This window comes from Delphinapterus leucas, chromosome X, assembly GCF_059928025.1.
Source record: "Delphinapterus leucas isolate spDelLeu-1000000601 "Yukka" chromosome X, BTC_Dleu_Yukka2, whole genome shotgun sequence".
Classification (NCBI taxonomy): domain Eukaryota; kingdom Metazoa; phylum Chordata; class Mammalia; order Artiodactyla; family Monodontidae; genus Delphinapterus; species Delphinapterus leucas.
Genome location: NC_143150.1, coordinates 35,361,021 through 35,433,109, shown reverse-complemented (window position 1 = coordinate 35,433,109; position 72,089 = coordinate 35,361,021). Strand labels below are relative to the sequence as shown.

At 41.7% G+C, this 72,089-nt stretch overlaps 1 protein-coding gene across 1 annotated transcript; it reads right to left on the bottom strand.

The window, feature by feature from the left end:
• Positions 1–16,641: 16,641 nt before the first annotated feature.
• LHFPL1 (LHFPL tetraspan subfamily member 1) lies at positions 16,642–62,452 on the bottom strand. Its single transcript, XM_022556749.2, has 3 exons — positions 61,846–62,452; positions 50,634–50,732; positions 16,642–17,836 (listed from the first exon to the last, which is right to left on the bottom strand). The coding sequence occupies exons 1-3, from the start codon at positions 62,294–62,296 to the stop codon at positions 17,655–17,657; spliced, it is 732 nt and encodes a 243-aa protein (XP_022412457.1). The 5' UTR covers positions 62,297–62,452; the 3' UTR covers positions 16,642–17,654.
• Between the last annotated feature and the right edge of the window lie 9,637 nt (positions 62,453–72,089).

Genomic DNA, 72,089 nt, shown 5'->3' with positions numbered 1-72,089 from the left:
AAAAATCTAGAGGTTCCTTAAAAAAAACTAAAAATTGAGTTATCATAAGATTCAGCAATCTCACTCCTGAGCATATATCCAGAAAAGATGAAAAATCTAATTTGGTAAGATACACACACCCCAATTCTCATAGCAGCACTATTTACAATAGCCAAGACATGGAAACAACCCCAGTGCCCATACACAATGGAATATTACTCAGCCATAAAAATAATGAAATATTGCCATTTTCAGCAACATGGATGAATCTAGAGATGATCATACTCAGTGAAGTAAGTCAGACAGAAAAAGACAAATATTATATGATATCAGTTACGTGTGGAATATAAAAAATAATACAAATGAATCTACATACAAAGCAGAAACAGACTCTGGACATAGAAGGGTAAAGGAACCAGGGGGAAGGGATAAATTAGGGATATGAGAGTAACAGATACAAACTACTACACATAAAATAAATAAGCATCAAGGAATTACTGTACAGCACAGCAAATTATACCCAATATCTTGTAATAACCTATAATGGAAAATAATCTGAAATATACATATATATATGTATATATGTATTTGTGTATTATGAATGGAATCATTTTGCTGTATACCTGAAACTAACACAATATTGTAAATCAACTATACCTCAATTAAAAAAAAGAAAGGCTACCAGTCTACTTTGAGCTTATTAATCAAGAGAGCAAGAGAGACTGTTAGATCAGGCTATATAGAAAGACACGGGGGCCAGATCTTGACCAGACTCTGTTGGAGGCCTTGAAAAAGTATTTTTGTTTACTTCTTATATTCATGGGAAGTCATTAGTTTTTAAGTGCCAGAGTGATATGATGTAATTCTTAGTATGTAAGATCATTTTGACTATTGTGTGGAAAATGAATTATATGAAGGAAAAAGTGGAGGCAGGGTGACCAATTAGTAGTTGCTTGCAGTTTTTCAGGTGAGAGTTGACGACAGCTTTGATTGGGGTGATAATCATGGAGGTGGTGAGAAATGGACAGATCCAACATGTATCTTGATGGTGGAATTTACAAGATTTGCTGACAGAATGGAAGCTGAAGAAAAGAGAGCAAATCAAGAGTGACTCTCAGGTCTTGATCTGAACAACTGGAGGAATTGTGACACCATTTATCAAGATGGGGTATGCTGTGGGAGGAACAGATTTGGGGGAAAAATATCAAGAGTTCTGTTTTGGTCGTGTTCTACTTGAGGGTCCCATAAGACCTAAGTGGAGACATTGAATTGGCAATCAGGTAAATGAATCTGGAGTCCCAGGGAGACATCAGGGCTGGATATGTACATTTAGGAGTCAGAATATAGATGGTAAATAAAACCATGGAGCTGGATGAGATCATTTAGGGAAAGAGTCTGTTAATTTTGTCTTTTGCCTGCTCCAGCCCCACACTGGAATGTAAGCTCCATGAGGGCAGGTATTTCTATTTACTGGCAATTCTTTAGTGCCTATATTTGTTCACTTATTAAAAGTTCATTGAATGTGTAGAATGAATGATTTTAAGTTTCTCATTAAATACCTCTCAATAGATGGCACTTGGGCCCACCCTAGCCTCCTATCATTTGTTTCTTATTTTTTTTAACTATATAAATTTCAGGTAACAACACTATAATTTGACATCTGTATACACTAATCTGTTTTGAGTTTGTTTTTTTTAATTTATTTGTTTTGTTTTGTTTTAGATTCCACATATGTGTGAAATCATACAGTATTTGTGTTTCTTCATTTGACTTATTTCACTTAGCATAATACCTTCAAGGTCCATCCATGTTGTCAGAAATGGCAGGAATTGATTCTTTTTTATGACTGAGTAGTACTTCACTGTGTATTTATACTGCATCTTCTTTATCCATTCATCCACTGATGGACACTTAGATTGTTTCCATATCTTGGCTATTGTGAATAATGCTGCAGTGAACATAGGGGTACATATCTTTTCGAATTAGTGTTTTTGTGTTCTTTGGGTAAATACTCAGAAGTAGAATAGCTGGGTCGTGTGACAGTTCTAGTCTTACTTTTTTGAGGAATCTCCATACTGTTTTCCATAGTGGCTGCAGCAATTTACATTCCCACAAAAAGTGCACAGGGTTCCTTTTTCTCCACATCATTTGTTATTTCTTGTCTTTTTGATGATAGCCATTCTGACAGGGGTGAGGTGATATCTCTTTGTGGTTTTGATTTGCATTTCCCTGATAATTAACAATGTTGAGCATCTTTTCATGTACCTGTTGGCCATCTGCATGTCTTCTTTGGGAAAATGTCTATTCAGGTCCTCTGCCCATTTTTTAATCAGGTAGTTTGATTTCTTTGTTGTTGAGTTGTAGGAGTTCTTTATATATTTTGGATATTAACTCCTTATCAAATATATGATTTGCAAATATCTTCTCCCATTCAGTATGTTTCTTTATTCTTTCTTGTTTCTCTCATAAGGAGTCATATTCAGTCATGGTAATAACAGCCATCACATCTCTAAGTTTCAGGGAAAGTTATTGTCTGGTCACATCTGCCTCTCGTGATGTGTTCTTCTCTGTGTTTCCTTTGCCTAGGCCTTGTGACATTTTTACTTGCCACCACTCCCAATTCTTTGCCCTATTACCCAAATGTAGAGGGAACTTGAAAATTGAACTCCTCACGGGGCTATCTGAATCGAGGTCAGGTTGAGAATTGGCAAAGTCTGCCTGGAGAGGCAAAATAGGATAAATGCACTAATGCTTGATTTTATCACACTCCTCTAGGCAAATCCAGCTCACTGCTTGTGCATAGACTGGGCTGCTTAAATTTATTATCTAGAACTTGTAACTCCAGTAAACATCCCCAGGATCCTTGTAATGCAATTGCACTGTATAATTTTCTTCAGATACTTTAAAAACAAATCCTCATTTCATGTCCAATCTGAGTGCCACCAAGCATGATGCGACATTAAGAATGCTTCAAAGCAGACTTATGTTGGTTCAAGACAGTACTCAGTGACAGTGCTGTTAGAAGCTGCCTTCCCTGGGCTATTTCTCTTTATAAGAAACTCACTGAACAACCTAAAACAGTCAGATGGCTGGTTTTACTGTGGACTAAGAAAGTTATTTGCTTTAAAAATGGATAGCAGTTTAAGAGGCCATACAGCCTGCAGTGGAGTGCAAATAGTCATTTTCTAGATTGGTTGGTCCGACCCAACTCAACAGGGACTAAGTCACATTAAATAGAAAAAGGAAGAGAGACATGCCTCTGACCTGGGTTAATGCAATAACTTCTTATATGGACTTGTGGACTCTCATCTCTTCCATGTGTGTGTTCTCTAGGTCACTGTCAGATAAATTTCTTACTGGGCTATTCACATGAGTAAAAACCTCTAGTGGCTTCCCCACAGCCTACCAGCTCCTGAATTCCTCTGACAGCTTTTCAAGACCAGCGTCATCTGACTCCACCTTGCTGCCTAGTAAAATCCTATCCCTCTCAACACCACCATCTCTCTCTCTCTCTCACTCACACTCACACACACACACACACACACACACACACACACACACACACACACCTCTTCTGTTTACATAGTCAGGCTGCTCCACTACCAGTCCCTTTCCTCCATCCTGGTGCCAATGCTATGCTCATTCCCACTTCTGTGACTTTGCTTACCCTGTAGCCTCAATCTGGAGCACTTTCTCCTCTTTGTGTCAACTGAAATCTCTTGCATTTCTTTTAAGACCTACGTTAAAGCCAACCTTTTCTGCGGAATCCAGCCCATTTTCCTGCCTCATGGTTCCCTGGTTCTCTCATATATCTTTCATGTATACATTTTATTGCCCATCTTAAACTCTGATCTACCCATAATAAAGCTTTCTACTCCTTTTAAATCTTCCAGAATGCATATGAGACTGGGCAAGCCACAGATACTTAATGAATCCTCACTGCCAGAATCTTAGCATTCTTGACTCTTTCCCATAGGAAATAGTGAAGGGAAGACAGAGGCATAGCTCTGCCCCCCTCCCCCAGCACCAGTATAATTAGCATGGTTCTCCTTTTATCCATTCTGTATATTGAGTTTCAGAGTAAGATTATATTTGAAAAAAAAGGGTTCTGTCAATTTTTTAAGTATGAAAACCACCAATATAGACCATTCGTTGAATGTGTCGAATGAATGCAAATGTGGTCAGCACTGTGCTAAGCATTCCTATGCGCAGTTAGGAAAGGGTTGGAGTTATTAATGAATTCTACACACCAAGGATTTGGAAATGTAGAGGCAATGGGGAAGGACTTTCTGGGAACCAGAGTAACTCATTACCTAGTGTTTGATGTACTGACAAGGTGCAGGTGTTGGCTGTCCATCCCTGTTCTCTCAGAGGGAGGAGCATAAAGAGTAGGGCATCCCTTCCCTAGTGCATTTTACCAGCCCCTCTCCCATTGCCCAGTCTCTTGCCAGTTTTGCCACATCAGAATGATGGGGGCCTTACTTTCTTGCATCTCGGAATCAAGCCAGACATATTGTGGTGCCGAGTTGGTTGTTTTATGTTTTAAGCACCAGGCTCCCCTGTGGGCACTGGCATTTTTGCGTCTGCTCACATAGCAGGCTGCCTCTTGACCCTCCAGGTCTACTGGGAGACTGAGTTGGCATCAGCAAACCGCTTTACCCATAATTCATTTCTGTAATACTGCACGCCAGGCACCTGAAGCAAAGTGTCCTGCTGCCACCACCACCAGGCAAAACTGAATCATGTGCAGACACCAACGCCCCAGGCTGCTGGCTAAGAATAAGATAAGCTCAAAATAACCTTCACTATCCCCAGCGGACCTTGTTGCCTGCCAGCCTCCTCTTTATCACTGCCTACGATTGGCTGAAGAGTCAGGTAGACAACTAGTTCCTGAGCCCTGAAATAACATTGACAACAGAGATAAATCTCCTGCCTGGGTTAGAGGCTCATCAAAGCTGAAGGAAAAGATGTTCAATCATTCTGGCACTTTCTCAGCTGCACTCAGGATTTCTAGTATGGGCTTCAGATTTTGGACCTCCCCAGTTCAGATGGGTGGTGTGTGGACGTGACTAGTGGAGGTTCGAACAGGGTGGGAGAGGTAATAGGCTTAGTGGCAGGGGAGAACCAGGAGGTCTGTGCCCATGAGCTCAGAGCTGCATTCTTGTACCCAGGTCCCTGGTCTCTGTGAATAGACCTATATTCAGGCTGTCTGAATGACAACTACAGCTAAGACATGCCTGGTTAGTGGGAAGCAAAGGTTGCTAAGGATGGGGGCACCTCTCTGCCCATGAGAAGTCACACTACTCTATACCACCCCCTTCAGATCTGGGGGTACCTTTTCTAAGAGTGAACATAAAGCAGGGGGTGAAGGCTTTGGTGTTTCCTAATCTGAGTCCCACATATTGAACAATCTGACAGCTGAGAGCTCCCAGGGCCTTGACTCACCACTCTCATGGTTCCCCTCAACTTTCACCTCAGAAGAGGTATTTCCCTCTCTCGTAGCAGCTAATGGTGGTACCATAGGATGGATTAAGTACTTGACTCTACCCAGCTAAAAGGAAGCTGTTACTGGTTCTTCTAGGATTAGAAGACTTATCAATAACAAGAAGTAGGGATGTATGGGTAGGGATGTATGGGTAAGACAGCAGACCTTACTGACCTTAAAGGACCTGTGTTATCAAAACCAGGGATTCTCAATAGGAACAGGGAGCAAAGCAGTAGAGCATGAATATTATGAAAAATATGCCAAGGTTATTATGATCCTCACCTTTAACTTTATATCCATGCGTTAGCAAGTTACTCTTATTAATTTCCTAATTCACTAAAGAGACAAAAATGGCCCAGATAAGTAACATGACCTACAAAAGGTCACCTGGCTAAGAGCTGTGCCAGAACCTGCCTGTATTCTCAAGTTCTTACGTACCTATCACTGTTGACCCACTTAAACCTTTGACCATGAGAATAAGTGACTTAGAGCAACCATCATCCAGCACTGAGAACCAGGGCTTGCAAGCAATCTTCCTTGACATGAGTATTAATCAGCTCAGGCTACCATAACAAAATACCACAGACTGGGTGGCTTAAACAATAGAAATTTATTTTCTCACAGTTATGGAGGTTAGAAGTCCAAGATTAAGGTGTCAGCAGGATTGATTTCTCCTGAGGCCCCTTTCCTTAGCTTGCAGATGACCACCTTCTTGCTCTGCTTACGTGGTCTATTCTTTTATGCACGTGCCTCCTGGTGTCTCTTCCTTTTTTTTGTAAGGACACTAGTCCTATTGGATTAGGGCCCTACCCCATGATCTCATTTATCCTTAATTACATCTCTAAAGGCCCTATCTCCAGATAGAGTCACATTGGGAGTTAGGGCTTAAACATATGAATTTGGGGGGGACACAAGGTCAGTCCAAAACAACATGAAAACTCTGTGACAACTGGGTACAAAGAATATTTATCCCCACTCACCCTGCATCTATGCAACTGCATTTCAATCTTCCTTCCTAACCCCATGCCACAAAGAAACTTCCTCCACACCTCTATAACCATCACTGCTGCTTCCACAAGTCACATTCCTTCCACTCTTCTCCAGCCCCAAAACACACTGCCCCCAGTTCTTCTGTCTGGTCCTGGAGCTATGTCTTCTGCATGTATTTTTCATATATGGGTTCTGTGCTCCCCAGAAACCCTATTAGCTCCTTAAGGGCATAGCCCAAATGTCCTGTTTCTTTTGGAGCCCAGGTAGCAAATATCTGGGCACACAGAGGGCACATGTACTAAAACCACGTTATGCCCTGTTTAATGACATTACATGAAATGACAGTAAATGTCACAGCACTCCAGAAATGTTGACTGAGTGACTGCCGAGAGACAGGAACAGGGTCACCTCATCCTCCTTTCTGCTCCCTTTTTTAGTCTTTTCCAAACACCATGGAAAAGGTCTTGCTCTCTGCTTCTGTTAGACAGTTCTATTTTCTGCCCTTACACTCTAGGCAGTGAGAAACTCAAATAAGAATAAAGGGCATTTATCTCACTCTGAGAGGCTGAGGTTTTTTTTTTTTTTTGCTGCTGCTGCAGCTCCGGGGCTCTTACCCTCCCAAACCAAACAGCTAAATAACAAAAAATGAAATTAGGAATAGGGGGCAGGGGAAGGGAAGGAAGGAAGGAGGAAGGAAGGGAAGGAAGGAGTAAGAAAGGGAAGGAATGGAGGTAGAAGGGAAAGCCAAGCCAACATTACAGCGCCATGCTGCCCTGCCTGCTGAGAACAGGAAGGGAGCTACATTTTACAAAGCACCTGTAAATAGAGCCTTTGTCTGGACGAAGATCCTAATGAGACCTGAAAGAGGAGTGAGCCCTTTTCCATTCTCATGATCATGTTAAAAGTGTAACTTCATCTTCTGACTTCTCATCAACCCAAGAATGAGGGCAGCAAGTGCCTAGTGGTTTATTTTTATCTCTGATATCACAGCCCAGATCCCAGAGGGAGCCCAGCCTGGCTTATTTAAGACCACACAATGTTGCTATTAAACTCGTGTGTGCCTGAGCGACCCTTCCTATCTGCTGTAAGGGAAGAGAGAACCAAAGCTGAACCTTGGTTGTCTGGCCCTTGTCTTCCAGCCGGTAGTTTAATAGTAGCACTGAACCAGAGAAGAGGCTCAGTGACACTCCAAGTCTGGTGAGCACATTGAGCAATTTGCACCTGGCCCAGTGAGCTGATCTGTCACCAGTTAACAGGTCTGGAGTACTTACTGGACACGAGACTTTGCATTAGGGACAGTGGGCCTTTTCCACAGAGATGACATGATCTATGCCTTCAGGAGCTCCATGATCCTGGGACAAAATTAATTCATTAATATATTAGTTTTTATTGCTGCCTAACAAATTACCATTACTATGTGGCTTAAAATAATACCCATTTATTCGTTCACAATTCTGCAGGTCAGAAGTGCAGCATGGTGTGACGGGAACCTCTGCTCAGGGTCTTACACGCTGTCAGCTGAGCTGCATTCTCATCTGGAAGCCCCGGGCTCTCTTCCAGAGTTGAGTTCCTTGCAGTTGCAGGACTGAAGTCCCTGTCTCTGTCCTGACTGTCAGCCAGGGGGCCACTCTCTGCTCCCAGAGGCCCCTTCCATATTCAAACTGGCAACAGCATTTCACATCCTTCTCATGCTTCGAATATCTCTAACTTCCCCTTCTGCCTTTCCTTTCTGCCACCAGCTGAAAAAAGTTTTCTGCTTTTATGGGCTCATGTGAGTAGGTGAGGCTCACTGGGCTAATTGCCCTAACTGAAGGTCAGCTGTGCCATATAATAATATAATCACAGGAGTGATATCTCATTATACTAGAAGCTCAAACTGGATGTATTTTTAGAATTCTTCCTACCACAAGTAATAAAAGGACACTTGTATATGTGTGTGCACCCACATACACTCTTTTCCCTTCCCTCTTCACCATTCACAGTTTTGCAGACCTGTGAGTCCATAAATCAATACATTTCCAGGATCTAGCAATAGTCAGAATTTTCCCCAACCTCTCCTTTCTTTTTGGTATGATGTTGGAAATAGATCCTACTGTTCCCGTCACTTCAGATACTAGTGCAGTCCTTGACTTTAGACCACAAAAGGGTGAATTTACAGTTATGGTAGAGCAGCACTGCCTTGAGAGCAAATTCTCCCTCATGGTTGGTCAGAAGAATGGAAACTGTTTTGTTGTTGGTTTTACAGAAGTGCTCAATGGTGTGTAGCAGTGGGTGGTGACCATTTACATTTCACAAGTTCCCTGAAACCCCAAATCTCTTTGAGCTGCTGATTTAGAAAGTACTTCCATTTATCTAAATGCTCATGATTTTTCTATTATTTAGAAATAAAATAGGTTTCTGGCTATTGTCACATTTGATAGTCTAAAATACAAATTCAAAGAGAAAACTGTGCACAAGTGAAGACGTGAAAGCAGGATATGTTAAAGTTATGGTGCAGCTGGGAATCAGGTTGAACAGAGGGCTACTGCCCATGCATTGCTGTGATTTCCAGAAGAAAAGGGACGTGCATTATTCTTCAGAACCTAACCCAACAGAAATATGATTATGTTTGAATCGTAGTATGCCAGCCCTGCAAATGATAATAGTCCTTGAAACTTAAGGTGTGAGAAGATTCTAGCCTAAAAGCAACCAGGGAAAGATCAATTACTGAGGATGGCCCTCATATATACCTTCAACCTATATCTGAGTTATACTTATGCATATATACCATGGATATTTACATGGATTCTTTTGAGCTTCCCAACTACCCTGTAAAAGGAATGGCTATGCAAAAAAAAGGGGAAAAAAACCTCTTTCTAAATGTGCTAATTGAAAACAACCTTAGTCTGGCAAGAGTTTAGAGTTAGGAAAGACAATTTTGTTGTTAATGAGTTAATGTTCTACACTACTGCTGACTCAGACCTAAAAGTATGGTGTGGAGATGTGCTCGTCCTGGCTGAGAGAGCAAAACTGTGAAAGAGCTTAGAGATCTGTGGGGAAGTATACTGTCAGAGAAAGGAAAGCTTGCATAACAATGAGATAGGTCCTTTTTCCTAGGTTGTATTCCAAAGAGTTTAGAGTTTGGTTCAGAATCCTAGAATGCTACTGAGTCAGAATTTTGTATAAATAATGAGAGCGTGTCTGACCTAGAAAAGAGAGATGAAGTGTATAAAGTTCAGCCAAAAATAGCTTTGCATTTGGGCGCAGGGAGCAAGGAAGCTGAGACAGAAATGTGGCATTAGACTGGGGGAAATAGAGACTTTACTCTTAAATGGTGCACACAAAAACTCACATGTTCCAGGACCCAGGGCAAAAGCAGTAATTGGATAGGAACCTGGGTCAGACCTACCTGCTGGTCTTGGAGGGTCTCCCAGAGAGGTAGAAGGCAACTGCAGCTCACCCTGGGAACGTAGACACTGACGGCAAACATTTTCGGGAGCTCCTTCTACCACGGGGATACTGGTGCTCCTCCCTCTAGCTTATTAGCCCCAGGACCAAGCCCTACCCTGGCCCAACAGCCTGCAGGCACCAGTTCTGTGATGCCTCAGGCCAACTAACTAGCTGGGCAGGGACACATCCCCAACCAGCAGCAGACAAGCTACCCAGACCTCCTGAGCCCACAGCTGCCAGCTCTGGACATGGCCCTGCCCACCAGAGGGCCCAGGACCCAGCTCCACCCACCAGGCCAGAATCCCCTGGGCCCCGGCCCCGCCCTCCAGGAAGCTTGTTCTAGCCTCTGGACCAGCCTCACCCACTAGGGGGCAGACACCAAATGCAAGAAAACCACAGTCCTACAGCCTGTTGACCCATCCTGCTTATCAGTAAGCCAGACCCTGCCCTTAGACCAGCTGGGCCCGGATACCTTTCATTTTGGCCAACTAGCAGGCCAATACAAGCTTCGGGACACTCCAGACCCCATGCCCAACTGTGTCAAGAAGTTCCCCCTCCCCACCACCAGTGATCTGACACCTACTCTGGTTACCCCAGGCCCTGCAACCAGACTTTAGGACCCAATTCTGCCTGCCAGTAGTCCAGCACTAACCCCAGGACCTGGCTTCACCCACCAGCGGGTGGGCAACAGCCCCAGAGTCTTCTGAACACTGACTCTGCCCGCTAGTAAGCCAGCACTAGCCTAGAGTTATTACTTTGGGAGTCATCAATATTTAAGTCAGCGGTTCTCAATCACAGCTGCACATCAAAATCACATAGTGACCTATAAAATTTATATATGTCCAGGCCTTACCCTAAACCAATTAAATTAGAACCTCTGAAAGTGGGCCTAGGCATTAGCAGTTTTAACTCTCCAGCTAATTCCAATTTGCAATCACCATTCAGAACCACTGGCATAGATCAGTGCTTCTCAAACTTTAATGAATATGAATCACCTGGGGACTTTGCTAAAAGGCAGATTATAATTCAGTACGCCTGGGGTAGGGCCCAATATTCTAAATCTCTATTGCACTCCCATGTTTTCGGACTATAGCTCACACTGTGAGTAGCAAGGGTATAGATAATATTTAAAGCCATGAAATTGCATGAACTCATCAAGGGAGTGGGTATAGACAGAGAAAATGCAAGAACAGTTATTGTTTTTCTTTGTCAACAGTTGGGACCAGGCAGATTATTAAATTTAACAAGGATTAATTAAGATTTTGTCAGACAGGGCTTCCCTGGTGGCGTAGTGGTTGAGAGTCCACCTGCCAGTGCAGGGGACGTGGGTTCGTGCCCCGGTTCAGGAAGATCCCACATGCCGCGGAGCAGCTGTGCCCGTGAGCCATGGTCGCTGTGCCTGCGCGTCCGGAGGCTGTGCTCCACAAAGGGAGAGGCCACAAAAGTGAGAGGCCCACGTACCACAAAAAAAAAAAAAAAAGGTTTTGTCAGACAAATATATTACAGGGTGAGCAGGGGGCAAAAGAGTGGTACATTTATTCAAGAGGTGATTACATTGATGAACTATGGACTTTGGACTGAGTAAGTAGGATGGGATCAAAGAGTTGATAGAGTGGGGATATTAAAAAACATGAGCTGAAAGAATAAGAAGTGTGGTCAGGAATGGGAGGCTGGAAATCTGGATTTTGGTGATGGTGCACTTATTGCCAATGTCAAAAGTGGGAGAAGCAGAGCTTGAATGGAAGAAAAATATCATCGGAGGTAAGGAAGTCAAAGAACTGAGAGTCCAAGAAGTTGGCAGAGTGGTTCATGTGGATGTTAAAGTTTCCAAAAGGATGACAGAAATAGGAATGAAAAAAAAAAAAGAAAATGAGCCAGGTGCTGAAGTCTTCAGTGAATGAGAGATGACAAGGGGATCAGCAGATGTCAACAATGAAGATGGGATACTATGGTCTAGCAGCCCCCAGAGTCTGACTCAGTTGGACTGGGGTGGGACATAAGCATCAAACTTTAAAAAAAAATCTTCTCGGAGCAATCTAATGTGAACCAGGATTCAAAATTACTGTGTTAGAATAATCAGTGCGAAATGAAAGGTATTGGGCCACTGGATGGTACATGCCTTCTATAGATCCTGGGGTGTGCAAAGGTCAACAGCAGATAGGAGATGCTGTCTTAGAAAGTTTTGTAAACTCAGAGAAGTAACTTGCCCAAGAACACATAGCTTGGAAATGTCTGGGCTGGGATTCAAACTTTGATCTGTCTGACTCCAAAACCAAGCCTGAACTGTTTTCACTTTACCATGTTGTCTGGGGCGGGGAAGGGGGGGCAGTATTTTAACTCGATATACGAAGAGATATCTCAGAAAAAAGTTGCCAAGTTTCCCCAAATGGGATTCTAATAGGCCACAGTGGAGGGAGGCAATGTGTCTCTGGAATGATTACCATGTTTACCTCTTCATCTACCCCTCTTTATTCCCCTTGATCTTTCTACCAGCTTTGTTTCCTTTCTGTAGTTGCCACCACCTCTTCAGGAAGTAGAGGCACTATATGAAAAGGAGCCAACATCATGGGCTGCCCTCATGGATGCCAGGTGGCCTTGATGCCCTCCTCTCCCAAGTACTGTTCTCTGGAGCCTCCTTTCTGGAGAGGGAGGAAGAACCAGGATACAGTGCTGCAGTCAAAACCAAGCATTTTGTCTCCCCCTACTTCTGCCTCCTGACATATCAGCAGCCCTGTGTAATGAAAATCTAAATCATTTGTGTGCACACATAGCAACTGTTTATTTGCTGTTAGCTTTGAAGACTCAGTGGGGGTTCGATGCCTTTAGAGAAGACATCAGCACTGGGAGAGTCTAATCTCACAAGTAGACGAAATGAAAATTGAAGCTGAAAATACATCTCTCTATATCTGAAAGAGAGGCCAGTAATAAATATCCTTCAACTGCAGCCCCCCTCCAGATCAGAAAATGCTTTTAAACCAGGGACACAGAGCGGAGATGACTCCTTGTAAGGGTGCTGCCTTCTGTCTGCTAAGAAAGCTTTACTAGGTCTGGTTAGAGATTGATGGTGAGTTCTAGAAATAGCAGAACTTTCCCCTCAAGCCACAAAGTGTGTTGCTTGCCATCTTTTACAAAATGCATTCAGTATTAGTTTTCTTGAAACTTCCATTTTTTTTCTCACCGACAGACTGCCTTGGGACTAAATACAATCCTGAAGCTTCTCCACATTAGTATTTCTACCAAGAGTGAATGCCAGATTGAAGACAGTGTCCTTAGCACATTATGAAGGGGCCAGACCTCCCTCTTAGTCCAACTTGTTGGACAATTTATAAAGCCCCTGCTTGCCAGCAGCTTCTTCATCCCCTCATCCTCCTAGGGTTTCCCCTCATCCAACCTAAACCGCATATTACCACCGACTCTTGCAGAAGCTCAGAGGCCAGAGCCTGTCCATGTTGGTTCAGGGCACACGTCCTTGCAAGGCGGGAACCCACTGCCTGGAAGTCATCAGCATGTGAAAATCAATGGCGGCAGCTACTGCTCTGGGAACAGGGATAATGAGAGGTGACATTAGGGAGAAGGCATCACTCAAGACAGACCTGGATGACTTGACACTTGCAGTATACCAAGGGCCACCCAAGGTGGAGAAATTGTAACCCTACAGACAGAGAAACATGCCAAATGGGTGAGTGCTGTCCGTCTGACATTCTTTCCTGAAGGAATATCCTGCTAAATAGACTCTTAAGAAATAATCAGTTGGCTTTGAGCTAGCCTGGGTGAATAGCCTCCCACCTCTCACCCTTCTACACACAAGATCTAAGTGGTTCCAAGAGTCAGAAAGGACCCATGGTTAAGCACCCGATCTGTGTGCACAGGCGGGGAGCAGGCCAGCCAGCCTGGCATGGGACAGACCACCGTCTCTGAGATCCTCACTTTGCTCCTTCAGTCCTCCCCCGACCCATGGGCTCTCCTTCCTCTCTGCTTAACAGCAGCCAGAGGAGGCAGGCTTAGCTTCCAAGAGTCTGCTCTAGGCCACAGGGGAAAAAAAATTGGCTAGTCAGACATCTATGCAAAAACAATGCTTGGCAGGAAAGAAACCAGACACAGGCAGGGAGGAATTTAAATTCAAATTGAACAAGGGGCTGGATCCCTCTTTGAATATAAGCCCCTGCAGGCCTGGTTTCTTCACAGGAAAAAAAAATCCCTTTTAAATCCTCTCCCCTTTCCCTGGAAGAGGAGAGGAAACATGCCAACTAATACCTTATACAAGGTGACAGTCATTTAAAATGGTTCTTTTGAATTAACCCCTTCCTGCTCAGTCTCCTCTCTAGGGTATAACTACTTTACAGTGTGTTCAGGTATCTGGGCCATGGAGGGCAGCAAAGCATTGACTTCCCGGGAAGCAATGTGTAAGGGAATGGTAGCAACGGGAGCTGAGAAAACTCACTGAGCTGTTATTTTCCATTTGCCGCTCACACCCGCAAGGTCCATTCTCTGCCCTTCTACTCCATGCTCTGTGACAAAGGAGGCTGACCTCAATGGACTGTAGCAACAGCCTTTTTTGCCAGCTGGCATCTGGCTGGGTCTGGCTAATGGTGAGCATTGGGAGGAGATCAGAGAGCGGGAAGAGAGGGAGATAAAGATTTTGTGCTCCTGTCTGCCTCCTAGCTGTGTTACATTTGGGCAGAGTTCACACTGTGCTACCTAAAGACACAGCTCCTATCAGGCAGCCCTTCTTGCATGGCTACAGTTCTTGTTGGGTTCCAATAACACAGTTACTTCCCCTTGTCCCTTCAGTCTTTGGGGTGATAACAGCTCCCCGCCATGCATCGCCTCTGTATGCCTCACCATCACTGTAGATTCCCTGAATTTTACCCACACCACCATAAATAGCCCCTTCATTAAGCCCAGCTAAGAAAACTCCTTGAGTATACCATCTCTTTCCTGCCAATACCCTGACTTAAACGCTTATATCACTTTCACAAATCCTATCCTGCAGAATTCCAGAAGGTTCCCTACCCTGAGAAGAAAGATCACCTGATCCGATTGCCTTTTCGAAAGAGACTGATCTGCATTTCCTCAAACACCTGACATATTCTCCATACATTGAGCTCTCCTAAATTAAGGTTGCATTATTGTGCCTACACAATAAAAATGAAGTTTGAGCCAGTTCCGTTTTTGTTTTACCTGTTCTTAGTCATCTGTCTTGGGGAGAGGGGATGCTGCAAACCTAATTACATTGCTTTCCTCCCAGTGAGATATGTTCAACTTGCTTTACCTTAAACACTTAATCCAGTTCCTTACTATCTGTTATTCCTACAGTATTCCCCATCTCGGTGATAGCCCACATCTCAGAGCGATCATGCCAAAATTTCCACTTGTCCTCACCTACCATATCCATTAGACATCAAGTGCCATGGGATCTACTTCCTAGATATCTTTTTGAAATTTTAATATGCTCTATTTAACCCAATATACCTAAAATATTATCATTTCAACATTTACTCAGTATAAATTAATAAGATATTTTAATTCTGGTATGTAACAAAATATTCTGAATATCTTCTTTCAAATTCATCCATTTGCTCCAGCTCCACAGTCACTCTTAATTCAGGACTTGATTTTCTTATACCTAGATTATTGAAATATCTATAGTCTCTCCCTATTTTCTTCCATTCTCCTCACATTAGTCAAACTGATTTTTGAAAAACACAAATATGTTCACAGCACTTCCCTTTCAATGGCCCTCCTTTAGGATAAAATCCAAACTCCTTACCCTAGTGTAGAAGATCCCATTGGTATTTCCCTTTTCAGCTTCAGCTTCTGCCTCCTCCCTTTTCACACCTCTGTTCATCATTCTTGTGATGGGGTCATGTTTTCTCATGTCTCCATGCCCTGCTTTCCACGTTCCCTTGTATGGTACACACTTAGCCTTTGCTGACTAACTCCCCCTATTCATCTCTCAGACTCATCTTAGGCATCATCTTTTCTAGAAATCTTTCCCATGAACCCCTTCACCCCAAGTTGGTTTAATAGCCCCTCTATGTGATCCTTTAGCCCCCAGCCCTTCACTTGGTAGCATGTAACACACTGTTTGGCAATTATTTATCTACATGTCTGTCAATACCCTGTCACTTTTAGGGTGAGAAACTGTATCTTCTTTTCCCCCAGTACTTAGCACAGAATGTGGCATACAGTAGGATATTCAAAAAGTGTGTCCTGAATGAGTGATTAAATGAATGAATGAGCTCATGAATGGAGTGTATGCTTGAATTCACTTACCTGCATAAGGCCGATATATGGACCCTGACCCTTCTTGGGATGGCATATAACTAATGAGAACATTTTTTGCCATTTCTCTCCTTCCAGGTAGGGCTGTACCGGGCTGTACCGAAACCACTCTGGAGTGATTAAGAATAGAAAGAGATGAGCTGGCCTTTTGTGTCACAGGCCTTCCCTAGTCCCTAAAGCTATAGTTATGGAGCAATAGAGCTAGCCTGAATTAATTAGGGAGGAGTGGGGGAGACAAATTCTGTCCCTGAGAGACACCAAGTTCTTCTACACCATCCATCAGCCTTGAGCACAGATGGGATGGAGGCCAAGCCTAAAAATACATCAGCCTTAGGTGACATCAGGACTCTGTTCTTTTATGTCTAATTCACCCCAGATGGAAGGGAAAGCACTTGATGAATAGTCTTTGAAACAAGTGGAGAAATGTGTATCATGCTAGGAATGACTATAGGGGCAAAAGGCCACTGTGGATTTCCTTGTCAATAAAAATGAACTCTAATAGGAATTTCAGTAAGGAACCAGCAGAAACATCCTTGTCATCATCATTCTGAATTTGTGTTTATTGAGCACACAACAAATGCTAGTCTCTGCTCAGAACATTTGATGAACACCATTTCTGTATCTATAAGGGACCAGGGAATACTTGCCAGTATTTTGATGCCAGTCACCCAGCCAGAACACAAAATGAACTTTTATGAATATTCTAAAGCATTATGAGGAAGGGGTCTTAGACTATATGCAAGCATCCTTGATTAGTGTTTTCCCCATTGGGAGTCACCCTCCCCATAAGCTTGCTCACAACCGGCAAGGAAGAAAAACAGGAAAAAAGAGGACGAGTCAAGGTATAGTCCTGAGAAAGTCACAAAAATTGGGGCAGTGGCACTCCATAGATGTTTAGAGATGGCAATAAGTATCAGGGGATGACCAAAGGAATGGAGTGGTAGGAACCATCCCTGTCCATCTCATGGCCCCTTCATGCACAAGTGTTTTTACCCAAACTTTAAGCTTTGGGGTAAGTGATAGGAGCTGTAGAGCTCTGAAGAGCTGCTTGACTGTGCAGTTACCTTTCAACTGAGGATCTTTCTTATCATTTTGTATGAAGGAGCACTTTGGGAGTTGGGGGCTAGTGGGCACTCACCAGCTAGGTAAACATTAGAGAGAATTATTGTTCTTTTTTTTTGGCCACACCGTAGGATCTTAGTTCCCCGACCAGGCATCGAACCTGCACCCCCTGCATTGGAAGCACGAAGTCTTAACCACTGGACCGCCAGGGAAGTCTGAGAATTATTGTTCTTGATGAATTTTGTAAATAGCCACTGACCCACTGGTTTAAGGGAAACCGAAAATGAATGACTGAGGAGTTAAAAAGCATGCAAACACTGGGTTACACTACTGGCAAGTGGGTAGGAACTGGCCTAGTCTTAGTACCTCTTTTCAAGGCTCCCTTCCCTCCTCTTTCCCACCCTCTCCAATCTTCTGCTAAAGCTCAAGGTTTGAGGCAGTGGTCAAGCTCCATGGCATAAGAATTGGTGTTCCTCATGATGCTCTCCACCAACATGACAGGCTTGGGGTGTCTTCCAGCAAAGCAAGAGAGCCAGGTGCAGATCAACATGGCTGCAGCTGCGCCACCTCCAGCACAGTAGTATGCCCAGCCAAGCCGACAGGTACCTGTGGAAACAGGGACAGAGACATGAGGGTTAGAGTGTCTTCTCATACATTCTCTTTGAGACGTTAGGGTTAAAGTGAGAGTAGGAAACAGTGAATGCGAGTGGGCTTACTCTTTCCTCCCTTGCTGATGGCTGGTATTAGCTTTAGCAAGAGGTTATAAAATTTTATTCTGTTACAGTAGGCACCTGGGTGTAATGTTGGTGGTGGCAGTGGTGGTAATGCTAATGACAGTGATGACAAGAACAACTTGATCAAGTGTCAAGAACTATGCTAAGCTCTTTAGACATATATTTCATTGATCATTATAGTAACTATATGAGTTAGCTACTCTTATTATCCCTGTTTTATACAAGATGAGGCAACCAAGGCACAGGTTAAGTTAATTGTGAAAAATCACACAGAAAGTGGTAGGGTCGGGATATAAACCCTGGCTCATCTTGACTCTGAAGCTCCACAGTTTTAACCACACTGATATATTACAGTTCATGGACTGTTTTCAAAGAACTATATCCTGTATCATCAGGAAATTTGCAGGCAAAATCAAATCCCTTGCTCCGTACCACGTGTCTCTATCCTAACCTAATTTTTCAACATCCAGGGAGGAAATATGCATGGGAATCAAGGCCAAGCTTCTACGGGGTAGTTTCAGTTTGAAGGATAATGGGAAAGGTCACCTGCTCAAAAATATCCACCCCGCAACTTATCATTCATTCTACCAGAGGTAGATTCTTTCCTTTGAAGTGTTTGAGTTTTTTCAGAGATCCGTCAGAAAAGGTCAATGCCCAAAGAAAGAAAGCTATTATATTACAAGGGATCAGAGTAATAAATAACTGCTAAAATCAAGTGCTTAAGCAAATAGGACTCCAGAAATTGGAGTAGATGTCCAGTGATACAAAATTGCAAAGGAATTCTGAGAAAAAAAGGTGGGCAGTGACTTTCACCTACCTCACAGTCTTGCAGAAAGTGAGTCCTGACTATAGTCAGTCAGGTGGGGATGTCAAGACTGATCTTCATGACAATTTACTTTTTTTAATTGAAGTATAGTTGATTTCCAAGATTATATTAGTTTCAGGTGTACAGCATAGTGACTCAGTATTTTTACAGATTATACTCCATTAAAAGATATTATAAGATAATGGCTATAATCCCCTGTGCTATAGAATATATCCTGTTGCTTCTCTATTTTATACACAGTAGTGTGTATCTCTTAATCGCATACCCCTGTCTTGTCTCTCCCCCCTTTCCTCTCCCCACTGGTAACGAAGTTGGTATTCCATATCTGTGAGACTGTTTCTGTTTTGCATGTACGTTCATTTGTATTATTATTTTAGATTCCACATATAAGTGATACCATACAGTATTTGTCTTTCTCTGTCTGACAAACCACTAAGCGTAATATTCTCTAGGTCCATCCATGTATCTTCAAATGGCAGAATTTCATTCTTTTTTATGATGGAGTATAAATAGTGCTGCTATGAACATTGGGGTGCACGTATCTTTTTGAACTAGTGTTTTTGTTTTTTCCTGATATATACCCAGGAGTGGAATTGCTGGGTCATATAGTAGTTTTTTGAGGACTCTCCAAACTGTTTTCCATAGTGTCTACAGCAATTTATATTCCCACCAACAGAGCACAAGTGTTCCTTTTTCTCTATATCCTCACTAACATTTGTTATTTGTAGACTTTTTGATGATAGCCATTCTGACAGGTGTGAGGTGATGTCTCATTGTTTGTTTGACTTGAATTTCTCTGATATTTAGCAATATTGAGCATATTTTCATGTGCCTGTTGGCCATCTGTATGTCTTCTTTGGGAGAATGTCTATTCAGATCTTCTGTACAATTTTGACTGGGTTGTTCCTTTTTATGATATTAAGTTATGTGAGCTATTTGTATATTTTGGATATTAACCACTTGCAGGCCATATCATTTGCAAATATTTTCCTCCATTTCATAGGTTGTCTTTTTATTTTGTTGATAGTTTCCTTTGCTGGGCAAAAGCTTTTAAATTTAATTAGGTCCCATTTGCTTAGTTTTGCTTTTATTTCTTTTACCTTGGGAGACAGATACAAAAAAGACATTGCTACAATTTATGTCAAAGAGTGTTTTACCTATGTTCTCTCCTAGGAATTTTATGGTTTCAGGTCTTACATTTAGATCTTTATCCCATTTTGAGTTTATTTTTGTATATGGTATGAGGAAATCTTACTGTTTTACATGTAGCAGTCCAGTTTTCCCAGCACCAGTTTTTTTTTTAACAGTTTACATCTCTTTATTCTCAAAACAAGATCACAAGACATTTGTTATAAGTTACTGGGTAGATTAGTTTTTTTTTTTTAACATCTTTATTGGAGTATAATTGCTTTACAATGGTGTGTTAGTTTCTGCTTTATAACAAAGTGACTCAGTTATACATGTACATATATCCCCATATCTCTTCCCTCTTTCATCTCCCTCCCTCCTACCCTCCCTATCCCACCCCTCCAGGCGGTCACAAAGCACCAAGCTGATCTCCCTGTGCTATGTGGCTGCTTCCCACTAGCTATCTATTTTACATTTGGTAGTGTATGTATGTCCATGCCACTCTCTCACTTTGTCCCAGCTTACCCTTTCCCCTCCCTGTATCCTCAACTCCATTCTCTAGTAGGTCTGTGGCTTTATTCCCGTATTGCCCCTAGGTTCTTCATGACCTTTTTTTTTTCTTAGATTCCATATATATGTGTTAGCATACGGTATTTGTTTTTCTCTTTCTGACTTACTTCACTCTGTATGACAGACTCTAGGTCCATCCACCTCACTACAAATGACTCAATTTCATTTCTTTTTATGGCTGAGTAATATTACCTTGTATATATGTGCCACATCTTCTTTATCCACTCATCTGTTGATGGACACTTAGGTTGCTTCCATGTCCTGGCTATTGTAAATAGAGGCCAGCACCACTTATTAAAGAGACTGTTGTATATTCTTGCCTCCTTTGTCATAAATTAATTGACCATAAGTGTGTGGGTTTATTTCTGGGCACTCTATTCTCTTCCATTAATCTATGTGTCTGTTTTTGTGCCAGTACCATGCTGTTTTGATTATTGTAGCTTTATAGTATAGCCTGAAATCTGGGAGGGTTATACCTCCAGGTTTGTTCTTTTTTCTGAAGATTGCTTTGGCAATTTGGAGTCTTTTGAAGTTCCATATGAACTTTAGGTTTATGTGTTCTAGCTCGGTGAAAAATATCATGGGTATTTTAATAGGGATTGCATCAAATCTGTAGATTTCTTTCTTTCTGTGGTATGGCCATTTTAGCAATATTAATTCTTCTAATTCAAGAGCATGAAATAGGTTTCCATTTCTTTGTTTCATCTTCTATTTCCTTCATCAATGCTTTATAGCTTTCAGAGTACAGGTCTTTAACCTCTTTGGTTAAGTCTATTCCTAAGTATTTTATTCTTTTTGATGCAATTTTAAAACTGATTATTTTTTACTTTCTTTTTCTGATAGTTCTTTAACAATGTATAGAAAAGCAACAGATTTCTGTATATTAATCTCATATCCTGCAACTTTATAGAATTCACTTATTAGTTCTAATTGTTTTCTGGTGGAGACTTTAGGGTTATCTCTACGTGGTATCATGTCATCTGTAAGTAGTGACAGTTTTACTTCTTCGTTCCAATTTGGATGCTTTTAATTTCTTTTTCTTGTCTGATTGCTGTGGCTAGGACTTCCAATACTATGTTAAATAGAAGTGACAAGAGTGGGCATCCTTGGCTTGTTCCTGAATTTAAAGGAAAGGATTTCAGCTTTTCACTGTTGAGTATGATGTTAGTTGTGTGTTTGCTGTACATGATCTTTATTATACTGAGATACATTCACTCTATACCCACTTTGATGAGAATTTTTATCATGAATGGATATTGAATTTTGTCAAACGTTTTTTCTGCATCTTTTGAGGTGATCATGTGATATTTATCCTTTCTTTTATTAATTCATGTATCACATTGAATGATTTGTGAATATTGTAACGTTCTTGCATCCCTGGAATAAATCCCACTTGATCACAGTGTATGATACTTTTTATATGTTGTTGAATTTGGTTTGCTGATATTTTGTTGAGGATTTTTGCATCTATGTTCATAAAGATATTGGCCTATAATTTTCTTTTTTTTTTTTAGTATCTTTGTTTGCTTTTGGTATCAGGGTAATGGTGGCTTCAAAGAACGAATCGATCAGGGAGTGTTCCCTCCTCTTCAATTTTATGAATAGTTTGAGAAGGATAGGTATCATTTTTCTTTATATGTTTGATACAATAGAATTCCTATGTGAAGCCATCAAGTCCTGGACTTCTGTTTGCAGGGAGTTTTTAAATTACAAATTCAATTTGACTACTAGTGATCAGTCTGTTCAAATTATCTGTTTTTTCTTGATGCAATCTTGGCAGGTTGTATGTTTCTAGAAATTTTCTTTCTTCTAGGCTGTCTAATTTGTTGGCATATAACTATTCATAATATTCTCATTATTTTTTGTATCTCTGTGGTATCAGTTGTTATTTCTCCTCTTTCATTTTTTATTTTGTTTACCTGGGCCTTCTCTCTTTTATTCTTGGTGAACAAATTTTATCAGTTTTGTTTATCTTTTCAAAAAATAGATCCGGGTTTCATTGATCTTTTCTATTTTTTAATCTTTATTTAATTATTTCCTCTCTGAATCTTTATTATTTCCTTCCTCTGCTGACTTTGGGCTTTTTTTGTTTGTTTGTTCTTTTTCTAATTCCTTTAGGTGGTAGGTTAGGTTGTTTAATTGAGATTTCTCTTTTTTCTTGAGGAAGGCCTTTGTTGCTATAAACTTCCCTCTTAGAACTGCTTTTGCTGCATCTCATAGATTTTGGAGTGTTGTGTTTCCACTTTCATTTGTCTCAAGGTATTTTCTGATTTACTCTTTGATTTCTTCATTGACCCCCTTTTTTTTTTTTTTTTTTTTTTTTTTTGCTGAGCTGTGTGGCATGCGGGATCTTAGTTCCCTGACCACGAATCGAACCTGTGCCCGCTCCAATGGGAGTTCAGAGTCTTAACCACTGGACCACCAGGGAAGTCCCAACCCATTGTTTTTTAGTAGCATGTTGCTTCATCTCCATGTGTTTGGGCTGGAGATGGAGGGGCTAGGGCTGGAGCCAGTGTGAGGTGGGACTTCCCCTCTGCTCAGTGGCTGTCACCACCCTATCAAGGGTGGGATCTGATCCCATGTTGCTGGAGCAGAAGCCCTGAAGTTTGAGCCCAAGCTGGCTCTGTTGCCTTTATGTGTGTCTTTCCCCCTCTCCCCAAACTAGGATCCTTGCCCCAGAGATGGGGAGTGCTGAAGCAAAAGGGCCCTGTGCAGGCTCTCTGCTCAAGTCAGCCACAGACAGAGATCCGAGCTGTCTCCGATGTGCTGCCTGTACAGGCACCTGCAATTGTTTCCTCTCTCTCCTCAGACACAGCCTCAGGTGCAAGTCCCCTTTGTCTCTCATAGCTGCCACCCATACCTTGTTGTGGAGCCACACCACAAGACAGGCAGGGCCCATGTGAACTGTCAGTGTATACCTGGGGGTGAGCTATAGTGGAATGGCCACCATCAGAGGTCTAGGCTGCTTCTGATGCACTGCTTGAGTAAGCGCCAATGGTAGCCACTGCTGTTCCAGCCACTGCTGTTCCACCCAGGTTCTGCCCTGAGACCTGATCACCTCTGTATCCCATGGTCAATTCTTCTCCTCGGTTGTGGCTGCCCCAGATCCAGTGCTGCACTATGATGTGGAGTGGGTGGGGCTGGAGTGTTTGCTTAGCTTGGGCTGGGAAGCAGTGGGGCAGTTGTGGGAAACTCGGCAGCCACCAGAGCAGACCTCTCTCTGCCCTGCTTAGGGGGCAAGCAAGCATGCATACACAAGCACATGCTCCTCAAGAACAGAGTCCAGGCTTCCCACTAGCCCTCCTGCTAGTACCTTTGGTTTTCCAACCAGCCAAGGTGGCTTGTCTCCTATGCATAAGACCCCGGGACTGGGGCACACAATCTGTGTCTCTCATGGTCAATCCTCAAGTTGGGTCTCCATCTTTGCATTCTCCCTTTTCCTCTGAGTCCCTTCCCAGGGACATAGGTCCTGACCCGATCACTTTTCTTCCCTTCCTACCCAATTACATGTGTATCTTTTGTACAGACTTGGTTGTGCAGGAGTCCTTCTGCCAGTTTCCAGATGATTTTCAGTGAGAATTTTTCCCCATATGGATGCATTTTTGATGTTTGTATGGGGGGAGGTGAGCCTCATGTCCTCTCACTCCACCATCTTGATTGATCTCCCCTCATGACAATTTATTTTTCAATAACCAATTATTTCTCTTCACATGGTTCCCAGGGAACCTAATTTTCCCTCTTTTAATTGTCTGGTTGCCATGTTATATAAAGAGTCTAAGATGCCCCCAAGTCAGGCTGCTTTGCTTTTTCATTAGGGCCAGGCTAATTTATCCCAAATTTCCTACCTCAGAAATAATCTTTCTACCACCAAGTCATCACTCATGCTGTCTCTCCTGACATAAACATCTTCTTTCCTCTTATTCACCAATTCATATCTTCCTCAGAATACTCTTCAGAACTCAGCCCCTCCAGGAAGTCTTCCCTGACTAACCCCAGTGGGCTCGAGTCACCTCAACCAAGTAGCCCTCCAGGAATTCATCTATATACCCCTTATGTAGGTGTACTTGTTAGGCAAAATGTTGGAAGGAAGATTTTTATATCATGCATTTTTCACCTACTCTTTACCCCCTTCCAGATTGTTGGCTCAACAGAGTGAATGTATTTGTTTCTTTCTTGATAACGCTCCCATGCTCTGTCAACATTGGGTGCTCAGTATGATTTAGCCTAACAATACCTCAAAGATAGAACCTAGGGGTAAAACAGGAATAAAGACACAGACCTACTAGAGAATGGACTTGAGGATATGGGGAGGAGGAAGGGTAAGCTGTGACAAAGCGCGAGAGAGGCACGGACATATATACACTACCAAATGTAAGGTAGATAGCTAGTGGGAAGCAGCCGCATAGCACAGGGAGATCAGCTTGGTGCTTTGTGACCGCCTGGAGGGGTGGGATAGGGAGGGTGGGAGGGAGGGAGACGCAAGCGGGAAGAGATATGGGAACATATGTATATATATAACTGATTCATTTTGTTGTGAAGCAGAAACTAACACACCATTGTAAAGCAATTATACTCCAATAAAGATGTTTAAAAAAAAAAAGATGGATACACTTGCATTTTTAACCCTTAACACCCAAACTTATGACTTAAATTTTGAATTAAAATTATAAAATCAGCTATTCTATTTGTTTCTGGAATGTGCTATAAGGCCTATGCACGTTCTGTTCCCTTTGCCTAAAATGCTTAGTGCATGTACACATGTACACATATACTTCCCACCACTCTCTTTGCCTAGTGAATGTTCAACCATTCTTCAGAGCCCAACTCAATCATTAATTCCTTAGTGAAGCCTTGCTTGACATCCTTAAGTCAAATTCCATCAAAAGCCCTCATTAGTACAGTGTACCTTTCCTTCTGTACCTGAATGAATTAATGAATTCCTTATACTCTCCCATGGCAAGTGTCAAATCTTAGTTCTTCAGAGGAGATGGTACTTTACCAATAGACTTAGGCAGTCATATGATTTCCTGAAGTCCCATAGCCCCACCCAAACTCATGGTGAGAGCAACAACAGTAGCTATTGAAACAATGCAATCTTCAGAGAGAGGGGGTAAATCCGAAAGAGAAGCCTTCTTAAAGAAAGGAATCCAACTATCTACAAAGTAACCTCAACGTGAATAATAATAGTGGAACTCTGGGAAGAGTGAACTGAAAAATAAGATGTTGAAGCAAGCAGCCAATAGATCTGGATCCCCCCCTCCAACCTTGTCATACCTCCTTTTAGACACTGACTCACTCACTCAGTAAAAGTAGGAGGTTTTATATAATGCTTTGTGTATCACAGAGTGAAAATCCTAGAGATGGGCAAACTTTCAACTTTTACCATCCTTGGAAGGAAGGCTACAGGCTGTATTGCACCCACTTCACAGACAAGAATGTGAGGCTCAATCAAAAGCCCTAGGAGCCCTCTCAGAAGCAGAGGTTAGAGGCAGGGATCCAGACCAAGTATTTTTACTTTCAATCTGGTTCTCTGCCCTCTACTGTTTTCCTCATACTCCCAAAAGCCATTTTCCTCTTATAGGACACTTAACCTGTAAGCTCTAAAGAGGGAGCTCCTAAATCAATTTGCAATAGGCTCACCTGAGCTTCTCTCCTAGCCTCCTCCAACAAAATTCTCCTGTGCTCACATAGCAGAGTAGACAGGTGCTAGCTCTTGGGGTGGGCCCACTGTTGGGAAGCTTCCTCCTCTCTGGCGTGCTCCCAGTCTAGTCTAGAGAGGCATCAGAAGTCTCATTCTGTTTCTTCAGTTGCCTGTCAGTTCATCCCCCCACTGGAGTAGCAGGACTTTTTCTATTAGGTACATGCACCCTGGGACCAGGGAAAGACTTGTTTCTGTAAATGAAAGGAATAAATGCATAGCATGCCATTACTCCAAAGCCCTAAGCAGGAAGAAAGCTGACACAGTGGGAAGCTCAAGAGTGAAGAGCTAGCTAGAAAGGCCTTAATAAACCTTTTTGAAGTCAAGTCAGAACCAGGTATCACTGGGCTAGGAACCAACACCAAAGTGCCCCCTTTGCCACCCCAAGTGCAGAGTTTCCTCTCACAGAGATGCCTATTAGGCCACTAAACAGCATCTAAGGCCAAGGCTGCTGCCACACAGGAAACCAAAGAGAAACAGAGGAAATATATCTTCTATCCAGCCCTCTTCCTACAACCCTACCTGTTATCTGCTTGAGGGAACAGAGATGTTACATGACTAGCATTGCAAAAGGGAAAAAAAAAGCAAACCTTTTAAGGACTACATTTCCAAGTTGAGAGCTGCTGTCATTACTCACCTACTCCACAGAAAGCTTGGACACTGGTCTGATGGCTTACAGAGGAACTCGTGTTTTCTATGGAAGGATGCAAATGTAGGGAGTAGTGGCAATGAACTACCACACTTTACCTCCAATCACCTTTTAGTGAAGTCCCATGGACCATCACCAATCCCTAAATTCTATTCCTTGAAGTATAGTTGATCCTTCTATTCATCTGACAAATATTTATCAAGTACCTACTATGTGCCATACATTTTGAATACACCATCTCATTTGATTCTCACAACAGCCATAATTATTTCCATTCAGAGCTGAGGAAACCGAATCTCAGAAAGGTAAATTACTTTACCATCTTACGAATGTCAGAGTTGAGATTTGAATGCCAAGACTAAGTCCATGGTCATCCGTTTCAACCATGCCAGGAGAGTGGAGTCAAGGATACAAATTACTATGGTCCAAGTTTTATGAGACAGTATGATACCTTCAACTAATCACTCCACCTTTCTTGGTCTCAATTTCCTTTTCTTAAAGTGAAGGGAATTTTACTGGAGAGATTTCTAAAAGCAACTTTTAATTCAAATTTTCCATTCTACTATGAATGTGATAAATGCTTTAAGAGACATCTGAGTAAAATAGTCCAGTAACATCCAGGGAAAGAATTATTTGTAGCTGAGAGGATTCAGGCTCAGATAGGACTTTATAGAGGAGATAGCATTTCAACCAGACTTTAATAGTGGGACGTGGGCATTCTGTGCAGGGGGAGAGGTTGGTGTGAGCAAAGTTATATAAGCGAGAAAGCAGATCACATGTTTCAGAAAAGAAGCTGTAGATGGCAAATAATAAGTTGAATCTAGACCAGGAAGGACCATGAAATCTGTCATCTTTCCCACAAGGAGTGGAGAACAATGGAAAGTTTCTGATCAGAGAATGATATGATACAGCAAGGTTTCTCAACCTTGGCACTATTGACATTTTAGGCCAAAAAATTCTTTGTTGTAATGGGGGGAGGAGTGTTGTTTTGTGCATTGTAACACCCTGACCTCCACCTACTAGATGTCTGCAAATTACCCCTCCACCACTGAACTGTGGAAACCAAAACTATTGACAGACATTGCCAAACAGATGTCCCTGGGGGTGGAGGTGCGGGGTCAGGGTAGGGGGTGGATTGCTTTCCATTAAGAACCACTGAGTTGGACGTACAGTTTGGGAAGATTAACCTAAAAGCCCTGTGTAAAAGGGATTGGAGGTAGTTTTATGCTACAGGCGGGGACCCGTTAACCAGAGGCCAGGGATGCTGTTGACACATCCAACAATACACAAAGCAGCCTCCCACAACAAAAAATGATCTGGCCAAAAATGTTAATATTTTCAAGGTTTATCAACCATCATTTAGGCAAACACCACATGTTTATACTTTGAATTACCTCCAAAACGAATCTTAGTGACTGAAAGATTACCAGAGCAGAATGGATCCTTCTCCCTTAAGAACAGCTGTGCATGTTTCCTTACTGACCTGGGAAGCTGGGTGAAAGTGGGGCCTGGTCAGCCTTGAGCATTCTAGTGTGCTAGCCCAGGGAGGCTGGAGAAGGTCAAGGAGAGAGATCTCACAAGGTATTGAGAAGGACCTACAAATTCCCTGGGAGTCAAGAGATATATGACATTTCTTTCTTTGAAGAAATCTCTTAACCCTACTGGATCTCAGCTCTCTTGCCCTTAAAATGAGAGAAAATAATTAAGTACCTGTGTAAAGATAGAGCAATAGGACCAGATGAGGTTTTGAGATCCTCTTCAGAAATAGCCAGGCTCACTGCTGCCTTGCCTTTTAGATAGAATGCACTGAATGCAATTCCATGCTAGAATTGTTCAAGGACCTGTGTCCCCAGAAAATACTTCAGTGAGGTGACATCACACCTGGGGATTGTGTCTACATACATGCATAGGTATCTGTGAAGAGAAAGACTGGGTGGTAGGATAGGGGGAGAGAAAAGGTCCTAACTGCAGATTAGCTTTACGCAAAGCTTTTGGATAAGCCCTGAGATAAGCCTGTTCCTTTTTGTGCTCTTCTGTATCATTTCTAACACCCTATCTGTGAGTCATTCTATTCCAGTGTTGAATTTGCTGTGACAAGATCCCTCATAAAAGTTATTAAATCATCACTCAGCAGTGGGCCTGACATTTAAATCAAGACACGTTGCTTTTATTCCAAGTTGCAAATCAAATTGGCTTGGAGTTTGACTCTATTTCCTTTGATTTAGCATTAAGTTATCTTATTATATCTCTGCTGTTTAGAGAACAAATTATCACTGTCTGCTACTTAAACTGACCCTCCCCCTAGAGCCCCAGTCCTATGCTCTTCAGGGACTTGGTGTCTGGCCAGCTGTCAATGGTTCATTAGTGGGAAGGGTTAGCCACAAGCCAATGCTTTTTGTGGGGTCCAACATTGGTGTGGGTGTCAGAGTTGGGAATTAGAGTAAGAATGAGTCTGACAGAGAATATTTCTCTGCAGGAGGCATGGTCATAGTTCTAGCTCAGAAGCCATAAATGCCAGAGAAGTAATCCAAAGAAAAGAGTCCTCCTTGGAGGAAGAGGGGAAAGGCATAAAAAGAGAGTGCGCCCATTTTGGAAGACAGTTTGACTGTTTCTTACGACACTAAACATATTCATACCATATGACCCAGCAATCACGCTACTTGGTATTTACCCAAATGAGTTGAAAACTTATGCCCACACAAAAACCTGCACACAGATGTTTATAGCAACTTTATCCATCATTGCCAAAACTTGGAAGCAACCAAGATGTCCTTCATTAGGTAAATGGATACATAAACAGTGGTACATCCAGACAATGGAATATTATTCAGTGCTGAAATGAGCTCTCAAGCCATGAAAAGACATGGGGGAACCTTAGATGCATGTTACTAAGTGAAAGAAGCCATTCCCAAAAGACTACATACTGTACAACTCCAACTATATGACATTCTGGAAAAGGAAAAACTATGGAGAGAGTGAAAGGATCAGTGGTTGGAGGTATGTAGGGAGGAATGAATAGGCAGAGCACAGAGGACTGTTAGAACAGTGAAAATACTCTGTATGATAAATACTGTAATGATGGATGCATGTCATTATACATTTGCCCAAACGTATAGAATGTACAACACCAAGAATGAGCCACGCACATATGGACACCTTATCTTTGATAAAGGTGGCAGGAATGTACAGTGGAGAAAGGACAGCCTCTTCAATAAATGGTGCTGGGAAAACTGGACAGGTACATGTAAAAGTATGAGATTAGATCACTCCCTAACACCATACACAAAAATAAGCTCAAAATGGATTAAAGACCTAAATGTAAGGCCAGAAACTATCAAACTCTTAGAGGAAAACATAGGCAGAACACTCTATGACATACATCACAGCAAGATCCTTTCTGACCCACCTCCTAGAGAAATGGAAATAAAAACAAAAATAAACCAATGGGACCTAATGAAACTTCAAAGCTTTTGCACAGCAAAGGAAACCATAAACAAGACCAAAAGACAACCCTCAGAATGGGAGAAAATATTTGCAAATGAAGCCACTGACAAAGGATTAATCTCCAAAATTTACAAGCAGCTCATGCAGCTCAATAACAAAAAAACAAACAACCCAATCCAAAAATGGGCAGAAGACCTAAACAGACATTTCTCCAAAGAAGATATACAGAATGCCAACAAACACATGAAAGAATGCTCAACATCATTAATCATTAGAGAAATGCAAATCAAAACTACAATGAGATATCATCTCACACCAGTCAGAATGGCCATCATCAAAAAATCTAGAAACAATAGATGCTGGAGAGGGTGTGGAGAAAAGGGAACACTCTTGCACTGCTGGTGGGAATGTGAATTGGTTCAGCCACTATGGAGAACAGTATGGAGGTTCCTTAAAAAACTACAAATAGAATTACCATATGACCCAGCAATCCCACTACTGGGCATATACCCTGAGAAAACCAAAATTCAAAAAGAGTCATGTACCAAAATGTTCATTGCAGCTCTATTTACAATAGCCCGGAGATGGAAACAACCTAAGCGCCCATCATCGGATGAATGGATAAAGAAGATGTGGCACATATATACAATGGAATATTACTCAGCCTTAAAAAGAAATGAAATTGAGCTATTTGTAATGAGATGGATAGACCTAGAGTCTGTCATACAGAGTGAAGTAAGTCAGAAAGAGAAAGACAAATACCGTATGCTAACACATATATATGGAATTTAAGGGAAAAAAATGTCATGAAGAACCTAGGGGTAAGACAGGAATAAAGACGCAGACCTACTGGAGAACGGACTTGAGGATATGGGGAGGGGGAAGGGTGAGCTGTGACAGGGCGAGAGAGGGTCATGGACATATACACACTAACAAACATAGTAAGGTAGATAGCTAGGGGGAAGCAGCCGCAAGGCACAGGGATATTAGCTCGGTGCTTTGTGACAGCCTGGAGGGGTGGGATAGGGAGAGTGGGAGGGAGGGAGACGCAAGAGGGAAGACATATGGGAACATATGTATATGTATAACTGATTCACTTTGTTATAAAGCAGAAACTAACACACCATTGTAAAGCAATTATACCCCAATAAAGATGTTTAAAAAAAAAAAAAGAATGAGCCATAATGTAAACTATTGACTTTGAATGATTATGATGTGTCAGTGTAGCTTCATCAGTTGTACCCTTCTGGTGGCGGATGTCAATAATGTGAGAGATTGTGCATATGTGGGAGCAGGGGGCATATGGGAAATCTCTGTACTTTCCCCTCAATTTTGCTGTGAACCTTAAACAGTTTTATTAAAGTCTTAATTAAAAACAAGAGTGAGGTAAGTCTGTCTTTGGGGTTTCTCAAGTCTTACATTTTAGAGAATCATCTGATGGAATTCTAGGCTCCTGAAAGGTTGGAGGAGGAGACAGCGAAGCAGGGATATAGAAAGAATAATAACAACCACTAACACCTTGAAAACTGACTATGGCTAGATGAAATGTAATGGAATTTTCAGATACATGAAGTTTTGATTTGATGCAAGAGTGGCCAAAAGTCAAGTTCTGAGAGCTAATATTCCAGAAAAAGGCTTACTTGTGACTTGGGATCAGTGGTGAAAGCCAAAGATATTAGTGTGGTAGGGGAGAGGCTGATAGAAGCAAGCCTTAGGGTAGGGCAAGAAGGACTAAAGCTGTTTTAAGGAGGTAAACAGCTCAAGGGTGTAGAGAGAAGACTGAATTCCTATACAAAGATGAGATACAAATTCTAGGAACTCATGGAGTCAGGATGTTGGGAGGTGGTTGAGGTAGAATGCAGAGAGTACCATATTAACATCTGTTTTTTTCATCTAAGATACTCCAATAATCAGGGAATTTGAGAGACACTACTCTAGCCTTAGAGAAGCAAGATAAGGGAAGGAGTGACTACATGGACAGAGGAGGACCTGCAGTGGGAACCAGCATATTGCCCTCAACCTCAGCACCCAGAGCAGAGGGACAGGATAGATATGAGATATGCCGGATGTCTGTCTGGGAGCCACCTGGGGGGCCTTCACAGCCTTCATCATATCAAATCAGGCTGACTGCACTGGCCCTGAGGGCAAGATACTCAGCTACAGAGAGACACCCAAGGTTCCTTTGGAATTCTACAGAGTAGATGGAGAGGGGAAGGACTAGAGAGAGATCAAAGGAGAGAAAGAGACTAAAGGAGGGTCAATGCAGTAGGTGGAAGAGGATGAGAATAAAGGCAGGGGGAGTTTGTGGAGATAATATTAGAAGATTAGAACACTCGAGAACACGAGGCACACTGAGGAGTGAAGAGATTAAACAGATTGAGCTCTTCAACAGACCTCTTCCTAATGAGAGTCCTATTTTTTCCAAAGCAGACGCAGCTCAGAAAAACCAGGTGCTGCTCCCATTACTGTGGCACCATCTAAGCTTATGAAACCAGAGCTCCAACCCACCACCGCGTGCTGTTTGGTGTGCATGGTTGGTGCGGGGAGGGGGGGGGCGTGGTGAGGAAGAGGGCAGGTTGCTATTTGCTTATTCAACATATTTTTTGCCACAGGGACCTGAATTTAGTGCTCAGCAGACAGCAGGGTTTTGGAAGAGGCTGGTGGTCCCATCTGTTCCGAGAAATCCTGCTGACTTTAAGGTCTACATAGGTAGCAGCACAAAAACATTTTCAATACAGCCAAGCCAAGGCCAAGCTAAATGAGCAGAGAACTTTCTCTGCTAGATTCAGTACAGATGAATAATTGTTAATGATAAAGCAAAGCCAATGAATTCAAAGGTAATTGCCAAATACCCTTCCCTCCACACCCACCACAGGCCCCAGTAAAAAGATAGCCAAAGCCATGAGAATGGGCTCTCTTCTCACTCTCTAGGCTGGATATGAGTGTCAGGAAGAGCCCAGATTGGAGGCACAGAACCTACTGAAGATTCCAGGAGCCTTTCAGGCTCCCTTGCCAGAGAAGAAGGAAACAAACAAACCACAAACCAAACAAACAAACAAACTCCTCTGAAAACTTCAGTAGTTCAGGTAACCATATTATTGCTAGTAGCCACTATCTGGCTGGCTCAGTCAGGTCTGCTAGGGAGGCAGGACATTGTGAGTTGCCAACTCTGTCTCGGTCAAATCCAATGCTCTAAAGGGTAAGGGCAGGCCAGGGCACTTGCTAGAAAGTCAGGGTAGCACTCACTCAGTAAAGTGTCAAATCCTCATGGTGACAGAGATGCCCTGATTTGATTGATTTTGTTCTCTCTCTTACACAAACTTCTGCTAAACAAATTGAATCCTTTTACTGAAATCTTCCTCACCACTACTGAGCATTTGTTTCTGACTTAACTTCATACTTTGCCAGCCTGCCTTTCCTACTTATATCATTTCTTGCATAACTAGCCTGAGGTTTAGCTACTCTGCTCATCTTTTTATTCCACTGGGGGTGAGGGGGAGGAATTATGTCTCAGACCAATTTAAATTATGCTACTGGATCTTTTCCAAGATTGACTCCTACTTGCCCCTGAAAAAAACCTCCATGTCACTCTGTGTTGTCCTTCATACTGCCCATCAACTACACTTGGAGCAGCTTCTCAGAAGATCTTTGGGAACTGCCATAGACTAAAAGTCCGTGTTCCCCCCAATTCATATGTTAAATGCTAATGCCCAGTGTGATAGTATTTGGAGGTGGAGGCTTTGGGAGGTGATTAGGTCATGAGGGCAGAGCCTTAATGAATGGGATTCGTTCCCTTATAAAAGAGACCTCAGACAGCTCCCTTGCCCCCTTCTGCCGTGTGAAGACACAGAGAAGATGGCCCTGTATGAAATCAGGAAGCATTTCCTCACCAGACACTGAATCTGCTGACACATTGATCTTGGACTGCCCAGCATCCAGAACTGTGAGATAAACATTCTGTTGTTTATAAGCTACCCAGTCTTTGGTGTCTCTGTAGGAGCCCAAACTGACTAACACATACTCTCCCCAAAGAGACAGGTTTAAAAAAAAATATCTAATCAAATATTGGACCTCTCTGACTCAGCATGAGATCTCTAGGATACTTGACCTCTAAAAAACTGGCCCCTCTTCTCTAACATCTGCTCAATAGACCTCTTCTTGCATCCACTTGAATTTTCTCAGCTAATTAAGTCTGTAACTGGAATAGAAATAGCCAATATTGGTCAAATGCATCTATGTGCCAGGCACTGTGTTAAGTACTTTAAACATGTTGTTCTCAGATATGTAAGATCAACAAACCAGATGAATGAAAGGGCACCAGAGACAGACGTGGAACAACTAAACAGAGTATTAGTGTGACAAGTGTTATAGCATAGAGTGATATAAGGATACAGATGAGGGGCATCAAATCCAGTTTCAAGGGAGCAGAGAGTTTTCAAGAAAAAGTAAAAAGTTAGGTAGGTGAGGAAGGGGAAAAAGGTATTTCTAACAAGGGAAGAACACATGAAAGGTTGCAAAAGTTTGAAGGAACATGGTACTTTCAGGGTGACTGGGCAAAAGCAGCTTGAGTGGTGATGGAAATGATGGCCAGGGTCCCCATAGACCATGCTAAGGAGTCTGGACTTTATCCTGAAGGCAATGGGGAACCATTGCTAAAAAATGAGAGTGACATCAGATTTGCCCTTTTGAAAAGCCACTTAGGCCACAGAGCAAGGCAGCAGTGTGCAGTAACTTGAGGAACAGAGAGAGAGAGAGGGTCAGGAACTGTTTTCTGTTATCCAGATAACTGATACTAAGGGAAAGAAGACAGATTATAGAGTTCTCATTGTATGCCTTTGCTAGCAGTATTTATTCCTTCTGATGGCTGACATCATTATGGTTTGGGATTGACATTATTATGGTTGTATTTGTTAGATGTCCGTTGTTTTATATATATATATATATACACATATATATATGCATGTATATGTATATATATATCATGCCTCCTCAAATAAACTACAAGCTCCTTGAAGACTGTATTCTTGAATTCTATGAATTATGTACAGTTGTCCATTCAGCATCTTGTATATAGTAAGTGTCCAGAATATGCTTATTGAGTGACTGTTATCTATTTTTGACATACTATTCAAAAACTTACGAGAGTTAAAAGGCCAGACCTGGCAAGCTAAACTACCTCAGAACTCGGGAATGAATGCACCCTCATTCCAGCCATTGACTTTACCCCGTATCAGCAATGCCAGCATTGAACATCAGCTGTTTCTATCCATGCTCCATTGGTCAACAGATGTATTTAAACCATAGAGACTTTCCTGGGACCCAAGTTCCCTGAGCAATAACCAATGCCACAAATAATACAATATGTGTATAGCACTTTACCATTTTACAAGGTAATTTTTCCATCCATTATTTCATTTAGTCCTTTTTCATTTATATTATTCATTTATCAACTCCCAGCCAGAGACAGAAATATTGTTATAAGGAAGCAAATGAGCAGCCAGATGAAGTGTTTGACCAAGGTTCCCACTTAGTCAGAGGGTAGAGACAGGACCAGGCACATGTGTGCTCGGTAAGTCATGTGGTGCAGGGAGAAGGGCCTGGGATGAGGTTTACAAGGAACTGCATTTGAAACCATGCCCTGTCATTTATAGACTAAACCTCTAGGCAAGTCATTTAACCTTTCTGAGTTTCAGGTCCCCCATGGGTAAAATAGAAGTGACACCACCTACCTCTCAGGGTAGCTGTGAAGATCAAATGAGATGACACATATAAAGCACTTAGCATGGCACCTAGAATGATCAGTACTTCTCAGCTCCTTTTTCTCTCAGCTAAACACTTTTCAACTAGTCCACCAGTTCCCAAAAATGTCTGGGGAGAATTTACAATTTGGATTCCTAGGCCCTACTCCATATCTACAGAATCACTAGCTCTGAGGAGAGGGCCCAAATGATTTTGATGTAGAGCACAGTGGGGAGCCACCTGAATCAGACCGTATCATGAGCCCAAACTGGTCTAGCTTTTAGATGAAAAGTAGAAGGGAATCAACATTTATTGGGACCTACCTAGCTTGATGCAGTGCTTGAAAGATACGTCTGATGCAATTCTCAATTCACCTGGATGGGGCTTGGTGAAGATGGTTTGAAAAAGTCATATGAAACAACACAGAGACATATATTTTCGCCCCTGTAACATTAATTTAGCCAGAGAATTGCTCCTAGGATGTGAAGGAGTTGTCCCTGGTTTTCTTTCTGGCTCCTGACTTTGAAACCCATTTCGTTTTACTTAAAAAAAGAAACTTCTGGGTCAGTCTAAACTATAAAAATAATAACAGTAATTATAATAGCAGTTATTGTTAACATTTATTGAGTACAGACCCTGTACTAAATGTTTTAGGTATATATCATTTCATTTTATCCTCACAAGAGCCCTGTGAAATGGTTGCTGCAGCATTAACACCTCCAATTAAAAAATGATTTCTGATTTTAAAACAGAGGCTTAGGAGATAGTATCATCCCAGAATAGACAGGGAAAGACACTCACTCACTAAAGGTGAGGGGAACAAAGAAAGCTGATGCTGAAGTTTATAGAAGGAAATTGTGTGGAGGAAATGGAAGCAAGGAAATTAAGCGTGAATCACGTTCTTTGACCTGAGGACCAGGCAGGACCGAGAAACAGAACAGAATGAATCCGCCTGACTTTACTGCCATCGCGTGGTGGTCTGATGTATAGACAACTGGTTCACAATTCTGCCTTCACTGTTCCAGTCAGTGAGCCCACTAGACCCTCTGCGGGACACTGGGTGGGGAAATAAGGCCAAGTAAAGCTGAGGACCTGCCCTTGAGGCCTTTTTAGAGCCTTGCCTCCCTCTGGAGTCACCAAGCTGGAAGTCACCTTAGGGATCCACTACTCCAGGGGTATGCACCCTCCTCTCATATGGGGAATTTCAGGAAAGACTGAAATGTTTATAAACACCATTATTTTTTCTATTCAAAATAAAAATAGTTTAGCATTCCATGTGATGTATAGAGTCTCATTACTTTAAGTTCTTCTCTATTTTTTTTTTTTTTTTTTTTTTTTTTTGCGGTACGCGGGCCTCTCACTGCTGTGGCCTCTCCCGTTGCGGAGCACAGGCTCCAGACGCGCAGGCTCAGCGGCCATGGCTCACGGGCCCAGCTGCTTCGCGGCATATGGGACCTTCGCGGACCGGGGCACGAACCCGTGTCCCGTGTATCGGTAGACGGACTCTTCAACCACTGTGCCACCAGGGAAGCCCTGAGTTCTTCTCTCTTTTTAACAGGAGATGGTCAGTGAGAAAACTAGCACTGAATTTTAGCTACTGAAATGATAGGGAGGAGGAAGTTAATGGAAGATCAGCTTTCTCAGTTTTTACCCCTTACACCTGTTGGGCATTTTTTTCATCAAGCACGTTCATGTAAACTTTGTCATTTCAGGGCCAAAACAATCTCTGAAGGTAGATAAAATCATCCTCACTTTAGTCATGGGGAAATAGGTCGAAAGAGCTGAAATCTGTATGTAGAATCTAAAAAAGCCAAACTCGTAAAAAACAGAGAATAAAATGGTGGTTATCAGGGGCTGCGGGGTGAGAGAATAGATGTTTAAGGATACAAACATTGCAACAAGTACTAGATAAGCCCTGGAGATCTAATGCACATTACAGTAAATATAGAAAACAATATTGTATGATAATCACCAAACTTGCTAAGAGACTAGAACGTAATTATTCCAACCACTACAAAGAAATTATAATTACATAATGTAATATAGGTGCTAATGATCATATTACAATATATAAATGTATCAAACCAACATGTTGTACAGCTTATATTTATACAATGCTATATACCAAATGTATTTCAATTAAAACATACAAAAAATAAAGAACTGAAATGACTTGGCTATGGTCACAGAGTAAGATGGCAACAGAGCCACCCTACAATTTGTTCATTCCACTCAATGCAACATTTAGAGAGTGCCAAAAGTGTGCCAGGCACCAGGGATCTGCAGTTGAATTAAGTTGCTCCCTCACCCACTGATTCCCTCCTCCAGCTTAGCCCAGCTTCTCCTCTGGGTGGAGACTTCTCTCTCTTTAGGCTAGGAGGGCAACTGAAAAACCTTAAGCAACACCTGAGCCGTAAGTTTTCCAGAAGGATTGGCTGCCCAGGGCGTTCTAGCTGATGTTGCCCAATGAATGAGTTGCTTCTGGCAAGCCCTTTGGCTAATCCCTAGCCCCACCGCATGGGTGAGTGATACTAAAAGGCTCCTATCCTCTAGGAGGGTTGCCTTAAGAAGACTGGTTTATTTCTTCACTATCCTTCTGGTTTTTAAGAACAAAATAAATATGAAATTAGATCAAGGGCCTCACCACAAAGGTAGGTAGGTCACGACAGGGAGTTAGGTAGGTATCTGTGGCCTCTAGTTGTTCATCAGTCTAGTCCAATGCTCTCTATGTAAAAACAGGGGAACCAAGGCTCAGAGTGGGAAAGTGACATGCCCAAGCAAGCTTGGGAAAATTAAACCCCAGCTGTTCTGATACCCAGGCGAGGGCTGTTTCTACCACACTCTACTGCTCCTCTGTGGACATGAGAATGTATTAAGCTGTTTTATTATGCTCTGGTGAGCACAAGAAAACGTCCATGAAGAAGGAAACTGACAGAGAGGAAAGGTAACAGGAAACGCCTGTAAACTGAACCCATAAAGGCCAAACCCCGAGTCACCATAAAAGGCTTTGAACTGGCAAGAATGAAAGGAAATGATGGGAGAAAAAAGGAAATGGGCCTCTGAGAGAGGAAACACAGGGCACATACACAAGGCCTTTAGGTAGCCTCTGCTGTGGGCCTTTGTCAAGTTGAGTGGGTCCCTCCCTCCCTCCCTCCCAGAAGTCAAGCCTGGGGCATCCTCTCCAAAGAGGCTCTTGAGAACTGGGCTGAGTACCTACTAACAACAGGTTACATTTAGTGCAACCTAGTGTGCTAAATATTTTTAGGTGTGTTTTACTTCACTTAATCTTCTCAATAACCTTAGGGAGAAAAATATTTTTATCCACCCCATTAATGGAAATGCAGAGAGGTTGAGTAGTGTGCCCAAAGATGCACAAATAGTAAGTGGCTGGGCTCACATTTGAACCCAGGTTTTTCTACTATTAGCCTGTGTTGTTATTCATCATGTTATGTACAAGTGGTTCCTTGCTTTTTTCTGAAAACTAAAGTACTGGGGACCTTTTCATTTCGACAATCGGTATAATTATAATGATGATAATACCAGACAACAAATGTTGACTGGTTACTATATACCAAACCCTGGACTAGGGGTTTTGCATGTGTGATGTCATTTGATCCACACAACAACCCCAGGAAGTAGCAATAAGCTCCAAATGCTGAAAAGCTTGCCCAAGGTCACAGAACTAAGGGTGTAGCTATGATAAAGCCCACTCTTACCACTAGGCAATCCTCCCATGGGTTCTTCCCTGGCTCCCATTCTTGGTGAGGCCAATTAAAGGCTTGGTGAAGTAACTAGAATGTGGAGTTAAATGCATCAATTTAATGTTGAACCGAGATAGATTCATTTGTGTGGGATCAAGTCCATGAAATCTTCGTTTGATGTCTAGAGTTCAATTAACAACCATCAACAAAACAACTTTCTCAGCTCAAATCTTTCATTTACTTAATCAAATTAAAGTGTGGGAAAGTTGGCACTTGGCTATTGCTGGGAGCCTTTGTCTGACTTTCCCCTTGTTACTGAATAGGTGATTCATTCAACAAACAGATATTGGATTGCCATTGAGCAACATCTCAGTGTGCGTGAGAGTCAGTGAGCTAGCCCGAAGTCCCTAGTGGGGAACTGAGATAGTCACTGTGCTTATTGGGTCTCAGTAGCTAGAAATGAGACCACTGATTGATCTACAAGGTCCCTTCCATTGTAGATTTCAGTTCAAGTTCATGATTATTGTTTATTTTTTCTCTTTAAAATATTTGTTAATTTCTTATTTTTATTGAGATATAATTGACATATGACATTATATTAATTTCAGGTGTACAATATGTAATGATTCACTATATGCATATATTGTGAAATGATCATGACAATAAGTCTAGTTAATATCCATCACCACACATAGTTATACATTTTTTTCTTACGATGAGAACTTTTAAGACCTACTCTTTTAGCAACTTTCAAATATACAATAGAGTATTATTAACTACAGTCACCATGCTGTACATTACATCCCCAGTACTTATATATTTTATAACCAGAAGTTTGTGACTTTTGACTCCTTTTACCCATTTCACTTAATCCCCACTCTGCCTCTGGCAACCACCAACCTATTCTCTGTATCTGTGAGTTTGTTTGTTTTTTTCTTTTGTTGTTGGTTGTTTTTTTCAGATCATACAGTATTTGTCTTTGTCTGTCTGACTTATTTCACTTAGCATAATGCCCTCAAGGTCCATCCATGTTGTTGTAAATGGCAATATTTCCTTGTTTTCTGTGGATGAATAATGTTCCATTGTCTATATATCCACAGTTTCTTTATCCATTCATTCATCAATGGACATATAGGTTGTTTCTATGTCTTGGCTACTGAAAATAATTCTGCAATGAATATAGGGGTGCATATATCTTTTCGAGTTAGTGCTTTTGTTTTCTTTGGATAAATACCCAGGAGTGGAATTGCTAGATCATCTGGTAGTTCTATTTTTAATTTTTTGAGGAACCTCCATACTGTTTTCCATAGTGGCTGCACCAATTTACATTCCCACCAGCAATGCACAGGTGTTCTCTTTTCTCCACATCCTTGCCAACACTTCTTATTCCTTACATATATATATATATATATATATATATATATATTTAAACGTCTTTATTGGAGTATAATTGCTTTACAATGGTGTGTTAGTTTCTGCTTTATAACAAAGTGAATCAGTTATACATATACATATGTCCCCATATCTCTTCCCTCTTGCATCTCTCTCCCTCCCACCCTCCCTATCCCACCCCTCTAGGTGGTCACAAAGCACCGAGCTGATCTCCCTGTGCTATGTGGCTGCTTCCCACTAGCTATCTATTTTACGTTTGGTAGTGTATATATGTCCATGCCACTCTCTCACTTTGTCACAGCTTACCCTTCCCCCTCCCTGTATCCTCAAGTCCATTCTCTAGTAGGTCTGTGTCTTTATTCCCGTATTGCCCCTAGGTTCTTCATGACCTTTTTTTTTTATATTCCATATATATGTGTTAGCATACAGTATTTGTTTTTCTCTTTCTGACTTACTTCACTCTGTATGACAGACTCTATGTCCATCCACCTCACTACAAATAACTCAATTTCATTTATTTTTATGGCTGAGTAATATTCCATTGTGTATATGTGCCACATCTTCTTTATCCATTCATCTGTTGATGGACACTTAGGTTGCTTCCATGTCCTGGCTATTGTAAATAGAGCTGCAATGAACATTTTGGTACATGACTCTTTTTGAATTATGGTTTTCTCAGGGTATATGCCCAGTAGTGGGATTGCTGGGCCGTATGGTAGTTCTACTTTTAGTTTTTTAAGGAACCTCCATATTGTTCTCCATAGTGGCTGTATCAATTTACATTCCCACCAACAGTGCAAGAGGGTTCCCTTTTCTCCACACCCTCTCCAGCATTTATCGTTTGTAGTCTTTTTGATGATAGCCATTCTGACAGGTGTGAGGTGATATGTCACTATGGTTTTCATTTGCATTTCTTTGATACTTAGTGATGTTGAGCACCTTTTCATGTACCTGTTGGACATCTGTCATCTGTATGCCTTTTTTTGGAAAAAATGTCTATTTGGATCCTGTCACCATTTTTAAATCAGATTGTTTGATTTTTTGCTATGGATTTATATGACTTCTGTATATATTTTGGATATTAGCACCTTATCAGATATATGATTTGCATATTTTCTTTCCTTTGGTAGGTTGCCTTTTCATTTTGTTGATGGTTTCCTTTGCTATGCAAAAGCTGTTTAGTTTGATGTAGTTCCACTTGTTTATTTTTGCTTATGTTGCCTTTGTTTTTTGTGTAAAATCCAAAAAAATCATTGCCAAGATTCATGTCAGGGAGCTTACTGCCTATGTTTTCTGCTAGGAGTTTTATGGTTTCAGGTTTTATGTTAAAGTCTTTAACCCATTTTAATTTTTGTGTATGGTGTAAGATAGTGGTCCAGTTTCATTCTTTTGCATGTGGCCGTCAATTTTCCCCAATACCATTTATTGAATAGACTATCATTTTCCCATTGTATATTCTTGTTTCCTTTGTCATAGATTAATTGACCATATTTGTGTGGGTTTATTTCTGAGCTCTGTATTCTCTTCCACTGATCTATGTGTCTGTTTTTAAGCCCAATACTATACTGTTTTGACTACTATAACTTTGTAATATGGTTTGAAATCAGGAAGTGTGATGCCTCTGGCTTTGTTCTTCATTCTCAAGATTACTTTGGTTATTTGGGGCCTTTTGTGGTTCCATACAAGTTAATTTCTTCTTTAAATGAAGAAAAAGAAGAAAGAGAGTCAATTACCTAAACTTAACTGATGAATCTTGTGGGTAAGAGCCAGGTAAGTGAATTTCTGGGGGTGGGTAGGATGTAGAGCAGGCACTAGGGGAGGACTGGGATGGCAGGGAACCTGGAAGATGGACTGAGAGACAGGATACGAGATCCTAGAAACAGGAGAGGCATTGGAAAGAAAGAGTTCAAACTTTTGGAGGGCAAGGGGTTTGAGATTCCTTTTGTAACTGTAAGTTTTTGTTTTGAGATCTGTATCTTCCCCACCCCCTTCAGATCATTTATCTGACACTCCCCCCAAAAAACACACACAGTCTCCTTATCTCAGGAAGAGAGACTGAGATAAGACACACATAAGGAGTAGATATCCCAGAAGACCAGAGAGAGGCCCTAGGTAGACTGCATATGATCTTAGAACGTGGAACACAAAAACTTTTCTACACATCTTTATATCTTTCTTCTATGATCAAGTTTTGCTGGGCAATTTAGGTTCCTTTATTAGTGCAAGTCAAATCTAGAGGCACTTTAAAATTTCCCACACATATTCATTCCACTGAGGAACTCTTTGAGAATCCCATCACGTCCAGCCACTGCCTTATTTATTTGTACTCTGATTATACTAAAAGATTGACAGGGAACTCAGGCTGAGCGCAGGTGGTGAGGGTAGGGGAAGACAGGATGCAACACTGGGTACTTTCCATGATGTTTCAGACATTTGTTTCTGAAAACGATAGAGCTAAAGCATATCTTAAGGAAAAAAATTCTCAAATGACTCAAGATACACCCTCACCAATCGAAAGGAAAAAAGTCATTGTAGCACACATAGGACAGTGAATTAGGAGATAAGGCTCTACTCACAGTTCTGCCTTTAATTGCTGTGTGACCTTACACAAATCGCTGTGCCTCTCCATATTTCAGGGTTTCCTCATTATAAAATGGGCATACTACCATCTGCTATGCATGTACTTTCAAGGATCAGATTAGATCATATTCATGAGAACATGTTACTAATGTGATCCATTGATAAAGTAGAGACCTTACCTTAGAATTATGTGCTCCTGATAACACAATGGTTTTATAAGCTTGCTTGAAAACAGCTATGTGCCATTAGAAGTATTTAGCTTCTCTAAATTCTCAATGGGGCTCATTTGTGTGTCCGATGCTTATAGGCCTTTGGATATGAAGGAATGCTCTAATAGTTTTATAGATCTAAGAGAATTTTGAAAATCACAGTGAAGCTGAAACATGTGTATAGGAAATCAGTTGAAATCAACTGAAATCTCTGTTCACGGGTCCTGCTCATTACACCTTCACTTTGTCAAGGACCTTGCTATTCTGCATCAATCTCTCTCCACTATAGGATCATTACCATCATCATTCAACTATTTGGTCATCTTAGTAAAAGCCTCTCTTCATCCCACATTCTCCTTCAGTTACTACACAGTTTCTCTGCTCTCCTTCATAGCAAAACTTTTTGAAAGAATTGTCGGCACGTACTGCATTCATTTCCTCATCTCACAATACCTCTAATATCTATAAATCCAAAACTGCTCCTCTGGGTCCCTTCGTCTGGCTGACTCCAATGGCCACTTCTCTATCCCCAACCAGCAACTTGCAGCAACATTAAACACAATTGACCATGCCCCTTTCTTTTTTTGACATACTCTCTTTCTCTTGGCTTTTGTGACACCACACTCTTCATTTTCTTTACCCCCTCTGGCTACTCCTTCTGAGTCTCCTCAATAGGCTCTTTCTTCTCTACAGAGGAGCATAGAGGCTAAGAGCACAGACTCTCAAGCCCTGCTGTCCAAAATGGTAGCCACTGGTCACATTGTGACTATGACATTTAAATTAATACAATAAAATAAATTACATTCATAAAATTAAATACATTAATATTTATTAAAATTTAGATTAATAAAATTAAATTAAAAATTCAGTCCCACAAACCTAACATTTCAACCACTCACCAACAACACGTGGCTTGTGGCTAACACATTGGACAGCAAGACACAGAATATTTCCATCACTGCAGAAACTTCTATTGGATGGTGTTACCTAGACCAGGTTTCTAGAATTTGAGTCCCAGCTCTGCCACTCTACCAGCTGAGTGACCTTAGGCAAGTTACTTAATCTCACAGACAAATATCCCTGCCCTCGTGGAATTTATGCTATTCCTACCATGGAAAAATTAGGGTGTGTCTAAAACATAGGCTGGAGATCTATAAATGTTAATAGCTCTTCAAGAGATATTGGTTAGTGGAAAATGCAAAGTGCAGAACAGTATGGATAGCTAGATAGCTAGATAGATACATAATATGATTTTGGTTGGATAAAATAAAGATATGCATAGAAACACATATTTTTACATTTATGAAAAATTCTGGAGAGATACAAAAGGAATGTAATGGTCTCTTTGGGGAATGGTATTGGTGTCAGGAAAAAGACTTACTTTGCATGTTCAACCTTTGTGTACTGTTTTATTTTGTCACATACATAAATTACTTTTGATTAAAAATAATAATCTTAAATTTGTATGTATATGAATTGGCATTTTTCTGGTTGTCTATTATTGTATAACAAACCACTCCCAGAACATAGCAGCTTAAAACAACAATCATTTTATTATATTTCATGAATCTGTCAGTCACAATTTGGTCAGGGCTCAGCTGAGCAATACTTCTAGTGCAATTGGCATCAAAAAGGGTCATTCAGTGGTATTCATATGGCTAGTGTGGAGGGTCCAGGACTGCTTCACTCATATGTCTGGTGCCTTGGCTGGAAGTTTGGACTCAACTGGGCCTCTCTGTCTCCAATTGTCTCCAGGACTTTCCATGTGGTCTCCAGCAGAGTAGTCAGATTTTTTTTATATGATGGCTCAGAGCTCCAAGAAACCAACATGGAAACTACAGGTTCTTTAGATGTTAGGCCTAGAATAAACTTGATGTTACTTCTGCCATACTGTATTGATTAAAGCAGTTGTAGGTAGGCCAGCCCAGATTCGGAGGATAGAGGGTAGAGATTGACTTGGCCTCTATATGAGAAGAGTATCAAAGCATTTGTGGCTGTCTCTAATGCAACACAGATATCAAGACTGCTGTCTTAATACAAGTCATATCTTTGATAATTCAGGCTAGGACTAAAAATCATAACTGTGGATGCTTTAGGATAACTTGACTGGGAAACCTAGGGAAAGGGGAGTTGAAGACATGAGGGTTACCCTTTCATACTGGAGGCTGCAGGATGCCATTCAAAGTATCAGAGTGAGAAATCTACTTACTCTAAGAATCAACTTCCCTGACTGGCAATGCCTGCTTCTATTGTCCTCCCTATCCCCTTCACCTCTCTCAAGCCACTCAGGGTAAGAAGCTCAGGTAGGATCCATGTCTTTCTTGGCTCTGTGTCTCTCCCTTCCCAAAATACAGAGCACATAGGAGGGTACAGAGCCTACAGCAGAATCAAAGTAATGCCATCATTTGACAGTCTACCCCCCAGCACATTCTACTCTGCTGTCTATTAAGGAAGCCCATCATCTATTTTAAGTCAAACCCTGTGTTAGATACTTCAATATACTTTTTCTTATTTCACCGTAACAACAGAACTGATATGGGTATTATTAGCATCCCCCATTTTACAGAGAAGGAAACTGAGACATAGATATCTTTACCCCATACAACTACAAAGATGGTAGAGCCTGGATACCAACCGAGATCTTTGACTCCAAACTCTATGATCTTTCAGTATACCATGCTGCCTCTCAAGGAAAAGGGAACAAAGGCCTATACACTGGACACTCGGTACTTTTCTCCTATTTCATTCATATATCCTCTTAATATCTAAGGTGTGTGAGGATGCTTCCACACTGCCAGAATCTCCAGGGTATTAAAGAAAGGTCTAAGGAGAAAGGCTATACCTCTAGCATTGGCATTCCCAAATCTTGGTATTCACAAGCTTGGCATTCCCATCACATCATGAAAGATTTCTTTTTAATTCTACTACAAGTTTTACTGCGGCTCCTAGCACCTCTATACTGCAAGGGAACAACTGTTAACAGAGTTGTCATTGTCCTGTATGTTTGGGCAGCTGACTAGAAATGGGTCAGGAATGGCACAGGTTATCTCATTTTTTCAGTACTAACCAGAAAGGTGCTAATATACAGGCATGCAATTGGAGAATATGGGCAGCAAATGTGGGCTTCAGAGGAATAAGAGACACAGGGAGTTGGAAGGATGTGACAGTGATTCAAAAAAGGAACTAGGAGGGCTTCACTCAAGCAGGATTCTTCAATTCCTTCACCTCTACAGATTCACAGAACAACACAGTGTCCAGTGCACTAAGGAGAGGGGAGCTAGAGCCCTTAGGCAAATATATGGTGTAGGAGAGAAGGGTAAATAAAGGAGAAGAATGCAGTGGAGAGGGAAACAGTAACCAAAGGAAAAAAAAAACCTGAGTAAATGAAGGAAGAGAAAAGTAATGATCCTGTGGTAAACACAATCGAAGCCCATCAACTTGGGACAGAGGCAGCCAAACACAAAATTGCCCATTTGGGAACTAGGTCCTTGGAGGTGGTGATTGGTGCAGAAAACTGCCATACGACTACATGCAAATGACATCTCCAGTTTTTCACTCTGGCATTTTACATTAATAAAAGTAGCCATTCATTTTATTAGAAAAATATTATCCTCATACCAAAATCCAATCAACACATCACAAGAAAGAAATCTACAGACCAATATTCCTAATAAATATAGATGCAAAAATCTTCAACAAAATATGGCAAACCGAATCCAGCAACATATAAAATGGATTATACACCACGACCAACTGTGATTTATCCCAAAAATTCAAGGTTGGTTTAACATATGAAAATCAATAAAATACATATGATCATCTCAGCAGGTGTAGAAAAAGCATTTGACAAAATCCAGCACCTTTTCATGATGAATACACTTACACTATGAGTAGATAGAAAGGAACTTTCTCAAACCTAATAAAAGCCATCTATGAAAATAGCCTAGCCAACTTCTTACTTAGTGGTGAAAAACTGAATGCTTTACCCCTAAGATCAGGGATAAGACAAGGATGTTGAATAGAAAACTCTGACGAGTTCTATTCAACATTGTCCTAGAGGTTCTAGCCAGGGATATTACACAAGGAAAAGATTGGAAAGGAAGATGTAAAACTATTTCTCTTCTCAGATCATGTGATCTTGTGTATAATAAATCCTAAGTAATCTACTAAAAGTTCATTAGAATTAGTAAAGGAGTTCAGCAAGTTTGTAGGATATAAGGTCAATACAGAAAAATTATTTGTATTTCTATACGCTAACAATGAGTGATTCAAAAATAAAATTAAGAAAGCAATTCCATTTACAATATAATCAAAACAATAAAATACTTAGGGATATATGTCACCCAACAAATTGCAAGGCTCATATAATGAAAACTACAAAATATCATCAAACGAGGTTAAAGATAACCTAACTCACTGGAACATCATCTTGTGTTCAATGAGCTGGAAAACTTAGTATTGCTAAAGAGGCAATACACTCCAAACTGATCCAACCTCTATCAAAATCCCAACTAATTTTTTGCAGAAATTGACAAGCTGAACCTAAAATCCACATGTAAATGCAAGAGACCCAGAGTAGCCAAAACAGTCTTCATGACTTTAGATTTGACAATACTGTATTCCTAGATCTGATACCAAAAGCACAAGCAACAAGAGAAAAAGTAGATAAAAGTGGATTTCATCAAAATTAAATAATTTTGTGTTTCAAAAGATGTCATCAAGAAAGTGAAAATACAACCCACAGAATGAGAGAAAGTACTTGCAAATCATATAACTGAAAGGGGTCTAGTGTCCAGAATACATTAAGAACTCTGACAACTCAACAAAAAAGGGCAAATAGCCCAGTTAAAAATCAGCAAAAGATTTGAATAGATATTTCTTCAAAGAATATATAGAAATGGCCAATAAGTAAATGAAAAGATGCTCAACAAAATCGGTCATCAGGGAAACACAAATTAAAATCACAATGAGATATTTCACACACATAGGGATGGCTATAATTTAATAAATGTAAAATAAGTATTGGTGAAGATTTTGGAAAATGGGAACCCTTATACATTGCTGATGGAAATGTAAAATGATGCAGTTTCCAAAGTGATGTTTTCACTTTGGAAAACAGCCTGAAGTATCCTCAGAAGTCTTAAATATAGAGTCACCATTTGTCCCAGCAATTCCACACCTACCTAGATACATACCCAAGGGAAATAAAAATATATTTTCATACAAAAATGTATACACAAATTTTTATAGCAGTATTATTCATAATATCCCCAAAGTAGAAAAACCCAAGTATCCATCAACTGATGAGTGGATAAAATATGTTATATCTATACAATGGAGAATTATTCAGCCATGAAAGGCAGAAGTACTGATACGTGCTACAACATGGATGAACTTTGAAAACGTCATGCTAAGTAAAAGGAGGCAGACACAAAAAGCCACATATTATAATATGATTGCATTTATCTGAAATGTCCAGAACAGGCAAATCTAAATTGATGGTGGTTTCTGGGGGCTGGGTACAGGGAGGAATGAGGAGTGGCTGCTAATGGGTAAGAGGTTTCATTTTGGGGTGATGAAAATATTCTGTAATTGGATAGTGGTGATGATTGCACAACCTTGTGAATATACTAAAACCCACTAATTGTACACTTTAAAAGGGCAAATTTTATGGCATGTGAATTGTATATCAATAAAGCTGTTATTTTAGAAAAGTAGAATTATAGGACTAACAACCCAGCACCTGCCAAGTATTTATTCATTCCTTCACCTATGGCAGAATTATTATATTTACCAGTCAGCCCTGCCCTGAGCCAGGAACACTGAACATGCCGGGGTCTACATTTGTCATGTCTTCTATATAGCCCTTCCGTTATGTTATGTTTGTAGAGTAAACACCTCCTTCCTCCAAAAATGAGTCAGGTGAGACTCAAAAAACAATCTAAGGCCACAGAGAAAAAAGGGAAGTATTGGAGCATAAGCTATAGGGAATGGGTGGCCTCATTGTTCCAAAATCCTCTCCTACAACTGAGAATACTCAAGGAGACCTGGACATTTCTCCTCCTATTCTCTTCCATCATGGTAGGTTGGACAAATATTTTGAAATCTTCCAGGGAGAGTCCAGTCTATTCCCAATTCACAATAATGAACTTAAGCCATTCTCAGTGAAGTTGGTAACCATAGAAGAGCCCAGAGCTACTTCTGTCACCCATTTTAATATTTAACACCTCTTGTCATTAACATGCCAGTAACAATGTAAAAATGCCAGTAACAGTTCCCAGTGTTTAACCTAGGTTCCTAATGCATGATGTAAAGCAAATTATCTCTTGTTATAACCTCAGTGGGGAGCGAGAAGAGATACTATTGATTTGTATTTGGAAAATAGTGCCTAGAAGGATATACAACAGGGACTAGTATTTATTCAGAGGATGACGGATTAGCAGTCTCCAAGCATTTGGAATCCCTCTGTAGATAGGGTTGTCCCAAATCGGTCGCAGGACTCTGGGTAAAATTACATAAAGGGTGTGGAGAGATATGGTTAAAGAAGTAGAATTTATGTTCAACCCTTGTAAATTAGCAAGGCCACATAAGTCTGACTAATCCACCACTTCCCACAAGCTAACATAGTGAGAGACTCAGGCAAGCACCACGAGCAAGCACAGGCACCTCCAAGAGTGCTTTGAAAAACAGATTCCCATGAGCCATCACCACCATCCTGCACAGGTCACCTTACCTAACTGAAATTGATTGGAGACATTCCCACATGTTTGCATTATCTCTGGGCTATTCCATCCCAAGGGGTATAATGCACAGCCTGAGCTTATCAGCAGTCCTGGAAAAAAAATAAAAGCATACACACAGGTAGAAAAAATATAACAGGTCTTCTATCATTCCAACATTCCCTCTGAATTAGCTCAGCTCAAATTCTCCCTCCTCCACTCAGAGCTTATCTTTCCCCTTTTACCCTAAATGTCTATGACACTACCAACTCAACAGGATTTCTTTGCTGTGCCATAGGTGGTGAGTTGCAGTAGATAGTAGAGGGGACAACTCACAAAGAAAGGACGGTATTGGGGATTGAGACAGGCCAGTATGCTTTTCACAGCCAAAATGTTTTTGCCAATGACTTACAAAGCTGAATTGGCCTCTCCAACCAGACTCCTCTTCTATCTTGGTCTGATTTACAAAGAATAAAAAGGTAGGGGCTGCTACTCTTTCCTATAATTCATCCTTTTCTAAGAGTCAAGTCAGTCCTTACTAGTCGAAGGTAGGTCATGACTTCTGTAGCTTGAATTCAGCTGCCAGACTGGGATCTACAGAAAGCATCCACGTTATCTAGGCTTCTCCTGGTGAGCAGGGCACCAGACTCCCTCTTCCAGAAACACTTCCTTCTTCTGAGAAACCATTCCAGCTTCATGCTAAGCATTCCTACTTTCTTTGGCTTCCAAAACCTTCCACTGTGCCCCTTGCCTTCACCTCCATTTTGTTTAGGTCATTTGGTTACTACAGGGAAAATCTATGTGATCTTAGTGATAACCTTACTCTTCTGACCAGAGATACAAATCTGGGTCTGCTTGCTGACACTGTCTTGTAAGGACAACTGCCTCATCCACAGCTCTTGTTTACTGCCTAGGTTTACATTTTATAACCTATGATCACCTCTCCGTTGCCTTTGGCGACCATGGATTGAACTAAGCATTGGCATCTGACACAAAAGCAACCAAATTCATTGGCTGGCCAGGAATGGATGACATCATATCGTGCTCTGAAGAGAAGAGCTGGGCCAGACTTTTGTTTCTGGAAATTTTACTCAAGAAACACAGATGCTGGACTTCCCTGGTGGCGCAGTGGTTAAGGCTCCACACTCCCAATGCAGGGGGCCCAGGTTCGATCCCTGATCAGGGAACTAGATCCCACATGCATGCCGCAACTAAGACCCAGTGCAACCAAATAAATAATAAATATTTTTTAAAAAGAAAAGAAACATAGAGAAGCTGAGCTAGTTAGCAGATGGAGCAGAAGTTAGGAATAAACACCAGGAGGTAAAATCAAGTGTGTGTCAAGCTAAAGCCAAGTCCAGTCCAAACTTATGAATAGACATCAATTCTGGGTAAGCTGAGGAAACTGATTGGTAAAATAAAAGAATAGAGAGGCAGGAAGCAGATACATCATGAGGGAAAACTCCATACTGCTCCTGAAAGAGCTAGAGAATCTAGTCCTTCCCAATGGCTTTCCAGTTCCATTTTTCTTATGTTATAATAAGTCCCCTTTTCATTGGAGAACTCAAGCAAGTCTCTGCTGCTTACAGCCAAGAGAGCCTAACTACAAGAACGCTATACTTGAGTACTACACCAAAGTTCATAGGAAGGTCACCCGCCCTGAGTGTGGATGCAGAACCTAACACATAACACAGAGCCTCCACAAAGCAGGTATTTGATTAATGATGACTGGGTGGCATATTTAGAGGTTACAGAAAGGTTTCAGACCGTGAAAAGCAAGCTGCTCCAGGGACTGCCAGCCTCACCTTCGTTTCTCTTTCCTCACCGAGGAAGACTCCATATACACTCTGAGAAGCTAATAAGCCCACTTTGCCTTCAGCTGCAGCCTTTTGGAAGATCTCAAAGTACTCGCTAAGCTTGTCAGCAACATGGCAACCAGCTGTTCTCAATAGTCAGTGAGGCCAGAGAAAAAGACAAGGACCTAAAGAAAAATCAAGAAAAGTTTAAATAGGAAAACAGAGAGAACTTTCTGACGGTGAGAGAGGGTTTAGAAACTAAAAGAATGACTAATTAAGGTTAGAAAGTCCCTTCAGCGGAACGCTTAAAATTAGAAGACACTCTTATCTGTCTGATAGTCTGAAAGGAAATGAAACTGGTAACTCAAAAGACTTTTCTAGGCTCTGGAATTTATCCAGTGGCAATGGAACAACACTCCTATTTTTTCTCACCACAGATAAACTGAAATCATAGGATATGAGGAGGTATGAGCCAGAGTATGTAAGCCCAGAGTATGTACAATGGGTTAAGGACAAAATTGGAAACAAAACCTCAGCCTTTTCCTGCTTTCAGTGTGTACCCTTTGAGAGAAGAGTTAATAAAAGGTGAGCTTTCCCACACAGACTAGGAAGAAAAGAACACAAGTTTATAAAAGAACAGCAGTTCTGCATTCCAACCTCCACATTCAGATCCCTGGGACTGGCATGAGCTCTGACTTCTCAAGCAGGAGCTTGTGCTGGCTAAGTGCCTTTCCTGACACGGCAGGAGGAACCTTTCACCTTTTTCAGCCCCCCTAAAGACAGGGCTTGACTTAAAAGCTGCCTGCTTGGAGTTGTTACCTTGCAATTTTTCACAGGCACCAGGCCAGAGACCAGGAATCTCTGCCCAGGTATGTGTTTTGCCCCAGCGCATGTGGCTCCGTGCTCTGCCCAACCTGCCCTACCACACCTCCCATCCCCTATCCTCCCTCCTGCCTTTTAGACAGGTGAGCACAGTAGGTTGTAAACATACTTCATGGAGACATTGGACCTGTAACTGACAGAAGATTCATTACATTTGATCATAGATGGAGAAAGATGTCCTAGAAGATGTGTTATTTTAAAATGAAGTCACAGCATAATTTATCCTCAATTATATTTGTCCCCAACAGTTCTAATGAATTTGGGATATGAAGATGGGCTTCAAATAGCAACACAGAAGTCATTTTCCATTGACAGGCTCTGCCACCTTCTGGAAGACTGGGGGCTTATTTAAAATGTAGATTCTTGAACTTCACCCACAGATATTTGATTCAGTAATTGTAGCTCAGGAATATGCCTTTCAAAAGCACCCTAGTGATGCTGGTACCAACACTTAAGAAAAACACCACTAAAAATATTAAAAGCAGGAGCTCTGGTGGCAGAGAAAATTAGTTTAAATCCCAGCCCCGCCATGTATGAGCTGTAGCCCCGGCTCCTACTTTTCTACATGCCATTCCTAACTACAGGTTTTACTGCCCCTCCAGACACATATGCCCCTTGGAGAAGTCTGTCCCAACTGCACCTGCCTCTAGAAAGGGAAAGCCCTTTAGAGTGTGTTACCACCCTTACTCCACCACTGAACATGTGCAGGTGACCAGTGGGCTGCCATCTTCCTTCCCTTCCTCAACTGCTCCTTCCACAAGAATCCCCTATCACAAAACGTACCAAGTGTCCTCCCGAAACACGGTTGCTATAGTTTTCATTCATTGCTCTGACCAAACAGAGGCCTAGACTTAGACACTTTGCTCGGGTTCAGCCCTTGTGGCAACCTCAACGCCAGTACAAACCTTTGGGCGCACAATCTCGGACAGACCTCAGAACCCTCCCTGCTACTACATCCCAGCTGCCCTCAATCTTCCCCTGCTGCCAAAATTACTACTTCCCCATATCGCAACAGCTGTATAACCATCTCCCACATTCTCAATTAGGTAGATGACTAGTTTTTGTCTCCGGCCAGGGAAAGTCTCCTCAGCTGGGTGTTATCAACCTCCTTTGTCCACCACAACCTCCCATTCACAAGTGCAACTGTTGGGTGGGCAGCCATCTTGTTACACTTCATAACCCACTCCCAAATATCTGTCCAAGTATGGCTATCTGGTAGTTTGAATTTACTACCCTGAGCAGAAGTCTAGTATGGGTTAATTTGTTATTAATTTGTTCAATTTATTGCTCTTATAGCAACTTCAACTCAAACATAGTGGAAAATTTATGTCTGCCGTCCAGCTATATCTCAGCTTTCCCTTCCCAGGGAACACTCCCACTCAACTCTGCTATTCATTTCACTGCATATTCTCTCTCAGAGTTATAAAACAGTTCACCTCTGCTAGAGATTTCTAAAGTACATCAGGAGAGGCTTCACAGAGAGGCTGCATTTGACCTGGCCTTTGAGAGAGAGAGATTTACAGGCAGAGATGGAAGAAAACAGAATTTCAGAAAAAAGCAACACTATGAACAAAACTGAGCAGAGGTTTTCAAATGTTAGCGTGTACTGGAATCATGTTGGGAAATGATAAATAACAAATCCAAGACAGTAGTTAACTTTGCTGTGGGAACAAGGGAATACTATCAGGGTATGAAGGAGATTTCAACAACATTGGTAATATTCTATTTCTTAAGCTGTATAGTGCACATTTTTGAAATATTTCATACTATGCTTTCAAAAATAAATCAGCATGAGAGGCCGTGTAAAATGCAGAGTGCCAGGCATCAGTTCTGATTGGGTAGGCTTAGAAAGGCACTAAGGTATCTGTATTTAACAAGCACCCCAGGAAATTTCTTATACAAGGGCTTCATGGACCACTCTGAAAAACATTGTGATAGAATTTCTTCTCCAAACAGAAAAAGAAAAATCAATGACATCAGTGCATAAAGCCCAGGGCTGAGAGTCAGAAACCCTGGACCACAGTCTCTGTTCTGCTTCAAATTTGCTACATGAGTTTTTGTTAGTAGGTTAACTTCTTTAAATACCATTTCCGAAACAGAAAGCCACTTTTATAATCCTTGTTCAGCATGGTAAGGATAAGTTAAATTATGCCTGATGAAACTTTGGAAGACTTTCCAGGAAATGCTTGGTTTCCAGAGAAGATAATGGTTTTTAGAAAACAGCACTCTTTCCTTGAATCAAGTTCTCAGTGATCCATCTCCAGTGGCAACTTTCATTCAGCTTGAAGCATGAAGCATTAGGACCTTCCATGGAGAAAATCATTAGTGCCTGTCTGGGTGTGTTGAATTCCATCTGCTTAACCAAAAAAAAAAAAAAAAAAGTCCAGAGTGGTAGTTCTCACTTGGATTGGGGAAAGGGAACACATCAGAGTCACTGGAGAGATCTTCCAAAACATGCAGCCTTCCACCTGTTGCTGTGTGTATCAGTATGGGAAAGAGGACTGGAGAGTTGGGTCCACATTTTTTAAGCACTCCATGTGATTCTGATACATTCCCTGATCTAGAAAGATTCTTGGCCTCCCTCGAGGAACCTGATCCAAGATCTTACACTTTTTCTTGCCAAGAGTTCCTTATATTTACTTCTCACTTATTACTTCTTTGGTTAGCTCTCACTGAAGGTAGAGGATAATTCACAAGCCTCTTGCATATGTATACACGGGGGAATGTAAATAATGACCTTGTTCTCAGGGACTGGGGGCCAGCTGGTTAGAAACCTCAGCATCCCCAGGGTTGAAATAATCTCCTGGCCAGATGTTTCCTTCACCGGTTAGAGGAGGGCATGAAGGTCCCAGTGGAAGGCTCTCTGGACCCTACACTTGTCCAGCTGGATCAGCTGCAGGTGGAGCAAATGGGACCCAAGGGTCCCATCAGGTCACCTTGCTGAGTATGACTCAGGCCAGCAGCTCTTTATTTCTTCCTGTCTCTCCCACTTCCCACCACTCATCTCTGTGGGCAGCCGCCAAACGGGGGAACAAAAGTCAGGCAGGGGGAGGGAGTAGTTCTTAATGGATCCTCCATCTCTTCAGTGGTTTGGGGTCTGGCAGAGATAAACCAGACCTGAAAAAAAATGGCTCCTCCCTCTGATGTATTTTGGTTAATGCACTAGCTGCCGAGAAGCAGCCAGGCCTGGAGCAACAAAATCAATTTCCCTCTGCTGAACAACAAGCTTAAACTTAACCCTCACAGCTCTTTCTCTTATGTCTTTTATCCATGGAGCTCAAAATGCTGTTCAGGCTTGGCTTTCTGCCACAAGCAAAGCCCATCTCTGAGGAGTGAGACACCAAGATCTCTGAAGAACCTTGGATAATGATTGTATGCCAAGGGGTGCCTAGAAAATATGATACATTCAAGCAGCCTTCACCATTCCTTCACATCTGATGCAACTTTGACAGGCACCAGTTTCTAAAAAGGAAATGAGAATGACACTTAGTTGGCTGGTATTACAGGCGGGGAAGCTGTATAAATTTAGCAATCTGTCCAATATCCCCAGGGATAACCCTTGTAGCACACCTTGGATCTTGATTCTTTCCATGAGTACTGTCAAATGGCATTTTATTCTTGAACTTTAATGACCCCCATCTAAGTGTAAACACTGTGACTATGTTCCTATGAGCAATGGTTGATGGGGAATATAAAATAGCAGAATCATATGAGATTAACATGATACTGATGTTTCTATTGCCCCTGTATTATATCTGCTGCTCAATTAAAGCTCTCCCCCACTCAGTCCATGAGTGTCTAAATCTCCATTACCTACCCACATCTCCCTTCAACAATTTCCTTTGAGTTTCTGGACCTAGAAAGTGAGATCAACCAAAATGTATTATATGGAGAACCATAAACATTTTGTGAAAGTCTCACTCAAGCCTAAGATAGGAGGCAAGGTGGGTGTAGGAGCCAGTGTTAATGCTTGGAGTCAGATGGAGGCTATTGCTACTGACATTCTGATTCCTAACAGTTAGTCCCTGTTCACCCTCTGCTGGAAATTCTTAGAAAAGCAAGTAAAGCTAAGTTATCACTCTCAAGTCAGAAGAGAAGAGAACTCAGGGTGCTAATACCTTTGAATGGAAGCCTGGAAAAAAAGCAAAGGATGTGAATGAACCCAGCTTTCGCATGCCCAACTTATCCCAAAATACACTAACATTGCCTTAACCATATGTTCATTCTTTCTACCATTACTAAATACCTGCTCTGTGCCAGGCACTGAACTGGGCTCTGGGGCTATAAATATGAGTTGTAAGGAGCACCCCTTTCACCTGCCAGCTAAGTGTCACTTCCTGAAATAATGTGCCCATAGAAGTACCGAGCTAGCCATAGTAAGCCCAAGAATGCAGGTGAAAGGTGAGCCAATTAAGGTTCATTTGTAATATCTGTGGAGCCCCCAAAGAGAGATAAAGTCATAGGCTTAAACCAGCCTTAATAACTGGTTCTGTACCATGGTTTTGAAGCGGAAGAGAGAAATTAATCCAATGACTTTCCAATGTGGCCAGAAAATCATTAGTAGCTAAAGAGTGGGAAAATTCAGAGATAAGGGAGGTTAGAATGTGAATTCAAATAGGAGAAAAACCACATGATCATCTCAATAGATGCAGAGAAAGCTTTTGACAAAATTCAACACCCATTTATGATAAAAACCCTGCAGAAAGTAGGCATAGAGGGAGCTTTCCTCAACATAATAAAGGCCATATATGACAAACCCACAGCCAACATCGTCCTCAATAGTGAAAAACTGAAACCATTTCCACTAAGATCAGGAACAAGACAAGGTTGCCCACTCTCACCACTCTTATTCAACATCGTTTTGGAAGTTTTAGCCACAGCAATCAGAGAATAAAAGGAATCCAAATCAGAAAAGAAGAAGTAAAGCTGTCACTGTTTGCAGATGACATGATACTATACATAGAGAATCCTAAGGATGCTACCAGAAAACTACTAGAGCTAATCAATGAATCTGGTAAAATAGCACGATACAAAATTAATGCACAGAAATCTCTGGCATTCCTATACCCTAATGATGAAAAATCTGAAAGTGAAATTAAGAAAACACTCCCATTTACCACTGCAACAAAAAGAATAAAATATCTAGGAATAAACCTACCTAGGGAGACAAAAGACCTGTATGCAGAAAATTATAAGACACTGATGAAAAAAATTAAAGATGATACAAATAGATGGAGAGATATACCATGTTCTTGGATTGGAAGAATCAACATTGTGAAAATGACTCTACTACCCAAAGCAATCTACAGATTCAATGCAATCCCTATCAAACTACCACTGGCATTTTCCACAGAACTAGAACAAAAAATTTCACAATTTGTATGGAAACACAAAAGACCCCGAATGGCCAAAGCAATCTTGAGAACAAAAAATGGAGCTGGAGGAATCAGGCTCCCTGACTTCGGATTATACTACAAAGCTACAGTAATCAAGACAGTATGGTACTGGCACAAAAACAGAAAGATAGATCAATGGAACAGGATAGAAAGCCCAGAGATAAACCCATGCACATATGGTCACCTTATCTTTGATAAAGGAGGCAGGAATGTACAGTGGAGAAAGGACAGACTCTTCAATAAGTGGTGCTGGGAAAACTGTACAGGTACATGTAAAAGTATGAGATTAGAACACTCCCTAACACCATACACAAAAATAAGCTCAAAATGGATTAAAGACCTAAATGTAAGGCCAGAAACTATCAAACTCTTAGAGGAAAACATAGGCAGAACACTCTATGACATACATAACAGCAAGATCCTTTTTGACCCACCTCCTAGAGAAATGGAAATAAAAACAAAAATAAACAAATGGGACCTAATGAAACTTCAAGGCTTTTGCACAGCAAAGGAAACCATAAACAAGACCAAAAGACAACCCTCAGAATGGGAGAAAATATGTGCAAATGAAGTAACTGACAAAGGATTAATCTCCAAAATTTACAAGCAGCTCATGTGGCTCAATAACAAAAAAACAAACAACCTAATCCAAAAATGGGCAGAAGACCTAAATAGACACTTCTCCAAAGAAGATATGCAGATTGCCAACAAACACATGAAAGAATGCTCAACATCATTAATCATTAGAGAAATGCAAATCAAAACTACAGTGAGATATCATCTCACACCGGTCAGAATGGCCATCATCAAAAAATATAGACAAAATAAATGCTGTAGAGGGTGTGGAGAAAAGGGAACACTCTTGTACTGCTGGTGGGAATGTGAATTGGTACAGCCACTATGGAGAACAGTATGGAGGTTCCTTAAAAAACTACAAATAGAACTACCATATGAGCCAGCAATCTCACTACTGGGCATATATCCTGAGAAAACCATAATTCAAAAAAAAGTCATGTACCAAAATGTTCATTGCAGCTCTACTTACAATAGCCAGGAGCTGGAAGCAACCTAAGTGTCCATCATCGGATGAATGGATAAAGAACATGTGGCACATATATACAATGGAGTATTACTCAGCCATAAAAAGAAACGAAATTGAGTTATTTGTAGTGAGGTGGATGGACCTAGAGTCTGTCATACAGAGTGAAGTAAGTCAGAGAAAGAAAGACAAATACCGTATGCTAACACATATATATGGAATCTAAGAAAAAAAATTGTCATGAATAACCTAGGGGTAAGGTGGGAATAAAGACACAGACCTACTAGGGAATGGACTTGAGGATATGGGGAGGGGGAAGGGTAAGCCGTGACAAAGTGAGAGAGAGGCATGGACATATATATACTACCAAACGTAAAATAGATAGCTAGTGGGAAGCAGCCACATAGCACAGGGAGATCAGCTCGGTGCTTTGTGACCACCTAGAGGGGTGGGATAGGGAGGGTGGGAGGGAGGGAGATGCAAGAGGGAAGAGATATGGGAACATCTGTATATGTATAACTGAGTCACTTTGTTATAAAGCAGAAACTAACACACCGTTGTAAAGCAATTTTACTCCAATAAAGATGTAAAAAACAAAAAACAAAACAAAACAAACTTTGCACAATGAGTCTAAGGAAAGAGGGAAACAGAAAACATCACCTTAACTGGCACAGCAAAGAGAATCTGGTGCTTTTCCTAAGAATGCCAGAAAATCATGATACTTAGCTCAGTGTTTCTCAACCTTGGCACCACTGACATTTGGGACCAGATACTTCTTTGTTTTGGGGAGTGGTCAGCTGTCTTGTTCTTGTGCATTGTGGGATATTTAACAGCATTCCTCACCTTTATCCACTGATTGTCAGCAGCACCCTCCCCAATTTTTGATAACCAAAACCATGTCAAAGACCTTACCAAATGTCCCTTGGTGGGGGATGAGGTATGTAAGAAATCAGCCCCTGTTGAGAAGCCCTGTCTTAGCTCATCACTAACATCTCACCCCAAGGCCACATAAATGCAGTCATTGGAGAGAAGAAAGAAAATTAGGATCTGGGTTATCTTGCCAACGAACAAATTTAAGGAAAGAAAGGAAGTGAACAAGAGAGAGGTCACTGTCATTTGCTGACAGCCACAGGGCAACTTAGTGAAAGAGCCAGAAGTGGGATCCAAGTTTCCTGGCTCCAGGCACCCACACTGTGCTGCTAAGGATGACAGTGATAATGAATAATGATTCTACAACTTTAGGAACAACAGCAACAAACTTCAGCAATAGGTTCTACCAGCGCTTTTTTCCACTGCCGCAACTAGGTGTAAAAAATAGCTCACATATTCACACACACATTTGCCTGTCTGTCTTAAACTTGCTTTTTCTTCTCCGTTCAGATTAAACTGCTCCCCTTGCTTTCCTACAGTCTGCCATTTTTGCATTTTGCTCTTTCCTAGCCCATCCACACACTGCCAGCATCCAGGTCTCCTGCATTAAGTTTAGGGGGAGGCTGAATGAGGGAAAAGCTAACTAGGGTGCGTCAGGGCCATAGAAACCTGGATAGTCTGTTAATGGCTACTAGACAGGGCTAGCCTTAGATGCTGTCAAATAAGCAGTCACCTGAAGTCTGCCTGGTACCTAGCATTTCACTATTAGAGATGTATTTTTTGGTGAGGACTGTACATTAAATTCTTATTAGTAATTAACACCTGGGTGTATGTGTCTATCAGATCACTGTCCTCTGAGATAACTACCAGAGATCAGGGATCTTAGAGGTCAAGTTTATTTTGGAGCAGTAATACTAGAGTATAAGTTGCTGTCCCTGGAAAGCAGACCTGGATAATATTCTTCAATGGGCACTCTGCAAGGAGAAGAAGGTGATGAAAATCAGGGCTAAAAAAACCAGATATCAACTCTGCCTACTAGCCAATCTTGCTGAGAATAAAACCCTGATGTAGATTGCACTTTGGGGAGTCCCAGGCTAGGTGTTTCAAACGAGTCCCCATTCATAGCCCTAGAGATGGACAAAGGGGAGAAGCTGAGAGTGGATTTCCCCATGAAACAACATCCCCACTACCCACAACCCTGCAAAGCTCCCCAACCTACCCAATCCCAGGAACACCGTCTTACCTCCCACGAACTGTGCGGCTCCCATGTAGCGTCCCATCATTCTGGAGATGAGCTCCTCCATGCAGCAGCCTAGGACAGCAGCCAGTGCCACCAGGAGTAGCAGAGCACAGCCGGCACCTGTCACTACTGTGCACATCTGCCAGGCCAGGCTTGGGATGGCATTGAAGCTGGCATAGCGCCCACACTCTTCCACCATGATCAGACTCTGCCCCTCTCCCCTCACAGGGTAGTTGCACCTCCGGAATGTGCTGAATGACACTGGCTTCCCCAGCTGGGATCCAAAGAGCCAGTAAGGCAGGAAGTAACTGGTAGAACTGGCCACAGCGGTAACAAGGGACAGGAAGGCCCAGAGGGTCCCCGCCAGGGTCAGGCTGCTCCGCATGGTCCCAGGTTTCTCTGCGGGGATAGGGAGATGAGTTGGGTCACAGCGCCAAATGTAGAAAGTTATCATGTAGGCTCCATTGGCCTAGTTTTCATCTGCCTGGCCAGTCCTGGGGCTCAGTCATGTGCTTCTTGGCCCTTACTTCTGGATAAGATTATTGTCTCAAGGACCATTTGGGTCCCTATGGGATTCTGCTCTCCAGCACTTTTCCCATCTTCCCTTCCTTCCGCCTGATTCAGAGTTCTATGGTCTCTAGGCTGCCATGGAATAAGCGTAGAACTGAATTAGTGACTGTTCTGCCCACTCCAATGCAGCCTGAGCAGACAGCTTTTAGCTCTTGACATCCAGCATGGAACAAGTGACAGGAGGGAAGTCTGAATCAAACCAAGGCTCTCTGGAGAGCCCCCAACTTCTGGTGGAATGGCCTTGTTGACCTGAAGGCTGGAAGGAGGCAATATCTCAAGAAGGCCAGGAACCAAGTTGTTTTCAGAGAGTTAAGAAAGAAGGAAGATAACTCACAGGGCCTGCCTCTACTCCAAGGGAGAAGAGGGAAGGAGAGCTCACCATGGAGTTAGAGGATGTGCCCATTTGACCTTGGTAGGATGTCCAGGAGAGCATTAATGTGGGCTTTCACAGTACTACATCAGCTAGGTTAAAATGGGTAAATAAAATAAGGGGTGCCTAGTCTCATACCCTTTGCTTATCACTGAGTGAGCACTGTTCAGTCACTTTTTCCCAAAATCAAAATGGGAGGCACCTTTCCAACCAGTGAGGGTTGTCTAACACTAGGCTATCTACTAAGAAAACCTGCCTGGTCCTTTGCTGAATAAAGTTAAGAAAGCACCTCATCTCTCTGAAATGGATTAGGTACCCCCTGCCTGGCATCAGGAACAGAGATCTATAGCTATAAGGGCATTTCAAGGTGCCTTTTGGAACAAGTCATCTCAGATTCAAGACAGTGAGAGTCTTTTTAGATCTAATCTCCTCAGCCCAGCTCACAGATGGTTTTCACAGACCCCTCTGTCAAAAATCCACCACTTCCCTCCCAACTCCATTAATCTGCCATTGCTTTCTGGCCTGTTTCTCAATGAGGGCAGCCAGAGACCACACTGAAGCTTGCTGACAGCACTGTGAACATCTCCAGCAAGCAGACAGTGGAGTTTGTTTCAGACACTTCTCCATGATTCATCACCACTGCGTAAAGTTACAGGTGGTGGGAGAGGGGTTCAGCGGTGGGGGACTGAATGCACGGGAATTACAGGAACTGGCTATATTGCCAGTTTGGGACATTGTCAGGAGCAAGCAGCAGTTGTACTCAGGGTCTCAAGGACCTTGTCCAGCCATGAGCTCTGTCATAACCATCATCAAACAGTACCTGGCACAGAGCGGGCACTGCAATCCATATTTGTTTAATGAAACCCATTTTATAGAAGCATCCAATTTCCAGGCTGGCAGGGATCTTAATGAATCACCTAATTCAACCTTCTTGTTTTACATATGGGGGAATACACCCTTGTAAAGCGGGAAATAATTTTCCCCAAGTCGCAGAGTAAGTTAGCAAGCAGCCACACTGGAATAAGAGATCCAATCTACAGATTCCTAGGTCAGTACTTTTGTACTACACAGTGCTAATCACCCCCCTGCCCTATCACTTTACAGATGGAAATACGGAGAGGAAATGATTTACTCAAGGGTAAAGAACTAGTGAAGTACACTGGCCGGACTAGAGCCCAGTTATTTGATTCTTCGTATAATGCTCTTTTTTCACTCCACCACAATTCCCCTCCTGATACATACGTATTGTGTGCTATGTGGTTTGTGCAGGAAGGGAGCAGAGATCATAAATTGCAGGTGCTTACTTTGGAATGTTAGGGCTTTGGGAAGAGAGTGCCTTGAGCTGGGCCCCAGGGAATGAGGCTTTATGCCTGGGAGTGGAGGGAATGAGAGAAAGATGTGATGAGGGATTGAAAGCCAACAGGAGGAGAAGTGGAACTAGTTTTGAGTAATTGCTGTTAGAAAGCAGGTACGCTTGGACGCAATGAGGCAATGCCTCTGCTTGCTATATTAGAGCATGTAAGATTATGGAAAATGCAAGCAGCCCTCTTTTATGAACTTACTTCTTCGTGAAGAAGCCCAGGCCAGAGGATGAGAGGAAACAAGCTGATAAACAGCTGCTGGCTGTAGCATCATATTCCCTTCCAAGTCCATTATTTCATGTGCTTTGCCCAGCAATCTTCTTAGGTTGGTAAGAAAGGTATGAATAGTACCCCCAGTTTACAAATGAGCAAATTGAGGGTCAGAAAGCTAAGTGACTTGCCCAAGGTTACACAGTGATTCAATGGCAGAGCCATAATTTCCCACTTCTCCTTCATCTGCAATTTTCCCCCATATTCTTCCTCATCACCCCAAAACTGTTTCAATGAAAAGCCTCCGTGGTTTCCCACCCATGATGCCAAAACTGTTTAAGGATGGCAAAAGAATTAAAGGGGAAGGACAGGGAAGGTAGGAGGAAGGCCACTTTCTCTAAGCAGCATGTAACCGTTAGGACCCGGGTATTCACTGTTTCAAGTTTGTAGTCAGAACGAACCCCATATGTCCCCCACAAATGTCATCACCTTGAGATGAGAAGTACCAGTATGACAGCCAGTAGAAGGGCAGAGAGCTTAAGGCAGAGAAAGGGACCATATCAGTGAGTGGTACCTACAACTATACTAAAATAGGAGGAGGGCTTCTGACATAAGGTTATCACCATCTGTGACAAAGCAGGATGTTTAAAAAACTACAAGACTGCCAACCACTGTTACCATAATTTCATTTTTTAAAAATGGTATTTTGAAGCCAAGAGGTAGGAAGGCAGGATTACAAAATTCCTTTTAAATAAAATAGGTTTAGCTTTAGAAAAACTCATTGGCCTTCAGAATTTAAATACTTTCAACTTCAGGAAAAACTCATTGTCCTTATTTCATTTAGAATGAGGGTGTCCAACCATGCTAGTTCACTTGGGACTGAAGGATGTGGGACTGTCAAGGATGAAACTAGGAAAGTCCCAAACTTGGATGGGTTAGTCATTCTCTTTAGGACTAGAAGTGTGGAGAGTCAGCACTATCCATGGACAGCAGGTTGAGAATCACTGCCACAGATAATTTTCTCATGTTATCTCTCCAGGACCTAAACAATATAAAGTTAAAAGTGACCATGGAATTAAATAATGGAGAGATGAAATCTATATTTTGAAGGTAAACCTTTCTGAATCATAGGCTTGACTTCATGTAGACAAGAGAGGTCAGGAATCCAGTTGCTCAATATTTTCTGTTCACAAAATAAGCCCCAGCCCATCTTCGCCTGTGGCCAGATAAGGAGGCAATGGGCCATGTGGAGTCTGCATGTACATTGCTACATGTTCACACGTACAGACAGGGAAGTGCATTCACGCAAATACTTTGAGTTACTGCACCACCTGCAATGGAGTAACCTCCCTTCATGACAGCCCTCCAAAGCAATCCAAGTTCATTCCCAGGGGCTATCCAAGTCTCTTTACATTCACATTAATAAAAGTCACACACAATGCTATACTTCACTCTATCTTTATTCCTCTTGTGTATTTCATGTAGCAATCGCTTTGTTTCCCTGTCTTGGAATGCCTAGCCACAGAGCCACACTGGATTTCAGAAACCAAGAGCTCACCCTGGTGCTCCTGCTAAGTGGTCCAGTAACCAGGTATTGATAGGATTGCTATTGACCCCCTCCCTTTGGTTACATGGTCCCTCACCCTTAGTTGCTCTCTCTCCTAAACGGGCCACGTGCCTGTTTCTGAGAGCAGTTGTATGAGATGCAGTGAGTGTGGCTAGAAAGTTATAATGACCAGGGTAGAAGTATGAGGTCTGTTCTAAATTTGTTGTTTTTACTAAAGACTAGTGGTAAAGATACAGTGGTCATTCTAACACAGACTCATGGATAGAGGTCATTTCAACATGTAAGGTGCAGGAAACCCACCTAAGCCATACATGTCAAACAGTTATCTATATTGCTTTCAAAGAACTCTAGAGAAGAGAACTCTACAATTCTTCTCAGTAGCTTGATAATTCTCACTGTCAATAAATCATTTGTTACATCTCATTTTAAACCGTTTTCTGGTGCAACTTAAGGCCAATTCCTTTGGTCGGGGCCTCAGAGGGAATAGAGAACAGCTTGGCCACTGTCCTCCAGACGAGAGCCCTTCATCAACACAGATTAATTCAGATTGCTGGTAGCTTACCTTTAGACTTTTTCTCCCCAAATGAGCACTCCACCTCTCCCTGTGGTGTCTCGTTGCCAAGACTGTAATCATTTGTTCTCACCTTTTCACTCCCATGTGTACCTACTCATATGTGGGCACTTACTTACTTAGTATCAGTGAAACTGGAAACATTGCTCTTATATTTTTCTTGGTGGAGAAAAACAAACCAAATTATTCCAATACCTTACCTCCTCCCCAGTCCCCACAGAAAAAGACTCAAATCCTTTTGTTCCCACTCAAGCTTGTCATACAATTTCTGGGTTAAGGACAGCGCTATCTTGGCTAACAGGGTCCAGGTAAAGAAGCCAACGAGTTAATGACCAGCATATGAAGTGGTCAGAAAGGGAGTCTCTGACTTGCATCTGCTGAGGAAAACTGACTGCAACACTACCGGTTTTGGACTGCTTTGTGAAGAGCAGCTTTGTTGGCAAAGGAATATGAACGGACTTTCTCCTCACGCCCCTAGACTGTGCGCATAGCCTACCTGCCAACTCTTTTACAGATACATCATGCTCAGTGTTGAGACTTTAGGAAATAAGCAATATGCACAGGCATATGGTTCCAGTGGGTAAATAGAGTCCTACTCCAGAGAAATGTCTCGCCATTGTATCAAATTGGATATATAAGCAACCTGACCATTCTAGATGTTTCTGATTCAGACGCAGCCTCAAAAAGAATCTATGACCACTTCCCAAACATTTCTCTCTTTATTTTCTGCCACCTGAGTTCCCCAGAAGTTTCTCCTCCTCTGTACATCTCCACAATGGGAGTGTCTCCAGGTTCTCCTGTGCCTGAAATCATCTCATGATTTATCTACTCCCAGAATTTTGTTTCCCATTTGCATCCCGGTGACTTGAAGAAGACCTCACTTTTTGTAAGCTTTATTGAGGTATAATTGATATATGAAAACGTGTACATATTCAATGTATACATCTCTCTGAGTTTGGACATATGCCTACATCTGTAACACCATCATCACAGTCAAGGTACTAAATATATTCATAAACTTCAAAAAGTTCCTTGTATTGTTTTGTGGGTTTGTGTGTGTGCTAAGAACACTTAACATGAGATCTATCCTCATAATGAATTTTGAAGTGCATATTGTTAACTATAGGTGCAAAGTTGTACAGAAGATCTCTAGAAGTTATTCATGTAGCATAATTGAAATGTAAACCTATTGAGAAACAACTCCTCGTTCCCCCTCCCTCCAGCGCCTGGCACCCACCATTCTACTCTATGCTTAAGAAGACCTTGCTTTCAGTCTAAGTCTTGTCTGTCAAATCCTCAGCTTTCTTGCTTGCTGATTGTCTTTCTAAGCCTTCTCCCTCCTTCCATCCTCTTTTAGTCTGGGGTAGAAAGACTAGCAAAACTAGCTGTGTTGGGTTTGTTTATTTATTTATTTGCATTGCTCCATCCTGAGGTGAAGATGTCCACAAGCAGGTAAGGCACGAGGAGGCAGGAAGCCAGGGAGTGAGTGCAGAGACAGGACCAACCAAGTCATTAACAACCTAGAAGGCCAATTCTAAATAATCAAGTTGGCCAGGCAGAGACAGAGAGAGCCCATAAAAAGAACCTCCATGTCAAGTCCTGGGCTATTCCCCTTCTCCTGGGTCTGAGGTTAGAAAGGTGGGAATTGGAATGATTTCCCTAAATTTCATATGAGCTTCTCCCTTCTTTGTAAATTAAAAAAAAATACTGCTCACTGAGCTCTCTGTCTTGTCTTCTGCTTTGGAAAGTGGCATATCAATTAGAGATCTTCACCCCAGTTCTTATTCTGTCTGGAACGATGCCACCACCTTTAGTGAGCAATTGATTGGCTAGGAGTCCTATCTCACTACTCCAACCAGCCTGCTCTGGCAAGACACTGTTAAGTCCTATCAACAATGGACTAACTGGTAAAGCATTTCCTCACACGCTTAGGTTCATAGCCCCAGGCCTGCTATTGTTGCCCAGGAGTCCCTCTGCCCATGGCCTCAATAGTGAATAAAATGCCACAATAGCCAACCTCCCCCATTCAGTGAATCTGGCCAGTGTAGGAAGAAGGTGGGCTGAAGGCTTCTCCTCTCACTTCAGCAGACATGAGAGGCAGCCTGGCATATGAAGGGTGTTTTTCAAAATGGGGTCCCTAACGCCTCTGCATCAGAATCACCTTTGATGCTTGTCCAAAATGCAGACTGTGACATCCTTTTAGGATTCACTGAATTAAATTTTATGGGATTTGCATTTTTCAAAAATCCTCAATTGATTCTGATGGAAATTAATGATTGAGAGATACTCTTTTAATGGACAAGAGTCCAGATTTTAGAATCCAGATCTGGGATAGGGTCCTAAGGTCTGCCCCTTGCAGGTTATATGAACTTGAAAGGATCAATTAAAACCTCTGAGTTTTAGTTTCATCTATAAAATGGAGATGATGGAACATAAAGTTCAAGTGAAGTAACATCTGTGCTATGTATACCTAACACCAGGATAGGTGTTCATTCCCCCACCTATCAGAGAAGACTCCATTCTCCCATAAGTAATAGAGAAGACTCAAAGTCACCCAAGAAGTCGAATATCATACCTCTCCCCTTTCTCTGCTAACCAGTCTTTCAGTGATTTCTCCTCACCCCTAAACTTCTTTCTGTTTTCTGTTTCCCACCACAAAACAGAATCATTTGGCCCAGTGTTCCTTTCAAGAATGGATTTATAGTTAAACTATTTCAGGTTTTTCTGGAAATCATCATGCTTTGGCACACAGTAGGAACTCAAATATTTACTGAGCTAATGCAATCTTTTATTTCCAGCCCAACTCACTTTAACATCTGCATTTCAGTTTAACCCCAGCACCCCATTTTAGTACCATAACCCCAATTTAGGCAAGTCTAAGAGATCAACCCAGCATATCAGCAAACCCAATCCACTTTTATTTCAATAGATAGGTCAGAACAAAATCCTTCCCTCCACTCCCAGAGACATGGACTTCCTCTCCTCAAATTACCAACTCTCCTGGGGAAACCAACTAGCATTTAACCCTTAGGTCTTCACACCATGTCAGTATGAAATAGGAATTCAGCCCTGATTCCTCTTAGTCTCTGTGCAAACAACAGACTTGAGGAAGTAAAAATGCACCAGGCTGCCTTTGGGAAGAAAACAGATTCTCTGAGCTGTGAGATGAAAGGACAGGAAGCCTGAGAAAGGAAGGGGAGAAGGGGGGGTTGAGCAAGGGGAGAGCAAACAGTTTCTTATCCAGCTGTTTCAATTGCATTTGGCCCAAGTTGCAAATTTACCTTCTGACCACGAAGGCTGATTGACTTGTTTCCTCTCTTCGGACTCAAATCTGAGAAACAACTTCTCCTTACAGCTTGTCAGAAGGGGATGGGAATCCCAGCTGCTCTTTGCAGTGATGCTTGAAAATCTTGCTTTACCTTTGGGAGAGAGGGGCGGAGTCCAACCTAATGGGAATTAACTCCAAACACGCTGGAGGCTTCAAAGTCAGCCTCAGACATGCAGGTACTTGAAGTAGCTTAGCGGGCACTGAGTCCTCCACCTCCATCCTCACAGCTGCCAAGTTAGCTGTGTGTGAGTGTGTGAGTGTGTGTGTGTGTGCCTGCCCACACTTGAACTGCATATCTATCTCACTTCCTCACCTGTTACCCAAATGCCTGCTGAGGAATAGAGGTTCTCCCTAACTTCCAAAGCCCTAAATAATCTCACCATGTATATGAGGTATATTAGGTTCTCCCTAACTTTCAAAGCCCTAAATAATCTCACCATGTATATTAGGTATATTAGGGTCTCCCTAACTTTCAAAGCCCTAAATAATCTCACCATGTATATTAGGTATATTAGGTTCTCCCTAACTTTCAAAGCCCTAAATAATCTCACCATGTATATTAGGTAGCACCTAATGTGGCTGGAAACAACTCAGAAGACACATGCCTGAAGGGAGTAAGACAGAATAACCTCTTTTTCCCAAACTGATTTCCACTATGTGATAGGGAAGGTGCTCCCACAGAGCAACCTATGGCTCAAAGATATGACAAGTTTACATTTCAGAAACTTAAAATCACACATTGAAAAAGCTTAACAATACCTTTTAAAAAATAACAGTACTACCAAAAGTCAGTGTCTAACTTATCCCAAAGCACCAATAACTGTTTTTGTGTTTGAGAAAAGAGCTGAGAAGACTGGAGATTAATGGAGCTTTGCCTAACACTCTGCTCCAACCTGATGTCATCTCTCCCACCTATAATGTCCCTGACACTCCATATTTATTTTGGTAAACTTATTACCTTCTACCTTGTATTAATTTTTTGCATATATGTCTCATTTTGCCTCTGAGTTGCCTTGTGAACAGGGAACTTTGCTGAACAAAATGAGTTAGAAGAAGGAATGGTGGTTAACAACTTAATAGAGCATACTAGACTGATCCAAAACATCTTCGCTTCCATAATGGTCCACTTGCCTTCTCAGAATGCAATGAAGGTTATCAGGTTTGTTATCTAGCATTTAGTGGTAACAATTCAAAATATGAGAGTAAATGAACCAGCAGTTTAGCACATTCATTGTACCCTGATAATTTAATACAGTTGCTGAAGTTTTTTCCTGCGGGCATCCTCTCTTTTATCAGTGATAAAGCCTTATATTCTTCTATGCCTACTTTCCATCAGTAGTTTCTAACCATTTTTTTCTGCTCCAACACACTGATAAACCACATTCCCATCTGTAATAATGGCTTACTATGTCCGTTTCTGGGGGAGGAAGAGATGACCCCATAGGTGGAATGTCAGACTTTCAGCAATATAAGCTCCCGAGATAAGTTTTATAATCTCCCTGATCGTGTCCCCTTAAGAACGACGGCTTCAGATATAGGGCTATATAAAAAGAAATGCTACGGGCTTCCCTGGTGGCGCAGTGGTTGAGAGTCCGCCTGCCGATGCAGGGGACACGGGTTCATGACCCGATCCGCGAAAATCCCACTGTGCCGCGGAGCGGCTGGGCCCGTGAACCATGGCCGCCGAGCCTGCGCGTCCGGAACCTGAGTTCCGCAGCGGGAGAGGCCACAACAATGAAAGGCCCGCGTACCGCAAAAGAAAAAAAAAAAAAAGTAGAAATGCTAGACCCTCTCACATTAAAAATAAGTCAGTATTAACAGACACATAATAACTGTGTGTGAAACATGGATGAAAATTTTGTCATCAGAAAGATAGTGATTCCACTTTATGCACTGATAAATACTGCCTTTTGCTTAGTGGCTACACCTGACATTTGGGTAACTGACCCCTATTTGCAACTCTAAGAGCTCATTTTTACTTACCTCTTTTTATCCTCTTTTCCCTGTGCCTCCAGTTTCCTTAAGTAAATACTATGGAAACTTAAATGTATGCTAAATAATGATCAAATTTATTGGATAACGTTTTGCTTTCTGTTAATTTAACAGTTGATAGTGGTCTCAGAAAAAAAATTGCTGGTATCTTGTGGCTCTTGATATATTTTCATCTAAAAATGCTTTTCAGCCCTGCTTCCAGAAGATCATATGGGAAGGATTGAGAAGGGAACACTTCTTGTTATTTATTTAGGGGATAGGATGATATATAATATTTT

What these genes read in the sequence shown, in the direction of transcription:
- LHFPL1 (XM_022556749.2), bottom strand. Translation starts at nt 62,296, where the DNA reads ATGATAACTTTCTACATTTGGCGCTGTGACCCAACTCATCTCCCTATC. An exon ending in AGCCGCACAGTTCGTGGGAG is followed by an intron (nt 50,733 to 61,845) that starts GTAAGACGGTGT and finishes TTTTTTTTCCAG; the next exon opens with GACTGCTGATAAGCTCAGGC. An exon ending in CTCCAATCAATTTCAGTTAG is followed by an intron (nt 17,837 to 50,633) that starts GTAAGGTGACCT and finishes CTGTTTCCACAG; the next exon opens with GTACCTGTCGGCTTGGCTGG.